At 34.2% G+C, this 60,948-nt stretch overlaps 2 protein-coding genes across 2 annotated transcripts; one reads left to right on the top strand and one right to left on the bottom strand.

Moving 5' to 3' along the window:
* The first annotated feature begins 2,986 nt into the window (after positions 1-2,986).
* On the top strand, positions 2,987-4,136 carry Spt3 (Transcription initiation protein Spt3). The gene has a single exon (XM_089639936.1). The coding sequence runs from the start codon at positions 3,105-3,107 to the stop codon at positions 4,041-4,043; it is 939 nt and encodes a 312-aa protein (XP_089496062.1). The 5' UTR covers positions 2,987-3,104; the 3' UTR covers positions 4,044-4,136.
* Positions 4,137-5,225: 1,089 nt separating this feature from the next.
* On the bottom strand, positions 5,226-13,881 carry LOC149417185 (uncharacterized). Its single transcript, XM_089639935.1, has 3 exons — positions 13,779-13,881; positions 13,474-13,604; positions 5,226-6,969 (listed from the first exon to the last, which is right to left on the bottom strand). Exons 2-3 carry the CDS (start codon positions 13,599-13,601, stop codon positions 5,937-5,939), a joined length of 1,161 nt encoding a protein of 386 aa, XP_089496061.1. The 5' UTR covers positions 13,602-13,604; positions 13,779-13,881; the 3' UTR covers positions 5,226-5,936.
* Between the last annotated feature and the right edge of the window lie 47,067 nt (positions 13,882-60,948).

Here is a 60,948-nt window from a genome sequence, read left to right as displayed (position 1 = left end):
GTTATCAGGACCATTTGCAGACCTAACGCTTATGTTATCAATATGGTTTGAGATTTCAACTTCTGTAATTTCCATGAATTCAGATAGTTCAGAGGTAGAATTTTTAGTCTCTAAATAGTCTGAGAATACATTCTGAGAGTGTAAGCTAAGAGAAGGGTTATTTTCTATTAGGGTAGATGCAATGTTTGTGAAAAAGTGATTGAAATTGTTTGCAATATCTTCAGCATTCTCTAAGATTATATTATGTTCGGTTACAATTTTTTGGGGAATTTTGTGATCCTTTTGTTTCCTGTTTGAGATCTCATTTATGATGTTCCATGTTTTTCGTGAGTCGTTTTGTGCTTTTTGGAGTTGTTCAGAATAGTACTGTTGTTTGCATTTTTTTATAAGAGTATTAAGGTAATTTCTATATATAATATAATGGTTCCTTTTGCTGTAATTTTGTGTTTCATTGTTGGTTATGCAATGGTTTTCGTAAGTTTTGTAAGATTTGAATAGTTTATTTCTATGATGTATTGATATTATTAGACCACGTGTGATCCATGGTTTTATGTGTCTATGTTTACTTTTAGGTGGTTTTCTTTGTTCATAACATTTTTCAATGTGGTTTTGAATAATTTCATAAAAGTTATTTAGAGACATATTAGGGTCGTTATTAGAAAGCACCGAATCCCATGTTTCGGTTGTTAGTGATATGTCTAGTGAAAGGTAATTAATTTTTGTTTTTATTTCCTGCTGGTTATTGGGATCGATGTTTCTGGGAGAATTTATAACGCAATGACCGTAGAAGGTGGGATAGTGGTCTGTAATGTCAATTTTTAAGGTAGCAGATCTATTTGGGTATTTTTTTTTTGCTTTCAGAAATATGTGATCAAGACATGAATCATTAGGATGATTGGGCCTAGTAGTACTGTTCAGGTAAGATAGGTAACCTTTGGTGTACAGTAAGTTTAAGTATTCGTTTGCAGATGGATTTAGTATTGCGTTTTGTATATTTATATTAATGTCTCCCATTAAAAATGAAAAATCAAATTGATTTGAGCTATGTTCGTCAATAAAAGTTTTAATTTCGTGTATGAACAAATTTGTGGATAATGAGGGAGAGCGGTAAGCTGACAAAATAGAATACTTTTTTCCTTGAGAGGTAAAGGTTGCGTGGACAGCATTTGAATATTTGAAATTTGGGCTGACAATGTTAATATTAGATATAGAATGTACATTATAAAATATGGTAATGCCATCATGAGAGGTGTGTCTAGCTGGAATTGAAAAAGAAATATAGTTTGGTAGGCTGAAAGGGATACATTCGCGCATTTGCGTTTCGGTAAGAGATATAAAATCAATTTGGAAAGATAACGAGTTTAAAAGGATACAGAACTCATCAAAATGTTTCCTAATACTTCTGATGTTCATATTTAGTACATTGAAAGATGTGTCTTCGAAGATTGAGTTTAGGTCTTGATAATTTTCGCATTCATGGTTTTCCGGGATGCTATATACTTCTAAGGAGGCCATTTTTATTGAGTCCGGGAGGTATCCAAAGAAGTTGTAGAAGTGAGGCACGGTTACTGGAGTGGAATGTCGCTCGCATCTTTGACATATATTATTGGTGAATCCTTATTTTTACGGAGAAGGACGTTCCCGTTTTTCGTCCACGCATATTGGTATGCCATTGATTTTGTTGCTCTCGCTAGCCAGAGTAATTGCTTGTTTTGTGGCGTCAGCTTTTCATTTATGTAGATAGGGTTTATCGAGGTGGAGTGATTTATATCTTTGGCGGAGAAATATCCCGCTTTCTTTTTTTGGGAAAGGATCCTGTCTTTCAATTCTTTTGTAGCCATCTTTATTGTTATACATTTCTTTAGTGAGTTGGTGTAAATGTTTATTATGGAATTATTATTTAGTAAATCTTCACACCCTATTTTTTTAAAGATGGATTCTATAGGTATTTTAGGATTTTCTTCTTTTTTAGTTTCGATTCCGTTGATTTCGAGCGATGTTTCAAGGCGATTTTGTAGAGATTGATTTACAACAGATTTTAAATTTTTGTTTTCTTTTTCCACTTCCTTGATTTTTTTGTGGAGTTTATTTCTCTCTACTTCATAGTCATCAATTTTTAGTGAAAGAAAGTCAATGGTCTTGGTGAGTTCGCACAGCTGGTTCTTGAGGTTTTTTACATCTTTTAATTCAGCAGAGAATTTTTTTTCTATAATTTCCGACATATCTTTTTTTAAGCTATCGATGTTTTTTTGGTTTTCAGTGTTTTGATATGCTATTTGAGACATTATGTCTTTTTTCATTACGTCCATTTTTTTTCTAGGAACTGTATAATTTTATCTTCGCTATCCAGAATGGTTGTCTTGCCTCTGGTGGTGCTCATTGTGGATTTTAAAAAATAAGTTTATTGTTTAATTAGATGCTCTATTTTTTTTATAGGGTTTCAAAAATATTACACGTTACAATACAGATTAAAATTAAATTTAAAAGAACAAAAAAAAATACGGTTGAAAAAAAAAAAGCAGCAAAGTTTTTTTTTTTTTTTTTGGAAACTGTGGGGTTTGAACTGACTTCCCGTATTCCACGGAGAGTATTGGCGAAACGTTTATACCACCAGGCTACTGACCGCCTGTGACGTATCGATAAATAATTATAATATTAATTGTGAGGGCACAGGTCCGTTTGTATTTGTTGTAATAAAAGGTTTTGATTGAGTTTGCAAGCCGGTCACTGTCACTTCAAATTGTCACTTTAATCACTTAAAATTGTAATGACTAGGCCGTTTAGACTAAACTAAATTGGATGAATCACTTCACTGGTTTTACAGGTAAACACCAACCGTCGGTTGTTTGATTTTGGTGAGATTTTAACTATGAATTTGAGCGATTTTTGTGGAGCGATTATTTGACGTGCGCACTGTTTTAAATGTTGTTGATTCGATTATGACCAACACTAATATGAATTTAATATTGTCTTTGGTTAACGAAACGTCACTGTCAAAATTTTGTTTAAAAAACATTTGCTGAGGTTATATTTACGTTTTCAAGGCATATTCCATCTAGAGGCAAAAACTCGCTAACCGAGTGGTCATTTTATTTTCGAAGAACATGGATATTCTCTTTCCAAATGAACAAAGTTCACCAGAAAGTGGGACGTATCTGAAAGAGATATCTCACATGATGCACGGCTTCGGCGATAGTCCAACACCCGCCTCCCAGACGGTCTCGCTCGTGGAGTCGATAGTTTTACAACAAATGCGAGGTATTTTACACGAAGCCCTCAAGAATGCTGAACGCAGAGGCCATAAGTGCGTTTTCCCTGAAGACATCATATTTCTCATGAGAAACAACAAGATCAAACTCCAACGCATGCTTCAGTTCATGAAATCAAGATACCTGGTCAAAAATAAAAGCAAACTATGGGGAGAAGGTTACACGAACATTCTCCTCGAAGAAGACAACGAAGCTAACCTCAAGAAGAAAAAGAAAACTTTCTGTGAAATTGTAGAATTCTTAGACGACACGGGCGAGTTATCAAAATGTCTCAATTACGATATTGTTAAACACCAACGCAACGTAAGAGCTAACAAATTATCACAAGGACTCAGTGTGGAGAAGTATGAAGCATATCATAAAGCAAGATGTACATCTTTTGGCTTTTCACAATGTAAACTAGCCCACACAAAGTTAAAGCAATGGCTGTGTCCCTTGAATGATATGAACATAGCATTTCAGTCCTTCGATCTATTATCATACTTGGCATATGAGACTGTAGCTCAAATAGTGGATTTAGCTTTCATTGTGCGCCAAGATGGAAAGAGTGTGATGAATGATCCCTTTGCACGGCTTGAAGGAGGGAACTTCTGCAATCCCGCGAGCCTAACCAATTCTTTATTTGTCAAGTCGGGGCAGGAAGGAGTCTCCCCTATTACCGTTGCAGAAGTGAGGGAAGCCATGAGAAGATTTTCCACTCCAAGAATTGGAAGTGTTGGCTTGTTTTATAGGAATATAAAGAATGAAATTCCTATGAAGTTCCTAGCCATGTAAGATTGTTAATACTTTCATCTCATTGTTTCTAGCTATGGAAGATTGAATATGCTTTCATCTCATTGTTTCTAGCTATGGAAGGTTGAATATGCTTTCATCTCATTGTTTCTAGCTAATGAAGAATGAATATGCTTTCATCTCATTGTTTCTAGCTATGTAAGATTGTTTATGCTTTCATCTCATTGTTTCTAGCTATGTAAGATTGTTTATGCTTTCATCTCATTGTTTCTAGCTATGTAAGATTGTTTATGCTTTCATCTCATTGTTTCTAGCCATGGAAGATTGAATATGCTTTCATCTCATTGTTTCTAGCTATGAAAGATTGAATATGCTTTCATCTCATTGTTTCTAGCTATGAAAGATTGAATATGCTTTCATCTCATTGTTTCTAGCTATGGAAGATTGAATATGCTTTCATCTCATTGTTTCTAGCTATGGAATATTGAATATGCTTTCATCTCATTGTTTCTAGCTATGGAAGATTGAATATGCTTTCATCTCATTGTTTCTAGCTATGGAAGATTGAATATGCTTTCATCTCATTGTTTCTAGCTATGGAAGATTGAATATGCTTTCATCTCATTGTTTCTAGCTATGGAAGATTGAATATGCTTTCATCTCATTGTTTCTAGCTATGGAAGATTGAATATGCTTTCATCTCATTGTTTCTAGCTATGGAAGATTGAATATGCTTTCATCTCATTGTTTCTAGCTATGGAAGATTGAATATGCTTTCATCTCATTGTTTCTAGCTATGGAAGATTGAATATGCTTTCATCTCATTGTTTCTAGCTATGGAAGATTGAATATGCTTTCATCTCATTGTTTCTAGCTATGGAAGATTGAATATGCTTTCATCTCATTGTTTCTAGCTATGGAAGATTGAATATGCTTTCATCTCATTGTTTCTAGCTATGGAAGATTGAATATGCTTTCATCTCATTGTTTCTAGCTATGGAAGATTGAATATGCTTTCATCTCATTGTTTTGAGCTGCTAAATGAGATACTGATCTGAGTGACAAGTGATTTTTAAATAAGTTGGGCAATGAGCGCATGTCTCTATGTTGTGTTAACAATAATTTCGCTTCTAGCTAATTTTGTGTAATTTTAGTAGAAAAATGAAAGGGTGAATATATGAAAGCATTAATTTTTTATTTTAAAAGTCTTGTATAAATTTATTTAAAGTGGAGAATGAGGTAATTTGTAACACAACTGGATTTATATAAAACACATGTGAAGATCCGTGAGACTACTTTTGTTCTATAAATTGACCATAGAGACTCAACATAGATCAGGTGAGAATTCGCCATATAATAAAATGCTTTCATCTCATGCATACCAACAAAAAGGATTGATTTAGGATAAATTAAGATAATACAAAAGCATTTGTAACATTTATAAAATATTATTTATTTCCATAAATACTGTTAAAAAATCATTTACTTGTTTTATTATAAATTAGCATATCCGTAACAGCACAATTATAAAATTGTTCTTAATAAAGACAGTAGAATTTCGTTAGGTTCTGATACCTTTACTACAGTTCAAGAATTTAATGATTGCAATACCTAAACAATTTACAGATTAGTTGTATTACTTCTTAGAACCATTGTTGAGATTGGTCTCTCAATACAGGAATGTGTACAAGTAATAGTCCTGTAGCGTGTATATTTTAATTATAATAAAATCGTATATTATGATACTTGAGGAGTATATTATGATACTTGATAGGAGTTGTGATTTATGTAAGATATAAATAAATATCACAATCATTACAGAAAGACAAGATACAGGTACCTTATAAAACATGAAATCAATTTATTAAGAGATACTATCAAGTAACAACTGTCCACGAGAGTTCGACAATGTAATTTTTAAAATTCAGTGCTAACTTATTCTTCCGCTTCTACAAGTCTCACTTTATCATTTTCTACTTTTAAGTTCGGTATTTTGTACAGAGTCTTTGTAAACTTTTTCGATATTCTCTCGGGTATTTCTGAGACCCCGTGAACAACACAATACTCGGTCAGGACTTTTTTCTGTAGTTTCTTTAATGCCATATCTTTTCCTTTGGATCCCAACACCTCCAGAATGGCATCTGCTATATTAAACGCTTCAGAGCCTTCCTTGGTTTTCTTTTTCTTGGGTTCTCCATTGAGGGCAATCTCTTCAACAGCGACTTCCATGGCAACAACTGGGTCTTCAGTTTGATTGAACTTGCGTTTCTTTCCCTTTCTCTGGACTTCAACATCGCCATTTTGAATACCAGCACTGTTTACAGCTGCCGCCTTCAGTTCTGCTTCGTACTTTTCTTTCTTCTTCTTTTCTTTTCTTTCTTTCTTACTCAAGATTATTTCTTCTGGTTTATTTTCCTCCAAGTCCTTAGTTTCTTCATCGGCTTTGACTCCGTTAGATGGCTCCTCAGTAACAACTTCATTCTCTTTATTCTTTTTACTTTTCTTTGCTTTCTTAGAGGTGCCATTCGAAACAGCATCAACTTCCATGGCTTCAGTTTCAGGCTTTGCTTCGGGTGTTTCTTCTTTAACAATATCTTCACTATTAACAGCAACAGTTGGATTTGGCTTCCTGGGCTCTGGAACTGTTTTCAGCAAGTCTAGTTTAGCTGAGAGTAAGTCCCAGGCACTTTCCACGTCTTTTTGTCCGATTCTGTGATCCATACTTCTAATAAAGTTGATGAATTTGGGTTTCTTTCGGGGTGTGTTGGGTTGTTGCGCTACTTTTTCAAGAAGTTGTCTCAGGGTTCCGGAGAGCCTTGTATTTTCATCCAGGACTGATTGAACTATTTCTATCCAGGCGTTCTGCTTCCTTTCACCCTTATTCTGCCCGGGCTTGGCGATGAATCCCTTGCCGCCATATCTTTCTGCCTCAGATACGCACTTTGTGTGAACTTTATATTCATCACCACTGAAACAGAAAATAAAAAGTTTTAGTATTCAAAACATTACAAAAGAATGTATGGTTCACTAGCAAAGTTGGGAAGTAAATAAATACTGGTTTTACCAGGGGTTTGGTTCACGAGAGAAAAAGATTCTGCACAGTTTTATTGATTAGTAATTGGCAATTCGAACCAATCACACCGGGACTTTGAATTTTTTACAACAAATATGCTGCGTTTTCTATATTTTAGATTTTTTTTTTATTATTTTAATATAGATCATAGTTACATTAATACATACATTTTTTTGCAAAATATAATATTTAGGTACATAATTGGTCATGTATACCTTATCAGAAAAGAGGAGCTCTTGTGCCTGATAAGGGAGCCACGATTCTTACTTCAGTGATTCAATGTTATGTGTAAAATATAAATATAATATATCCATATATTTTTTTAATATAAGTTTTTTTTGAAAAAAAGTTTGATTTTATTGATTTGTTCTTGTTGGTTCGTAATACAGCGCAATTCGGAAGGGAGATTATTGTAGTTTTTTATGGCTTGGTAAATATAATGGTTTTGCATTTGAGTTGTTTTAAAGATTGACGTAATAAATTGATTTCCATTTCTCATCAGTTTGTAAAATTCTTGATATTCTGTGTTATTTTTTTTCTTTACACATTTTTATAATTGAAGTTTGCTTAAATATATCATCAATATTTGGTACTGGAAACATTTTAAAAAGCAATTTTGTTGGGAAAGTAGAGTTTTTTTTAAGTATTACCTTTATAATAATTTTTTGCGAGACTTTTACTGAGTTTAGGTTGTTTTTATAAGATCCTCCCCAACCTATGATTCCGTAAATAAGCATAATATTTACCCTTGTGACCACTAACTTTGCCTGTCTTGGTTTAATTAAGTTTTCAGTATTTGTTTATATATTGAGCCTGCAGAACTGCATTGCTCCACTACGAGTTATTTAAAAAACAATGCACATACACACAATTTAGGAACGCTTAATATGCACATAAAATAATACTTTGTAGTTAGATAATAATGATAAATAAGTATTTCAGTTTTAGAAATTAAAATCGTTGTTCAATCGTTTTTGTTGGCGGCCATTGTTATTGAGGTGAAAGTTATAAGGTCAGTTTTTTCTTCTCTCATTTAACCCAAAATAGGAAACTATGTTCGTGAAATAGGTCCTTAGTTTGGGTGTAAATAAAATTATTTTAATGTCAAAACATGGCATGAAGAAAAGAAGTCAAACTATCCGCTTTTTTAATGAAATAAATACTAAATGGCATTATTTTCTATTTTCAGAAACTGAAATAATTCCTTTTTATTATTATCTAACTCATATGTGTCCCTATTTTCTGTATATTTACCAAAAAAACATTAAAAATCATAAAGGTCACGACGGTGCATATTCTTCCTGTATTTTTGAATGTATGAAAAGTTGACATGCTTACTAACAAATTTCATAAACATTTCCTTCCAAAGGTAAATAATTTTTAAATATCAATACTAGAACCAGTGGCGGTTCTAGTATTGATATGATTGGTGTTTGAACGCCCAACATTATATGACAACAATAATAATCAATTATGTGCATCAAAACAACTGGTATTATTCTTAATTTATTTAAAATGTAATGCGAACAGCGGCGGCGGCGAGTGACTAGCAGTGACATCTGTTGTCTCTAATAGAAGCTTTCATTCACAAGTCCACACGATTCGCTGGGTCAATTTAAGGCGGTGTCTAGTAATTTATCAATTCGAAATAATGAAAATATTATTACGCAATACGGTAAATATGATGTTCTTAGCCGGAAAAAAAAATATTATTTATTTTTATTATTAATACAGACTTAGCATTTATCAAAATTAAATCAGAAATATGACCTTTTTATGGCCGTCCTTTCGTATTGTTCAAAAAATATTTTAAATTTTGAATATCCTCAAAAAATACCTTGAAGGTTTTTCTTCAAGACTTCGTTCAGAAATAAAAAAAAAATAAAAAAAATAAGGTTGTGGTATAATTATTTCCTAGGCACTATCTTTAATGTTTTTGTAAATGCGGTTTACTAAACTTTGGTTAAATTTATTCTAAAAAAAGGAACGAGGAATAGTTTCTATTATTTTTGTCCACTTTTTAAAATTATTTTCACATTTTTAAATTACCATTTGTTTAAGAGTTTCGAGTTTATTAAAATAATAAATTATTTTGCCGTAAAGTGGTGACATTAATTCAGCTACCACGGCAGAAATTAGAACTGAAGGCTTATTTTTAAATATGTCAACAGATGGCGTTAATCACGGAACGACCCTTGGAATTTTCAACAAAATCTTGCGTGTCATCAGTCAGCGAAGATAATACCTACTTGTATATACGAAGAAGTTTGCCAGTATTTTTTTTATAAATTGACGAACGGTCTTGCTGTGCACGTGTTTATACATGTGTTAGTTTTCGACGTGTACATGCGCACACACACTTGTGTATATTATGTAAATATGTTTTGTCATTGATTTTGAGGACAGGCATCAGAGATGTTCATCGAGTTAGGTTGATACGATTCGTCTTCACATTTTTTTATTGTATAAGTAAAATAATATTACATTTATTGTGAGGTGTGCTTAGCTGATTCTTATTTGGTACATGCTATATACGTTCATAATTTTTATTTCAAATTTAATGTACTTTACATACGATTTTTACATATTGAAGTGAAACTTCTTTACGCGCGTTATTCATTTTCGAGGACCGGAGTAAAACCGACTCATGACCGTCAAGTGACTCAAGGCCGATAACGCGACTAATTACCCTTGCAGACGTGCGTGACAAGTTTTTTTAGTAAAAAACACAGCCGTAAGTGAGTTTTTCAAAGTTTAAAATTGCGCGGGACAAGTCAATTGAGGAGTACACGTCGTATACGCGGTTCTCGTCGCGCAAGATACCTCTCTTCGCGGTCTAGAGGCAGAGAGTTCGACACTCGTTATGCAGGACCCGGGTTCGAATCCCATATTTTTATAATTTTTAATTTTTTTTATCACATGCTACTTATAAATATGTGAATTTATAAGTAGCAATTTAGTAGTAATTTATTTTTACTTGTGTCATGAAATTGTTTTTAATAAAGCATTACATATTATTTACTTAGGCACCGTTGTTTTCTTCTATGATCCTTATTAAAAAGCTAACAAAAAGCATTTTTTTTGTTATCCTTCAAAACATGCATTTTTTACTCTTGAATAGTCTTCAAGCACGTTTTTTTTATTACGGTCAGAGCCCATTGATGTACCTACCTATTGTATTTTTTGTGTCAGCGCGGAGCCTTCTGCAGTGGGAAAGTGTTTTAAAAAATCAAATAACAACATACAATATAAGTCACTTATAATTAGTGACATCTTACGAATTTCAACAGAACTTTTTTAGTACAGAACTGTCTTTAAATGGCTAGTGAAACCGAGTTCCTCCGCTGGGGGGCATTGTTGTAGTTTCGTTCTGAACAGGGTACCTATTATACTTGGCCTTAAAGAATGTCCACTTTGTCATCTTCTGTCCCTATGCGCGCCATAGAATAAACGAGATGGCACTATATTTTTCGTCGAACTAAAAAATAGGTACCGAAGAAAGCTTAGGGACGCTTAGGTCATGACCGTGAGGGAGACAACACGATGAATATTATATGTTTTACAGAGATGGCGACATAAACAAATGTCGGTTTTTCATTTTACACGCTTGTAGTGTGTGGAACAATGGTGGGTTTTCAATTGGATAGTTCGGGAAAGGTTTGGAATAATTATTTATGTTGTTATCGATTTAGAATGAAGCTAAAAAATGAAACAAAACAAAAAACGTAAAAGATCATTGTCAAATAGAATCAAACTCTTATTTTTATTTACTTTAACCTTTCCCTTACTGTGCTAAAAAAATACACGCGTTACGGTGCTGTGTAGTCAATACACATCTCAAAATAAGCGAATATTGGAAAAATATGAATATTCATAGCTAATCGATTATGTTTATTATATTTTATATCAAAAGTGATAATAATTGTAATTTAATTGCTGAAAACATGAAAAAACCATCGGCAGATGCTAAAGAAACGTGCGAGGGGTCCACATCTAACGACGGTTCGCGGCCAACTAGCTAGCGGCGCGACTGGCGGCTGGCACAAACACAGCTGTGCGGTCGTAGGTATCGATGGTCAAAATCAAAAACTCTAACTGCAGAAGTGTGGATGTCTCATGTTCCCGCATAGCGGGACATCAATAGCGTGTCATTTCCTCGCACACTCTCCGCGTATTTATTATCAGACGGTTGATTGTATTGGTGTATTTGTTCCCGATTTTTAACAAAAAACTCTGATTTTTAATTAAATTTGAAAACTATGTAATATATTATTTTTTAATTCAGTGCATAAATGTATAGCGGAGGAATACCTAAAATCTGAACCCAGAATTTATTATATTTATAGAGTTATTAAAGTTATTAGAAGCAATGTGTAGTAAATACACACCACATATGAGGAAAGGTTAATGTTGTGCACAACTACATTAAAACTTAATGTCTTCAAAATAATTTGCTGTAAGTACATGGATTGTGTATTTATTTCCAATTTACTATATTAACATAATATGTATTTAGAGTTGCGGACTCTAAATAGGTACTATAACAAATTGATACAGATAATAATATATGAGCATTTTCACAATGTCAAATAAAGACTAGACATAAATATTTTTTAAATGACGTTGGTCGGGTGGTTATAGCGCAATACATTGGTCCTAGGGCCTGGACCGACATAGCTTCTCCCACCCTCGCTTCTCATACCTCCACGCGGTGACCAACGGGCAACGGACTGGAGGGTGAAGTTGATGGTAACCAATCCGTCGGGGGACCCCAAAAGTACGGCTAAAGTGAGAAGCAGTGAGCGTCTGGTCCGCATGTTAGTGGCGGCTCACAAATGGTGGTGTGGCAACTCGACATATTCGGGTACTAGTCGCATACACCATATCTAATGGGTATCCAGGCTCATTAGTTTAATCCGATAATTGACCATAAACGGGCAATGATAGCGGATCCAGCCCTAGTTAGTTGGGTCACTCTGGTTCCACGTCTGACGACCATCGGTGGATAAAAACTATAGTCAATCAACCAAAGCTTCATGGAAAAATATACGCAAAGATGCACTACCCTGTCTGGCAGCGAGGGGGAATCTCTCCTCGGTGATCCAGAGACTGACATTATGTGAGGGTCAGCTTGCAGGACTCCAGGGGCAAGCAAAATGAAGCGGAGGAAAGCCAGTCGTTCTGGGTTTGAAACGACACGAAAATGCCAATAAAACTTAAAGGAAAGACATACCAGACTATTGTTAGACCCGCGATAATGTATGGCTCCGAATGCTGGACTATGTACAACTCCTACTCTAGGCAACTCGAATCAGCAGAAATGCGAATGCTTAGATGGACGGCAGGAGTATCATTAAAAGATAAAATTAAAAGCTCACGCATTCGTGGTAGCCTGGGTGTCACTGACATAAACAGTAAGCTAGAGGAACGACAGTTAAGATGGTATGGGCACATAAGACGGAGACCACCAGACCACACTGTGAAGCAGGCAATGTCTATAGAGCTTCAAAGACAGTCATCCAGAGGTAGACCAAAGAACTCCTGGATGACCCAATGCTCCAAAATCCTACAAAGAAACGGCCTAGATGAAAGCGACACTCAGAACCGAAGAAGCTATAACCTGAGAACGAGAAGAGCCGACCCCAACAGCCTACCTAGGCAATGAGTTGGGATAGTGCTAGGAAGAAGAAGAAGAAGAAGAAAGATAAATATTTTTTAAATGACCTACCACGACTAGATCCCTAGAGCCGCCTCTGACTAGAACCAATGACGTTACAATACATCTAAACTTGCTAGTGTGTCACAAACTCAAGATAAAATGTGGCAAGTAAGAAACACTCCAGTAAATTCTTAATTCAAATGTTTTTCATGTATGACAAAGATAGAGATTAATAGAATATGTGGGTATGAATGAAATAAACAATAGCGGGCAGCGTTTTCGTATTTGTGTCAAATACTACATTTCACATCACGGGTGTGACTCAGATAACAAGAAATGCCTGCTCTCTTTACATCACAATTGGAGCAGTCCAAGTCTTGCCAAGCAGCCAATGTGCTGATAATAGCCTAACACAGAGCTCTTGTGGTTTTACTAGCGCCAGACGCCGATTGGCTCAGGGCCGGCCTTGCTCGCTTACACTATAAAACGAACATGGAAGACTTGCTTTTGGCTTGACTAGAACAAATATAAAGTAACGGTTGTCAGCTTTTGCCTGTAGTTTAGATATTGTGGTCACCTTTGACAAGATTGTTAAAATGACATAATTATGTGAGAAGCCTCGATAACTTACATTAATAAAAAAAAGAGGTTAAGTATCTCCCAGAGTTCAAAAATAGATTCCAAGTAATGATAAAATGCACCGGCACTATAAATACAGATAATGGCGTGTAAGTACTCACCGGAAATCTTTCAAACAGTCCATGCAGCACAGGTCCGGGTTGCGGTTTCGACATTTTGTTTCGTAGTGTTTCTCTACCTTCGGCTTCTGGAGAGATTCTCCACAATGAGCGCATGTAAACACGACCATTATCTAGAAATAACACACGGATTTAAATGGAATGAAGGCAGTCAAATTCGTAAAAAATAAAGCATGTAGAATTTAGAGGTTAAAACCAACACTACCGATTAGGGACATTTATTTTAATTTTGGTCAAGCATGATGTAAATGGTTTTAAAATAAATTAATAGTAAAAATGCAACTTACGGTTATTATAACTTTTCAAGTAAACGCTTATTTGATTAATCAAAATACTCGATGAACACACGTCAAAGTCAAATACACATGGAAAATAGCCATAGATATTTACTAGTCTTGGTAGTTGTACAACATAACCAACTATACAACGGTTATTTGAAAATAACCGCAACTACGCTGTCGAGAGCTCGGTTATTTGGTTATTCGGTTGTGGATGTTGTTGGGTGGTTATGGTTAACTCGCAACTCACAACCATTTCGCAACTCGCAACCATCTCGCAACTCAAATCACCAATCACCACATCACATGGGCCATGGGCCGTTCAAAACTATTCTGACCATGACGAAAAGAGACGGCGCTATATGGGCTGCATGTTTATCTTTTTTTTTCTTTAGTGAGGCGAAACGAGATAGGCGTATATAGTTTGTAAGACGCTTGGACCTTTTTAGTACTTATTTAATTATCGTGGTGTATTGCGTTGCTTAGAACAATATTGTTAGATATTAAGTTAAATATGTAAGTGAAGTTTAAATAGTTATATATTTGTGAAAGTTTTGTTTTAAAATTGTGAATTTGTAAATATGGCAGGCAATATTTGAACCTATTTTGAAAAACATAATAATGCTGATAAAAAAGCACTGTGTAGATTGTGTAAACTTGTTCTAAGTTACAAAAGTTCTACGGGTAATTTAACTACCTATCTGAAAGTATAACATATTTCTGCATTTGCTGAATTTAAAAATGCAGGCCGTGTTGCGTTCTCACCACCTGAAGATCAAAGTGCAATTCGCGATGTATGTACTCGCGCTGCATATATAGAGATAGCGCTATTCCTTTTAGTGGGTCACAAACTAACCCGATACTTAATACCCACGGTCAAAACCATAACCTTAAATAATTCCACAACCATGATAACTACTAACTACTGAACTGACAACTGACAACTTAAAACTAGACAACCAGACAACCAGCCAACTAGCCAGCAGCCAGTGGCAACTGGTGGCAACTGTAGCCGACAGTCATGTTGCCAGTTGCCGGCCCGCATTAACTATTATATACCTATACAACGAAATAACCAAATAACCATACAACCGTTTAACAACCAGTTATTTAGAGGGTAATAACCAGTTGGTTGTGTTATTGAAATTCTAGCCAGTTGCCCAAGACTAATATTTACGGTTTTTAAAAGTTGTGTTCATAAATATACCACTCTCTGGTTGTGTTGTTTTGGGAGTCGCTATATGCACAGCGACTAGTCGACAGGGGGCGTGGCCAACATATCCGAGCATACCCGAGGTGTTAAACGAAACGTCAGAAATGGCGTTGTAATAATATAATGTAAACAAACCTTTTTAGAACTACGCTAGGTTTGTGTAACATGGTTTGTGATTCAAAAGAAAGTGTCCCCTTAATACCGCCTGCTCGCGTCAAGGAAAGAAAAACATCCCAGTTTTCAATTAGTTTAGCGGCTACGCTAGGTTTGTGTAACATGGTTTGTGATTCAAAAGAAAGTGTCCCTTTTATACCTATACTTCACTTCGGGTATGCTCGGATATGTTGGCCACGCCTCCTGTCGATTAGTCGCTGTGCATATAGCGACTCCCTGTTGTTTTCCGATATTTCCATAGAGATGAGCATTGATGAGCATACTCGAATAAATAAAACATATTTAAAATCGCTCCCGAAATAATTGAAATGTAAAATATTTTTGTAGAATGATAAACGTAATGTTAGTACAAAATATTTTTGTGATTCTATTTGAGATTTTATGATTTGATCATCAAAAACATTGTATTATTTTACTGCTGACATTTTAAAACCCCCAAAGCAATATTAATAATAAAACCAGACAATCAATTTCATTTTGTAACGAAGGAAAAAAGTTTTTTTTGTCAAGGAATTTGATTGAATTTTTTCTGATTTTATCTCGTTAGTTTAATTGTTCTCGTTCTTACATAAAAAATCTACATTCGTCGAGGTTTAAAAAAATAAAAACGGTTTCATTTTCAATTAAAATTTTTAATTTATTGAAATGTACAAAAAATGGCTTGGAACAATATTAATATGCAAAAATACAGTCTTTTCATGTAATTTCTAATCTACGTAATAATCTGTTCATAAATAATAGAGTTTGGCAATAAAATGTACAAATTTATTCTTAAACATTACATTATGGCAACACCAAGCTACTCAGATTGTCAATGAAATTAAATTTTCTTACATTCAAATTTCTTCACATGGCTAAAACACTCCTTTGGGACGAAAATCCATTTAAAAAAGAATTTAACAGTTCGTTTTAAATAAACAAAAAAATAACACAACAACTACATTTTTAATTTTATAATTTTGATCTATGAATAAGATTTAGTTTTATTTTGATTGATATAGATAATAATTATTTTGACAAGTACATTTCAGAAGTATAGAAAAATTGCCTTTTCATTTAATTATCTAGGTACATAGAGATAAATAATATTTAAAGTTAGTATATAAAATTGTCTTAGAATAGTACGGTGTATAATAGTTTCCTTTGGGAAAGCACCATCAATTTCTAAACACCGTTTGGTTAGAGTAAAAAATATGCACTTGAACCATCGGGTTTTTTTTAACATTTCCCTAAGGGCATCTATGGGCCAATTTGGTGTTGCCATTTAAAATCTTTTATACTATCGCAGTGCCATCAGTATCTGCAGACTGTAAATTTCCCTTTTAACTCTTTGGGTAATGTCGTACCGTGACTTCCGCATTTTTTTAGAGCAAATATATTGGTATAGATATTATTTTAACATACTCGTACATTCAAATTTAAATATATCTCTATATCAATATAATATACACTTTTAACCTTTTTAATTACGTAAATAACAAAATATTGAGCAATGTTTCATAAAAAATCAATATAAGTAGAGATAACTACGTAACATTTTCTTGTTTTAGCTGTTATCAACAGTTACTAATATTAATGATAAATATTACCTAATCCTTAGTTTAGTTTTACAAAAGTAAACACTATTTACAAATTGTTTGAGAAGGTACAAATATAATTTCAGTCTGCAAATTGCTCGTAAAGTTTTTGATTGAACTCCCTCTTGTATTCTTGAATGTTTTTCCTTGAATCCTGAAACAAACAAAGCAAACTGTGTTTAAAATGAATAGATTATTGATGAGGTCAAAAGTATTGAAGTGTTTTGTTTTTGGGGTATTATGTCGTGTTGCGCTACCTCCTGCTTTAGCCAACGTTTCGGACAGCATTGCAGTGTCAATCATCAGGGCACTGATGTGTAATCATGCTTACACATTAAACATCTGCCCTGATGATGGACACTGCAATGCTGTCCGAAACTTTGGCTAGAGAAGGAGGTAGCGCAACACGGCATAATACCCCAAAAACAAATCACTATAAGATTATTGATGGTATCTTAATATCAGTAACGTCCTGATGAAATATGTACCTACAAAAATTGCACTCGTGTCAAGCTATTTATTTATTTATTTGCTAGCGTAAATACCGCACAAGAGTCCCAACTGCCCCCAACCATGGGAGGCAGTGGGGAGGGAAATGAGATGTGGAAGAGGAAGGTGGGAGAAGTACATGACTATTCAGATCTGGTCACCCCCAACTGCTCCCAACCGTCTGGAGTCAGACGGTTGAAACTATGGCATCCCCCTGGCAAATAAAATGACAGTCGTCACTTTTTACTAGAAATCTTAAAAGACACCCGAAAGCAGAGGGATGATGTATCACCTTCGAAGCCTCCCGCATCTCCAAGTTGTACAGCCTCCGCAGACCCTTGAGGTTCCGGTCCAGGATCCTCAGGAACTCTGCTCTCGATATCCTAGGAGGCCCCTCGGTCGTGGTCGTTGAGTTGTCGGTTATGGGCGCTTTCGTTGTAGATGGCTGCAAACATTTATAATAATGATTACTACCTTATATTTATTAAAAGAGCCACTATCATGACGATTCCATGACGAAACATAACATTGAAGAGTAGGAAGAAAGTGAAGAAGTAAAAAAAACACAACTTAACAACAAGTACTATGTTTCGTATAGTCACTATTCTGTTTCATCCGGTTACCTTTCATGGTGGTGATTTCTAAGCATTCGATATTTTAAAAAACGTTTTAATCGAACTTTAAAACCACAACACTTCCTTAACTGGCATTGTAAAAATTGAAACTTTTTTACAAATTTATCAGATAAGTTATATTTGTTGACGTTTGAATAGCCAAATGTATATTTTTAGGCGCGGTCAGAAAAGGTAAGATATGTTTAACCAGGATTATAGTTATAGGTTTAGTAAATAATTTAGTAATAAAGATAATTTAACATTTTTGTTAAAACATCATGTGCAAGCTAGAATCTTAAAGGCTTATTCTTTAAGATTGTCATCATGGCTCCCATAGGCATTTGGGCTTTGGCCTATTCTGCTACCTACAAGAGTGTGCTTCTTCTCCATAAGATGGACTTAGATATAAAGTTTAAAGTTCACCAGGGCTGTCATCGGGAACTTGGCGATGTCTTCTGGACCAGTAATGTGATGAGGCATCTCTACCTCACTTTATATTTTTCCTGTAAACATATAACACTAAACAGAAGGTATCAAGTTAAGGAGCATTGCAGTTATCATCGACTTCTGTCATTTCACGATGTCATAAAACATGATAGATCGTTGTATTATTGTTTGTTTGTTTTTCGTTTGTATGTTTGTTTGTTATTTCGTTTGTATGTTTGTTTGTTTTTAATTTTAAATTTTATGTTGTGTTGTCTTTTTCATGATAGAATGGTTTCGTTATTATACTCGCCTGAGGACCGTCAGAAAATTGCCCACTGAAAAGCGTGTTCAACTGCGTGTAGGCACTTTTGGTGTCGTTTGCTTGCTGAAAAAGAAATTAAGTTACACATTTTAAGCAAGTTTTTGTAGAAAATCAAAATTTAAAACACAACAATTGATAAATACTGTATCTAATAATAGCTAAAATTTTAAAGTTGTTCCTAGAAATAACCTTTGGAGACATACAAGCAAATTATGTCTCACGGACAAGGTGTAACCGCTAGGCAACTATTTGAAGAGCCGTCAATAACAAGATATCATTTATATTTTTGATGCTGAAATTCGTGGTGGAATTCCTTTATAATGATACATTAAAACAATTAAACTTTTCAGCTGTGAAACTTGACAAAGCAACGAAGATAGGAAAATCCATATAATTGTAATAAAATCATTGTATACCATCCCTGTTAACCCTCTCCCCCAAATGTTTTGTACATAAAGCATAGTGTATATATATAGTAATTGCACTAGTCTGAAAATGACTATAATTAACTGAAACCGGTAACGCTCAAAAAATAATATAAGTGGGAAAAAGTTTGAAATTGTTTCAATATATCATTATTAACAAGATATCAAGTTGAAATGGCTCCGTTTGGTAGTTTTTTTGTATAAAAGTCTGCGTACATTTATCATACATATTAACAGTAAAAGTTAATATAAGTGGTAAGTTTTAAATAAAAATAGTAAATTATGATTTAAGATATTTTTTTTTCATGTCTCTTGAAACATTAAGATTTATGTTGAAGATATCAAGATACAACTGTATATTTTAAGTAATAAAGATAATTTAATATATTATATATTTTTATATTTATTTTTATCACATATTTTTGCTAAACTTAGCTGCACCATACCCCAAGTCATGCCGTGCAGAAAAAATACGTCTGTTCTGCTATGTGATGTGCATAGCAGATCATGGTACCGCCCCTTTCAGTAGTTGTTTGGTACAAAATAACTTATAGCATTCTAGGAGGTATACATTACAGTTGTAATTTAACGCAATCTCCACTGCTGCAAATCTTCAAGAGCAATTTTAAATCGTTGGCAAAAAGCATGCAAGTGGCTTGTTAAATACATTCTTGTAGGTCGTCGATTAATATCAAGAACGGGAGAGGCCCTAGATTTGAGCTCTGTGGTACTCCAGAGAACCTTCACACATAGCTACGCTAACCCCAACGTAACTTTTTGTGGTAAGCCTGCAGAACCAAGGAGTGATGGAGACAAAAACATAACGTTGAATATAAGAAATTGAATAGTGATAGCAGGACACCGTCAAGATTGGGGGATTTTTAGAGGCGGTCAGGAATCTCCAAGATTACATCGCTGATGATGGTGCTAAGAAGAAATTTTGTTTTGTTCCTAAAGGAGGGGAAATGAATGTCAAAGAAACAGGTTCGTAATTCAATAATACTGACTTCAAATATCAATTGTTTGATGGTTCCGAGGGCCCCGAAGAACCCAACTGGTTTGGATATAATTTTGGACACACTGGACTGCCTTGTCTTTCGGTCGCTTTCTATGACATCATCGGCTAGTTGCAACTGAAACAATATAATAACAAATCTTTAACATTGTTTTACAAACAATCCTGAATATTATTCCTGAATTCTTCATCGGTTTACAAATAATGCCCAATAACTACAAATAATTACATAAATGATACATTTCGTTATAGTATTACAAGAATACTATACCGATAAATACGAACAAATAATTATATCTACGATCAACCGGGTGTTGTGATGTAAAAGGGGAATTATTATGGTGTATATTTTGGATAGAAGGCAAGTATTAAATCATTACCTACCTGCAGAACCTCGCATAGTATGTTTATGGAAAGAAAAAATTAAGAAACTACCAAATATACTTTAGATTCTAAATGTAAAATAAACACTTTGTTACTCGGTCACTCCACCTTATGATATTTTTAGATATTCTTGAAAATTCAGAAAATTTCTAGTTGGGCTATTTAATTATTCAAAGAATCTTGTATTTTGAGAAAACTGTAAATTAAAAGATGGCACCTTAGATGAAGAATCAACTGCCCTTTTCCGGGAAGTTTGTGCAGAAACCAATACAGAAAACACCACCAGCAGAAGGCACCATCGGATTCCAGCAGACATGATCTGGAAAAAAAGCAAAAAAATATTATCAACCTAATTAAGACAAGTTACTTCTAATTTGAAAATCTAGAATAATCTGTACGTGTATCGTTCACGGAAAAAAATTAACAATCACTAAAAATATATCTGAATTGAAATCAGATTCTGTCGCTTGAAAAAAACATTAATACATTACAATAAACATTGGCATCATTGGAAAAATACACACACTTTAGTTGCAAAAGAAAATGTCCAAGATACATTATACAAATACATAAAAAAATTACAGACCAATTAGTATACTATCACGTATTGCTAGGTTTTTGAATCCTTGATATATAAAAATATATTTATTTACACTTTGAAAATCTTCTCTGCGCTAGGCAACATGGGTTTGTTCCTCACATATCTATCATTTCATTTTGGAATTTTGTAATTACGTGTGTAATTATTTTTATGAAAGATTACAAGTAGATGCAATTTCCAAAAAGTTTTTTTTTTAATAAAGTTAACCACTCCATCTCCCCAAAAAAGCTTGATACAAATGGGAATACATGGAGACCTATTTCGCTGGGTGAAATCATATTTATTTAACAGAATACAAATAGTGCTTATCAATGGATACAAATTATCTCACATATTTGTACCTTCTGGTGTACCACAGGGGTCAAATCTTGGCCCCCTGCTTTTTCTAATACATATTCATAAATGACCATGATGACCAAATAAAATACCCAACCTTATTTTCTATACATGGTTCACATTAACATAAATATGTATACGAACTGTTTCTCTTATTTTTTATTGGGACAACATATAAGCTACACCTTGTGTACTTCAAATTTTAATTATAAAATAATTATTTTATAACACTGGTGTTTAGATTTCCATCAAGCGTTAAAAGGTTTTTTTATTTTATTTTTTTTTATTTATTATAAATTTTTAAAGATACAAGTTTTATGCAGTCCCACAAAGCTGTCACACATGACGGCTTGTCTGTAGGTTCTACAAATAATATATATAAACATTTTTAATTTTTAATACATGTATGACACAAAATTATACAATAAACAATATCACAAAATAATATATCTTAAAGTACCTACCTATATACAAATTATTTAGGCAGGTACGTTGAGATGTTCAGGAATACATCAATAATAAAGTTCAGCGATACATTGATTCGTCGCTTATTAGCCAACGCTTAGTGTTTTTGGGGCAGGGTCTCTCATTATTCTGAGGTTTAAAAGAATTATTAAATTTATTTAAAATCTCTGGTATTAAATATTTAAGCGTTCGGCTTCCATACTTATTTGTTACTCTTGGAATAATGAGGCCCTTATTTTCAGTGAATCTTGTTGTGTGATTATGCACCGGTTGCTTTTTATATTTGCTATCTCCCTCATTATCCATTATAATAATGTACCAAAGAAGACCCTTTATTGGAAGTAGGCCCTCAGAACCATACAGTAGTTTTAGATTACTTCTTTGTCTGTAAATATTCGGTGGTACAATTTTTTTTATTATAGCAATTTGTAAGTTTTGTATATATTTAATATAAATATTGCTTGAGTGCCCCCAAGTTCGTATGCCATATCTGAGTATGGATTCGACCATAGAAAAATAAATTATTTTAAGAGTACAATGAGGCAAAACAAATTTCAGTTTATAAAAATTACTTGCAAAAGATCGGAGCTGGTTACAGATTTTAGCCACTTGTTTATCCCATTTAAATTTATTGTCTACTATTAGTCCCAGATAAGTATATTCGTTAGTAAAGTCAATTGTTTCACAGTGGCAAATATTTTCAATTTTTCTATGAATACATTCAGAATTATGAGCAATTATTTTGGGTATATTCCATATTCCCAGGCTTGGTGATTTTACATACATACATTTTGTTTTTTTAACATTAATAATTAAACCAACATCATGAGCCCATTTAAGTAGCTCGTTAAGGTCACTTTGCAATTGTTGAATAGCTATGATAGGATTTTCATTGGATACTACAAGTGCAGTATCAGTATATAGTTAAATAGTCGTTATTTTTTATCCACCCAGTACACCCTACTTCACAAGCAAAGTTATCTTTAATATGATTTACCTGTAAGGTGGTTTTCGTTGGGAATATCTTTACTTCTTAGTATTTCGTTATCTTTAATATCCATTGTGCTGTCGCCACACATGTCACCTGCCTACGTAATATGCATATGTAATATTTCATAACCCAATCTACATTGACATTGCAAAAAATTAAATACGTAACATAGTGACGGCTTGCCATTCTCGCTCAAACGAAACGTTACTTTCTTTTACCTTAATTACCAAGCAGGTAGGAATAAAAGGAGTACCTACCAAATATGACAATGCATATTACTATTTGTAATTGCAGTGTCTAGCCAGGAACAAGCGAAATGGCTAATTCAAATACTAACCGGTCAATTCTTTAAAAAAATATAGACAGTGGTTCAAACAAAGTTACATTGTTTCATTTCTTAAAATATAAATAACTGTCTGTCAAAGTTAAAACAGAATTAAGCAAGTACTAAACAAAGGTAGGTTATGTCGAAATCGAAGGTGTAGGTATTGCTGCGGATGTTGTGTGGTCACAGCCTTGGGTTATAGCCCCGATAAAGAATGAAGCGATTAACGACACGTTGGAACGTTGCATCACGTATTACTTCGGTCGGAATACCAAATACCGCAACAACGGTAAGCGGCAAGCGTTCCAAGTATCACGTCCCGCTGCGGCGCAGACGAAAGTAAGAGTATTGATAACGTAAAACGTAATTGAACTACATATTTGAGAGGGGTGCGTTGTACGGGATGTTGTAAAGAAACAAGTGCACGCATTAATCCCAATACAAACTAGTCAGGGTAAATTAATTCGACAAAAAAAAAACATTTCTGCAATACCGCATGCTGCTTTTCAGAGGCTTTCTTAATTCATCAATTTAAATGACATTTCATGTAGTGTTGTTCTTTGGTGTAGCTTGAATACCGCCAACCAGATGTCGGCAGAGTGTGTAGATCTAAGTTATTGCTATCCATTTAATGTAGTTTTAAGGGTTTTCCCTAAACGGCGGTACTTGCACCATCTGACAGAGATAGCTTGTCGGCTGTACCCGAATGGTTATTAGTACAGCCGATGCTATCCGACTCCTAGGTAGGGAGTTCACTTCCAGTAGTATCCCACAGAGATATACACCCTGCTAGAGATTCATTGTAATTATCTTACGATAGTAAAGTACTCGTCATCTTTGACGAATCAAAGCATTTATTAAATACTCCCGAACTCTAGTGTATTTCGTATCGAGAAGATAATTGGACAGTACATCAGTACAATACATTTCACTAGAAAGCTATAAAAACGAGTGCAAATTTCGCTTCCGTCATGTGTCATATTTTGGTAAACAAAATGATAGGTCAAAAATAAATTCAAAATTTTCCTGGTTTTTTCGTAGTTTTGTTTATTTTTAAAGTGAGCAGCAAGCAGTCCTTGCAGCCGTATATGCTGTTTTTTTCTAATGATTACTTAAGAGGTATAGTTTTGAAAGCTAATAATAATAATATTTGACTATTTTGAATATTTGTGCAAAATCACCTCAAGGGTAAATCAAAGATCTCTGGGATTTGATTTTCTTTGAAAAACTTCAGATAATCTTGAGTTGCTAATTGTCCCGATTTACAAGGAATTGCGAGATATAATTCTGCATTTTCCTTGAATAAATTATGCTCACAAGATCAGGGCACGGCTTTAACACAAGCTTCACGGAGAAAAAATGAGTATTTCTAATTTATTAAAAATATCTTTAAATTTTCTGATTTCCCGATAAACTTTTAGTAAAATACGAATCAATTATCGCGATGTCGGAACACATGTACAGAAAAATCAAGCAGATGCATGAATACATGTTCCAATGTGTTAAGAATTTACTAAAACTTTTCAGGAGACAGTCTGCAAACCCGTTTTTAACCGGATAGCAATACTCATTTTCCTTTTTGTTCTGGCAGAGTTCCACAGAGGGATTCCAAGAAGTGTTGATGATTCACGAAATCTCTCACAGGAATTGTTGAAATCTCGGAGTTGCCCCGACAGAGAGGTAAAACCGGACACATTGAAGGCTACTATGTATTATGCACTTGACTGACTGTCTCAGCAACTTCACAATCATTTGAGTTTCGTAATATGATTTTTTTAAATGACAATGAGAAGTATTGAAGAAGCTTACATTTATAATTTATTACATAATATCTTTGATTATATAAATGTCTAGATTGAGCGTTCGAGCGACGAAACGCCAAAAAAAATATCAGCCAACTGTTGGCTGATAAGCTCGTTCAGTCCGCTCAGTTGCGAAACTATCGCTGTGCGGTAAACACGTGTTGTGTGACATTTGAAAATGACGATTTGCGCTATAACAGTGTGCAGAAATTACAAAGGACGATTGAAAATAACTAAAAATGTTACCTATCATAGGTAAGTTACCTTTTCAAAGCCATATAATAACCATTTAGTTAAAGAAACAATTCAGTTTTAATAGTGTAATTTAGTCTTATCATCGTCTTGACAACGCCATATTTTGACGCATTGTTTACAGGGTTGCCTGTTCTTCAAATTAAAATACCCACATAAGGTAAAAATTGCAAGGCGCAAATGACGCCGTTCTATTTATAAAGAACATTAACTTTAAATTCAGTAAATTTAAATGATTCATCTCTTTAAGAAATATAAGAATCTAGTAAATAAAAAAAATTCCCATGAGTGCGTTGTTAATTTTAAAATAGGTTTTAATAATTACCCAAAGTACACTTTATATAATAATATTATAAATGTGAAAGTTTGTCTTTGTGTTTAAGTGTTTGTAAATTCTTCGCGTTGACACTATACAGGGTGTATCGGCACTAACCCGACAAACTTTAACCAGCTATTCCTTAGCACATTTGGAGTAAAAAATGTTATGGGCACTTTGCTGTCCGGTAGCATTTTTTTTTCAATAAAAAATAAAAAAAATAAAATTTCCACACTACATCACTGTCATTGGCATTGCGTTTCGTGTTAAACAGCTGTTATAAGCAAGTATGTCAAAAAGCGTCTTCGCTCTTTCGCACACACTAAATAATAATAGTTAAAAATGAGACGAATGGTGCCGTGCTATTTCGTTGTGACTGAAAACGTGCGCCAATATAGGTACACATGTGCATTATTCAACGGAATTCGAATAAAATATTTGCCAGATGGGTTTTCAAACTCTGTCAAAGGATAAAACAGTGGCGACATGTGGTGAAAATATGAATAATATTTTTTTTATTAAAAAAAAACGTTACCGGACAGCAAAGTGCACATAAGATTTTTTACTCCAAATATGCTAAGGAATAGCTGGTTAAAGTTTGTCGGGTACGTGCCGATACACCCTGTATTTAAAAAAGTTATGAATTCGAAATTTGTTTATCTATTAAAATTACAAAAAAATGTGACAGGTTTGTTTGGTGAAGTATCAAGTAAATTTTTAATTTTATTCATGCATATTTTACAGAATACCTAATGATCCTATATTAAGAGAAGTAAGTGGATAGAAATAATAAGAAAAAGCCGCGGAGAGGATGTCTGGCAACCAGCTAAAACATCTGTTATTTGCTCTGATCATTTCCTTGCCAAAGACCTGTATTTTGTCAACAATAAAAAGCGTCGAAGGTTGAAAAAGGAAGCGATCCCGTGTCTTTCTTATTTTCCGTATTTCTTGTTTATTTGTTAAAAATAATCAAATAAAAATAAATCTCTTTTAACAATGATTTTCTTTTCATTTATATCATTATATTTTTGTAGAAAACTATCTTACTTAAATTAATTCAAAATTAAACGAATTATAGGTCCCGCAAAATCGAAACATATTTTTTCCCAACTTTTTTGGGAAATACTAGGGAGCTGGTATCACTCAATACGCCTACAGTGACGTTAAGCGCTTACGTCAACGATATAAGTTGCGTATACTTGTGTGCGTGACACGCACACAAGTATTTCAAATCTGGCCTGTTCTTTCTGTCGGAATAACAGTGCGACACTCTATCTAGACATTTATATAATCAAAGCATAATATCTATTTTTAAAAGTTCATTGGAACCTCCCGGAGTAGTCTTGAAGATTTAGAAATGTGATGATTTAAACAGGTTAACTCTAAGGACGGGTTGTTTCGGAGAATCTGAACAATTCATCAAATTTCAACGTTCATTTTCAAGTTCTGTGAAAGACTTATTCAAGTTCTGTTTTTATATCATTGTAGGCTAGTTGCTTGACAAAACTGAAATAAAAACAGAACTTGAATAAGTCTTTCACAGAACTTGAAAATGAACGTTGAAATTTGATGAATTGTTCAGATTCTCCGAAACAACCCGTCCTAAGGGTAGCTTTAATCGTAATGTCTGATGCCTAAAAAAATATATCTCATACTATTGTTTTATTATACTTTGATCGTTTATTGAACATCGACTTGTGGTTAGGATATTTAAGGGATTAATTATCCTAATCAATTTTTTGGAGGGGCGCAAAATCGATCAGTTGGTAGAGCGGTTCAAAGCGTCGGGTTCTCACCCAGATGTCGCGGGTTTAATTCTTTGTCTAGCTAAGTTCTCCTCCATTGCACAAACAATAATTTACGCTTATTATGAGGGTAGTAAGCGAAATTATAACATCGTTAGGTTATTCGTCTTGGCTTGGCTTGACAAAGATCTGCAAATGCTCACAAATTAGAATACATCTCAAGAGGGTACAATAACGAATCGAAGAAATGACTGGTTCTCATGAAGCCAATATCAATTGTGAACGGATCACAGACTATCAATGCTGCTAGTTCCTTAAAGTAGGCTCGATTAAAATACGCATAGAACAGACTCAGCATGTCCACATTGCGTATATATGCTTTAGATATGGTAATCGGTCTGTTAACAACCGATAGTCTTTGAATGTGAAATGCCTTTATAATAATTATCGCTTGACGTTCTCCGCTGTCGAAGGGCATGGCTCTCGATTAGACAGCCGTAGGTCGTGGGTTCAAAACCCGGCGTGCGCAAGTAAATTTAATTGATTAATTTGTCTTATTTCACAATTTATTTATATAAAATAATATAAGGTATATTTGCGGCACGTTTCAGAGTGGAAGATACTATTAGTATCGCCCTGGTGTAAGACCACCGTTAAGAATTGAAATGTTGCTAAAAATGGCTTTGGCTGTGTTTGGTTACCAGATCTGAATAGCCAGGTACTTCCACACCTTCCTCTTTCCCGTATCCTTCCCCTCCTCACGACCTTCAGCTTCACAAAATACCCCATTAGGGGATGTCATAGTCTCACCGGCTCCAAATGGTTAGGAGCAGTTGGTACTCTTGTGCGGTTTCACATAATTTAGACTATAAACTTTCATTTAATTAGATAACGTTTACCGTTCATCTATTGAGAGAGATTTAACCTCTAAACTTATTTCAGGTTAATCTATTCACGTAGAAATCATCTAAATTCCACAAATAATTTGATTTCATATTCAAATGTTACGATCTTTATCGTTATTACCACGTTTGCTGCCAGTAATTTTATTTGATTTTCTCGAATCTACGGAAACAAATTATTTCAAAAATTTTCTAAAAAATAATGAGATGCTTATGAATAACGTTTATTATCGCAACCTTTGCGTTATGAAAATTTCTTCTTATGAATAGTTATTAATCTGTGGGTTTAATGAACGAGAAATGTGGCTTGATACTTGTCGCAGTGGCGACTCGACCACTTCTTCGACGGTAGGGACCAAAGATATTAGAAGAACGAGATGTGCTATGAGCAGTTCATACTGTGTGGAATTGTTTTGCCCAGTGTTGCCGGTTTTGTTCACCAATACTACTGCACACCTTCGCTTACGCTAAGGTATCCGCACTAATACAGAGAACAGATTTCTGTGCGTACACGTCCCGATACCGTTCAAAGTACCCTAATTAGGTAGTACTCCGCCTACGGTCCGGCGGCCAACATAGCATATCTCGTTCTTCTAATATCTTTGGTAGGGACCGATTTTTTTATATTTACTGAAATCTCACTACCCGAAGAATATATAAAATTTCTCTAGCAAAAATGCTCACGGACAAGTCATGCGCCTAATCAACTATCTAAACACAAACTCATACACAAGACGTACTCCATTTGATAATACAGAATAATAAAAGTAACGTCATATTTTAATTTCATCGTGCACGATTCCCGTACGAAACTACAAAAGGTCCAACACTTGCAAGGGGGTTTTAAAGCCCGTCCCCAAACTCTATCCGTCTTGCTCTATAATAGATAATACGGAGGGATAAGAAAAGGTTAGTAGAAAACGTTACACATAATCGCGCGCATGCGTACTGCGTATACCGGCAGTAATACCGCAGTATTAGTGGCTGACAGATTTTTAAACCACCCGACCCGTCAGATTGCGGACTTTGTTAAAAATATGTTTGATTTGACAAATGCCGATTTGTGCTCTGGGGCCATTTATTTATTACGTAAGACGATTTAGGGGGGGGGGGGGGTCGATCATGTCTTATTTTTTCTTACAAGGGGGTGGGAGGGAGTCTCGTTAGTTCTTACGTAAGATCATAAAAATGCGCAAAGTTAAAATTATACTTCGAAAAAGCGCGGGCCACTTTCCGAGATCTACTTTCCGAGTGGGTTTTGAGCCCCTGGACTGAAAATCTTAGTAGGTAAAGATGAATTATTAAAACCCCAAAGTTTATTACTACCAAAAAATTAAAATTATTAGTACCTTTGTAAGTACAAATAAACCTTTCTAAAAATTGTTACTTTGAAAAATAAACACTAAAACAAACCAAACGTGTATTCTTGTTATTTGTTTTTGAGGTGTTATGTCGTGTTGCGCTAACTCCTTCTTTAGCCAACGTTTCGGACAAAGTTACAGTATTCATCATCAGAGCAGACGTGTATTCATTTTTTCCTTTAGATTCTTACGTAATGAATATTAAACAGGGGGAGGAAGGGGTCAGCCTATTTTTATTTTTTCTTATAATAGGGGGGGAGGGGGTCGAAAACTAGCAAAATTCGTCTTACGTAGGTAATAAATGAATGGCCCTTCTGTGGCGGCACTATCATTAACCAAAGCAAATACGGAACGCATAGTCAAATTGACCAAATTTCGAAGTAATTCAAAGCTGACCGGCACAATGACATCGCAAATGTCATCTGAAGAAACGTGAAGTTAGCAACTAAAAGCTAAATGCAAAAATTACCGTATTTATGAGGATTGGAACACAGTGGTGCCAGTCTAAAAAAATCTTGCATGAATATTTCATGAGTAAATATTTTAACCTGAGCTGTATACGGCCATTCTCACCGTATAGCTATACCAGGGCTGCAGTAGTGTATTAGGGAATATTTATAAGTAAGACTGATGAGATTCACATGCAAGTGCGCATGCCCAGTAGAGCGGAATTCGTAAGGAACAAATTTAAATGCACTAAATACGAATTTCAAGCAAAAAAGCACGGTGACGTCCCCTTACTGCCCTGTGTGCACTGCGCATGGCAAATGCTCAGCTAAGCTCAAGTAGTGTGTTGTGTATATTATGTTATTGTGAATGTATGCATGATATAATAAACTACAGGGAAGGTTGCGAAGCGGACGTCAGTTCGTCCGCAGAAACTATTTTAATTTCAAGCTTGAAAAATACGAAATAATTTTGTATTATATTTTTGCAAATGTTAATGGTATTAATGTTTAAAGAATGAATTCATTATGATGAAGACAAAGTTTTTAAATATTTTTCTCTTTAAGGAGGTTTCGGGAATATCTGATGGGGATATACACAATTCTCCCCCTTTGAAGAACTGCCACTGCTTGGTCGCAAGCTTGTTCTGACTTATGACTGGTCTGACTTCAGGTTCTTTGTTACGTGGGTCTGTGGTGAAGTGATGGTGAAACTATGTTGTAATACTACTCAGCGATGTCCGGTTATCTTTGACGCTAACAAGAGCCTCAATTTCAAAATAACTCAATGCAAGATTCTTAACTCATAACCGACATGCAAGGTTTGTACCAGTATTTAATTGTAAAAATATTCATTAAATATAACTTTCGATTTTTCATTGAACTGAGTTAATAAAAGAATGTAAAATATGTAATATTGGGCTTGTGTCTTATATTACACAAGCGCAAGCCCTTTAAAAATCACGGGATATCATAATTGTAGGTTTTGCGAAGCTGAAAGTATTTTTGTTTTAAATATTTGCTTCGCGTTTGCTGCCTTTCTTTAGAAGAAATTTAACTTAATTCAACATGAAAAATTACGACATCTGTCAAAAATTTTAACGAAAGAAATACATTTCAATTGAACAGTTGTTAATTAATAAAATCATGATCATTTATGATTTATACTTTCAATTTCAATTTTAAAAGTTAAAAAATAATTGAATATGAATAATTTAACGCATATTATCGCATATAACGCAATTGCAAAAATGCAATTACTTCACACATTCACCCATGCACCGACAACCGAATTTAGTATGTTAAATTGTAAATTGTGTACTAAATAATCAGTCTGTTTGTTGAAGTGTGATTTTATTCGTAACCCAAACAAGTAAACTGTTAATTACAGAGTAGGTGACGGCATAGTCCAGTGGTAACGCATTGGACTGCCATTCCGAAGGTCGCGGGTTCGAACCCGGCGTGCGTAAATAAATTTTATTTGATTAATTTGTGTTATTTCACAATTAATTAATTAAAATAATATATAGTATATTTGCGGCACGTTCCAGAGTGGAAGATACTACCAGTATCGCCCTGGTGTAAGACCACCATTCAGAATTGAAACGTTGCTCCAAATGGCTTTAGCCGTGTTTAGTGACTAGATCTGAATAGCCAGGTACTTCCCCACCTTCCTCTTTCCCTTCCCCACTTACCTTCAGCCTCACAACATCTCCCAATTGGGGATGCCATAGTCTCACTGGCTCCAGACGGGAGCAGTTGGGACTCTTGTGAGGTATTCACTATAAAAAAAAGGTGAAAAAGTATGTTGATAGAGTGATTTAAATGGCAGGAGAAGTTGGGGATACCTGAGGAAGACTTAACGCATTATCTATGTACTGAAATGAGACACGGAGTCGAATGAAAGTAGAAATAATGTAATTTTTCAATCAGGAAGATATGGCATCATAAAATGAATCAAATACTTATGTGTGGAAAAATGAGGCGTACGTGATGATCTAAAAAAGGATTATGAGGAGAATTTCAAGAGATTTCCAGTGCACTAGAAATCAAAACTTTAAAACATTACTCCAACTCATTCATAACACCGAGTAACAGCTCGTAAGTAATACAAAATAATTGTCTGCTAAAAGCCATTAAAACTATTGCAACAAAGATGATAATTAACAGACAATAACTTTTCGAAACACTCAATATTTGTCATGAGTGTGTCAAATTCTTCTGAAATTACATATAACATAATATTTTTAATAATGCCATGACATTTCTTGATATACTCGCTTACAGCATCGATTGTGAATTAATAATATTTTCATATTTCAGGTGGTTTAGTTCTGTTGTCTTATGAATATGACCAACGAAGCGCGGCGCGTTACATAAGCAATGACACAATAGAAGTTCGTTTAGCAATACTGTGATGCCATTTGGAACGCGGTATTTAATGAATTTTCTGCAATCCAGTCCAGTCTGAATGCTTGTTATTTTAAGTTGATTATTTTACAGGTGAATGGACGATTGAAAGGAACATTCAAGGTGCGTTAATAGATTCTATGGAAAAAAATGGTGTATGGTGGATAGCGTCTTGTATAGGGATAGCAAGTACTTCAATAGTGACTAGCAGTTAACCCTATACAAATCTAAAGCACATCCAAGCTTTGAATTTGGGAGCCACCTCTGGGCTGGAGCTCCACAATACTTGATAAACCTACTTGATTCTGTTCAAGAAGGGCAGTCCGCCTGATTGAAGATCCCTTGTAAACAGACCGATTTCCATCTCTAATGTACGAACGCAATGTGGGCATGCTGAGTCGGTTCTACGGGTATTTTAATGTAATCTGCTCTGAGGAGCTAGCAGCATTTATCCCCGGTGCACCGGTGCGTGAGACTCCACGTATTCGAGCGGAACGAACCGCTTCTTCGATTCGTTTTTGTGTAAGACGTTATGGAACGAGCTATCGGCATATGTGTTTCCTCCTTCATACAATCCGGGCCTCTTCAAGATCCGCAATAATAAATCCATTATAGCCCCTACCTTAACCCGTCCCATAACTCTGCCCAACCGCGTGGCGACATAGATCCCGTGCCTTTACCCTGTACAGACAGGGGCGCTCTTGAGATGTGTCAAATAAAAAAGGTACGAAGTGCAAATACGAGGTATACCAATTATTGAAGAGTAGTCAATATAGCATTATTTTCGATTCAAAATTTTAATTTTCTTTCGCACATCAAGAAAAAAAGGATTAAAACTACTTAGCTTTGTCCCCTCATTTTAAAATTCTCTCCAATTCCATTGAATAAATTCAACATACATTTCTAAGATTACGTACTATAAACTCGATCTATTTTACAAAGACAAATTGCAACCACTTTATAGAAAAACTCTCAGATAGAAGACTTCTTTCTGACTTTCTTTTATTTTAAAAATTGTTAATGGTATTCTAGACAGCCCCGATTTACTTAGCCTAATTACGGACAACTAGAACTACTCAATCCAAAATTATTATTATTTGAACAACATTTTTTTTTTAAATTTGTCGTTTTTTCTGTGCATCGTTTATTACTCATTGAAAAATTTTCTACCACCATGCTAGGCACATGCCCGCGTTACGGTGGACGAATTATTAGGAGTCACTTAGTTATTCGCTTGTATCTAGATTGCATGTAGTTAGCAACACTTTTGCAGAAATAGTAGATGTGTTCAACTTCACGGAATATAGTTACAAGAGGGCAATAATAACACATCTGAGCAATAGTTACAATTAAGGTTAACATAATACTACGATAACACACATCTTAAATAATAAACACTGTTCTTCTGCTGGGGTTCCACTAAATTATTATGTAGATCACATGTTTGTTCCGTTGGCTAGAATCTTAGTAAATATATAATGTAGTCCACCACCAGAGATGCTTAAAAAAGTCTTCAGGATGCAATAGTGTTGATAGGTCTAAACTTAGATGAAAGAATGGTTTGGAGGCTTGTATCATTTCCTTGGTAATTAGAAAGAAATAAATAAAGACAGCCAGTGGCAAGAATCGAGGTCTTTCCTGAAGTTGTAAGAATTCAAAAAAGTTTTAAAACAGATAAGTTGTTGCATTGCAACAGCTTGGACGTACACTGAGAATGATACAGGTGGCATTCTTTTAGAGAGAGAAACCCGTTAAACAATCTCGAAGAAGTCCATCCAACTACATAGAAAATGGAAAATAATCAATTAAAGGTTATGTTTCTTTCCAAGGCAACTGAGCGAACACGTTCATACGAACGCATCCGTTTTGAACTTATCACTTCTTCTAGAGACAAGAAACTCACCATTCTTCCACGGAGGTCATCGACCATACGATAATATAAGAAATGAATAGGCATTTGAAATCGATTTCACGTATAGATTATTTTATTTTATTTTTTTTATTTTTGTTTATTGCAGAAACAAACAGTACATAATTATATGGATGACAATAGTTACAAAGTTATAAAAGTTAGTATAATAATTGGTACCAATGACATGTCGCTGACATATATACATAGGAGGTATATTATACATTTACGGTTAAGTTACATTTTTAAGTTAAGTTAATTAGTGTGCTGGGGAAGGAGAGAGGTGTGTGTGAGTGTTTGTGTGTGTGTACGTGTGCGTGTGTGTCTGTGTGTGGTTGTATGTGTTATGTTGGCGAATTTAGTGTGCTAAAAAAGTTTTTCTTAAATAGAGGGAGAGAATCAAAAAATATATCGGTACTTGTGCTTGTTTGAATTGAGTTGAATGTTTGAAGGATGCGAGAAATAGGGGAATTGGCTGCAGCGTTTGTATTATTACTAGTTGTGTAAAAAAGGTTGGTGTGTCGAGTTCTTTTAGATGGGGTGTTAAAATTTATTTGGGATAGAAGTTCTGAGCAGTCTATTTCGTTGTGTATTATTTTATGGAGAAATGTCATGTCAGCTACCGTTCGCCTGGATTTCAGGGATTGGAGAGTGCAGATATAATTATTGTTGTATTTATAACCTAGGTACTTAATAAATTTATTTTGTATGCGCTCTATATTATTGACATAGTAAGTGTATTTGGGATTCCAGACAGGCGATGCATATTCCAGTGTACTTCTGACTAGTGAGGAATAAAGCATTACTAGCGTACGTGGATTTTTAAATAATTTACTCAGACGCAGTATGAAACCTAACATTTTGTAAGATCTAGCAGTGATTGAAGAAATGTGCGTATTAAATATAAGTTTACTATCTACGTAGACTCCAAGGTCCTTACATTCGGTTTTTGAGATCACGGGTTCATCGCGGAGTGAATAGGGAAAGTTAATTATATGCTTGTTTCTGGTGAAGGACATAGTGTGGCATTTTGAAACATTGAGGTCCAAATAATTAGCTGTGCAGTAGTTGCAGAGCCTATCTAAGTCACTTTGTAGCTCTCTACAGTCCGATAGAGAGATGACCGTTTTATAAATTTTCATGTCATCTGCAAACATTAAAAATTTTGAGTGTTAGAAACATGAGCCTATGTCGTTTAAGTATATATTAAAGAAAAGCGGACCAAGATGGGAACCCTGAGGAACGCCCGAGGTTGCGTTTATTATTTTGGATAAGACACCATTTATTGAGATAACTTGACTACGATTACTAATGTATGACTTAATCCATCTAAATAAATCACCGTGTATTCCAAGACGAGTAAGTTTATTTAAAAGAATTGAGTGAATAACGCGGTCGAAGGCCTTTGAAAAATCGGTGTACATAGCATCGACCTGTACCCTTTCGTCCATATTGCTGTGCAAATAATTGACAAATAGGACCAGGTTAGATGTAGTAGACCGGTTTTTCATGAATCCGTGTTGGTTGTGTGTAATTGCTGTAGCGATAGTCGGGTAGAGTTGGTCGTAAACGATTTTTTCAAGAATTTTACTTAAGATAGGAAGTTGAGAGATAGGTCTATAATTTGTAACGTCATGTTTATCGCCTTTTTTATAAATGGGAGTTATTACGGCAGATTTCCACTTATGAGGAAACGTTCCTTCACTTATTGATTTTTTGAAAATTGCGCTGACCGGAATAGTGATATATTTACTACAGTTACGTATGAAGATACCAGGCAAACTATCTAAACCAGGTCCTTTGTTAATGTCAATGGATGAAAGATATTTGTAGGTGATGTCTTCATTGATTTTAATTGAGTTTATGGCTATATTATTTAGCGGATCAGGTTTGTTAACATCAGGTGCTAAATTTGGGGTATGATCAGTGAAGACGGTAGAGAAATAGTCAGCAAACAGGTCAGTGATCTCTTTACTGTTGTGTGCAATTTTAGAGCCGTATGTTAGGTGTTCCGGCATGTAGGGAGATTTTCTTTGCGTTTTGACAAAGCTCCATATTTTTTTTGTATTATTTTGTATGGCGTGTTCTAAGTGTGAAATATAATTGTGGTATGTGAGAGTTGCGATTTTCTTTTGTCTTTTTCGGAGCAGTGAAAAGGTTTGGTAATCTAGTGGGTTCTTGTGGCGTTTCCAGGCTCGAAAGAACTTCAGCTTTTCTTTTGTAATGTTAATAAGAGCCGATGAGTACCACGCTGGGAAATTGGTTGGTTTCAGAACTTTCTTTGGAACAAAGTCATCTATCAAGGCGTCGATGATTAGGTAAAAGCTGTTAACTGCCGTGTTAACGTCCTGTGCGTTTAAAACAGAAGACCAGTCAGTTTTTGACAGAGCGTCATTGACTAGGTCATAGTTGACTTTATTGAATAACTTGATCGTCTGGGGTGAGGAAGTGGTTGTGGGGGCGTAAATATTGAGTTCAATTATTAAGGATGTGTGATGTGCATCTTCCGGAACCAGAGGAGAGTCAGCAGGAGAGACGCAGACTGTGGTATTACAGAGCACTAGGTCAAGTGTTCTACCGTACCTGTTTGGAATGTGGTTGTATTGTTTTAAATCCGAATAAGATAGACAGTTAAGGAGGGTGGTGGAGCAGATGTCAGTACCACGGGGATGATATGCGGTGTTCCAGCTGATGTTAGGCATGTTGTAGTCGCCAATTAATAGAAAGATATCGTTTGGATAGTTTGTGGTTAAGTCGGAAATTCTGGACGTATGACTGTTGAGAAAGGATAAACGCTGAGTATTTGATAGCTTTGGACCGACTCCGGGTAAGTACGAACAACAGATGTGAATATTGGATTTACGGCGTTTTGGGTCTTTTAATGCTAGTGAAATCCAAATGTCTTCAGCTTCCGAGCTCCACGACTCGCGTGAGTGAACAGTAAATTCTTTTTTTATAGCAATTGCGACACCACCTCCTTTGATTTTACCCGTTAGGGGCGTGTCTCTATCTTTTCTGTAAATATTATACCTGGGGTCGAAGAGCTCGTTGTCAGATATGCTGTCTACTAACCATGTTTCAGTAATTAAAATTATATCGAATTCATTTGACAAAACATTATGATAAAACTCTTTCGTTTTACTGCAAAGGCCACGCGCGTTTTGATAAAAAATTATTAATTTTTCGGACATAAGAGGGCGAAGTAAATTACCGATTTATTGTTGTCTGCCACAAGTCCACTGGGATATGCATTAGGCGAGTGTAACGCTTGATAATATATTGAATGTGCAAGTGTGTAGGTATGATTGTTAAACATTTTAGCGGCTGTTATGGATAGAATGAGTGTGTTTTTGTGATGTGTTGTGAGCGTGGGAGTAAAGGATGGATAATTATGATTTAATGAGTTATAAAAGAAGTAAGTAGAGAAGGTAGAGGGTTTTGTAGTTATAACAAGTTTGATAATTGAGCCAGGCCAGATATTAGGATTGCGGGAGAGGTATCGTTCTTCCTTATGTATATTTTGGAGTTTCGCACCCATAAAAAATTGAAATTGTTAGCGTTTTTAAACTCTTTCGCGGAACGTAATAGATATTTATTTTTTCTTGTAAGTTGGTCGTTAATAAATATTTTCCCTCCGGCTAAACCTATGCTACTGCAATCGAGTCCTTTCTTCTTCTTGATGGCGGCAATCAGTTCGTCCTTCAGTTTCTTGCTAACAAGTTTGGCCACAATGTTTCTGGGGCGGGTATCGCGAGGAGTAGCAAGTCCGGAACCATCGGGTAGAGGATGTAGGCGTATTTTTACCCTGCTGGCGTAAACAATGTCTTCTCTGTTTATCTTTTGTCCCACTTTGGTTGCAATTTTAATAATCGTGTCGGCAATGTCTTCGTTGGTATTTTCAGAGATGCCGAAGATTTCGATGTTGTTTTCGAGCAGCTGTTGGTCGTGGTTATTATTCCTTTTGTCTAGGTGGTTAACTATTTTCGTAAGCTCCGCAATCTCGCCTTCGAGCCTAACTGATTTTGTTTTTTCTTCTTTAAGGTCCAGGTCCATTGTTTTTAGTTTTCCTTCATAATCATCGATTTTTTTTGACATGTAGTCTATTGTTTTTATGAGGTCCCTTATTTCGGATTTAAAAGACATTTGAAAACTATCAAATTTTAAGTCGATGTGCTTCAGTATATCGGAGTCCTCGGATTGCAGCTTCTTAGGAGGCATTGCAAGTTATTTAAATCTTTTGGAATTTGTTTACCTCAGTCACGGCCAATAGGAGTGAGCAGCAACAGCAGTAAGCCAATAACGAGGCAGCAGAAGAAATGGCGGCGATTACACCCAATCACAGCTGTCAAAACAAGAGTGACAGTTAGTTTTACACGGATCACTGATATTAGGTTATAAATGCTGAGTTTAGATTTGAATTAAAAGCAATTTTTTCTGCACAGAGTCCGTGGATAACAGTCACACTTATGGATTGCACTTAGCACTATTCGTTTTACTGGAACTAGATTCCGATGGTGTAGAAATGAACAATATTAACGGTTAATACAACAGGTGTAACTTGAGCCGGTAAATGTATCTATGGTTTTTGTTCTAATGTGCTTTACTTGACCATGGGTCGACCTCAGTATGTGATTTCGTACGGATGTTAAAAGGTTGAAAAGATGTTCTCGAAGTCGCGATTTGGAAACAACGAGAAAATATCCGACGACATGCGAGAAAAATATTTCTCAATTTTCAAGGAAAGGCGATCACAGTTTGGCATTACGCTATGAACGTGCAAGGATAACATGAATCATAATTTTCTCGTGCTTTTCCAAAAAACTACTTCAGAACTGTATATATATGTAAATACCCAACCAAAAAATTAAATCATGATATTATTTTTTTATGTTAGGTTATTCATTTCTTTAAAAAAAGTTAAGGCGAAGCACTACGCGAAAATGCAAAATTCACGTGTTTTTATTTAGAAATATTTTAGATCTTTAATTAAATATTGCGAGTAGAATATATCTTGGCTTTTGAAATTTTAGAGATTTATTTATAAGCCCAGAAAATAAAATAAACAATCAGGCATATAAAAACTGCTTTTTAGTTCAAAATCTCTTACTTACGAATCTATTTTCGCTTGTTATTTTATTGTATAATGTGGCAAATTGAGTTCTATAGAAAATAATTAATAAAAATTATTTAAAACATTTCATTTTTTGTGCCTGAACTTTGAAAAATAAAATAAAACTCAATTTTTGGCGATGTTTTTTTTATTGCGTAAATCAAAACAGGCAGCTGGTATTAAGTGGGAACTTGAACCTCATCACCAACTACATAAGGAGTGTTATTGTTATCGGCCAGATTCCAAATGTGCATCGCCATAAGTGACTTGACTTAAAGCTAATAACAAGTCCCGTCTGTCCAGCGGGACTATGGAATCCCCAATTGGGGTATTTTGAGAGGCTGATGGGAATGGGGAAGGGAAGGAAATGGGGAGGAGGAAGGATGGTCTTTGTCTGACACTGACAGGATGAAATAGATTCAAAGTTTTTTGTTTGTTTGTGATACCTCACAAGAGCGCCCTTATATGTACGGTGTAAAGGCAGGGGAGCTACGTCGCCACCCGGTTTGGCAGCGTTATGAGGCGATTATTATATTAATACGGGTCTAGACAATGTCCGGATTAGATGAAGGAGGAAAAACAGATACCGGTAGCTCGTTCCACGTACGAGCCGTCTTACACAAAACTAGTCGAAAAGCGGCCCATTCTCAAGAAGCCAACATCATCAGTGAAAAAGTGTTCCGCATATGTACGTCGAGTTTCACGCACGTGCACCAGTGCACTGGGGATAAATTCTGCTAACTCCTTAGAGCAGGCTCCATTAAAATACTCATAGAACAGACTCAGCATGTCATGTTTTGTGGGGCTACAGCCCAGAGGTGGCTCCTAAATTCAATTGCTGGGCGTACTTGAGATTTGTATAGGGTTAGCAGCTAGTTACCACTGAAGAATCTGCCAGCCCTGTACAATTGCCAGATTTTCTCGGGAATCTATAGAGGTAGTGTTGTATATCCTTTATCGAGCAAGGTATACAACTAAACTTTTATTTGATTTCATCAAATCAGTGTCAGTTTTATATTATTATATCTGTATTGGGTAAGGCATACTGTAGGAATAATGTTAAGAACATGACCACTAATACTAAATTACCGTTCTTAAGTTTGTTATAGTAAAGCGCACTGGAAGTGAAATGACACTTAACTGCGCTATATAAATGTTATGTTATTATAATTACTATTATTCAGGCATAACATAATATCCTTATATGCGTGGCTTGGCTGGTTATGCAAAGTTTGATAGCTTTGCAGGATCAAGACACGTCATTAGAAAATGTTTATTTGTCATCGACTTTCAAGCCTGATTAAGAGTCACGACGTGAATACTAATGACTTTATCTTCATCGTATCTGTAATTTAATTCGGATACGTACTTAGGTAGGTACCTGAATATTAATTAATTGAATAAAAAGTAGAAATCACTTGCATTTTTTGCAGAAAATTATAGGTTAGCTTAAACACATTCTCCCACTAGAAGACTTACAATATCATTTCTTATTAAATATTCTAAAAATACACACTTGAAGATAGGCGTAAAAAAAACAACTTAACTTTTTTATTCAAGATTCTAAACTCTAAATTCGACTGTTGCAAACTTCTGCAACTCATAAACTTACGAATACCTACAATAACAACACGACAAAATATACTATTCCACCCCAACACACATAAGCGCAATTACATTGCGAACTCCCCAATACAACGGTTTCACACTATGGGAAACCAATACTTAGGTGATGTCGATATATTTAATATTAACTTTGCGAATTTTGTGGATTATGTAAAAGACTTATTTCAACACTATTCTTAAGTTATATTTTTGTATACCAGTCAAATCGTTGTATTTTTTAATTTATGTTCTTGTTATTTTTAATCTTGTTTCTTGCATATATTATTTTTTAATGTAATTTTATTTTTACTATTTCTTTCTCATGTTTCAAAACTGTCTGTCATCAAAATTGTACCAGCGACATGTAAAAGCCCTCGGAGCGTTAAATAAATAAATAAGTATACGGTTGATAATCAATATAAAACATTTAACTGCATAAGATTTACTTAATTAAAATTTTAATGTTTGAACTACTTTGAACGATCCGCTTTTCCCAAATCCCAAGAATTGCCTACGGCAATAAAATACCGATTGATTACATGATTTTGAAAGAAAAAATATTATAATTACGGAACTGAATATTATTTAATTATTGGTCAGACAATTCCGTCATCATTGTAATCGTAATCAAGTAATTAGGGTAACCACCTTACAATCTTTTTTATACCTTCGGTGACTTAGCAGGGGTGCCTTCTTGACATAGATTCCTACTTCCGTCACTCCTGGACACACAGACCCTCAAATTCCTACCCACCCATCACACCTCTTTCCTTCCAAGAATTATATTTTATCTCTTCCTAAAAAGACCCTCCACGCAGCAACCTCAAAGATAATATACGCTCTAAGGGAAATTTTCTATTGCTCTAAGGAGCTTCCGTTGGAGAAAACGTACAAAAAGTGGTGAAGGTATCCAGAAGGATTACGTAATCATTTCATAGCTTATTTCAGTAAGAAACGTAAGAAATTTTTTCCGAAATCAAAATACACATTTGCCTCAGGACATAGTTAAACACTTGAGTCGGGCCATGTTAAGAGTCAGAACAACGAAAGTGTATGAGAGACGATGTATGAATATGTATGAAGCAAGTTGTACCATAAAAGTGGTTTAAGGCGAAATAGGTAGACTTGACCTGAAATTTGGCATTTTTGAGGCCACTTTTAGACGTATGGACACTTTTCTAGAAAAAAAAACAAATTGATTTCGAAAGATCGTTATTTTATCTTGTAAAGTAAGATGTTAATTTTTTAAAAATAATATTATTTTCATATCATAATAAAGTGTTACCGTTGGACGATGCGCAGATTTGTTGCATTTTCAAAGATGAAGTTGTATTATACAACAAATATTTCAAATCATTGAATAATAATGTATAAACAATCAATAAATTATCTATCATAAGTATGTATAAGAATTTTGTTTTTATTTAAAATAAAATTACTAATAAATAAATCCGAGCACGCGTTTTGTGACGAAAATCCCTCAATTGGACTATTTATTTATGGTCTTACAAATTGGTATGGTTCAGATTTTTTTAGAAAAATAATTTACCAAGACATAATTGAAACATTAGAAATAATTTATTACCAAAAAATATATTCTTAAAGTATATAATAGTAATTAATTTCGATTCACGTTTGTTGTTTGTGATTACCCCGGCGCAAGCCGAAATTTTATCATTCCCCGCTGCGACAGGGCGGCGAGCGGACGTCTATTCCACGCCAGTCTACTTGATAACATTTTAAAGAAATTCCTCGCTTAAAAATGAGGAGGAAAATACCCTCGAAAAAAAGTTTTATTAGATAGCACAAATTACGACATCAAAAACGTACGTGGGAGATATATTTTCAGAAAAAACAAAGGTTAGTGATATTTAATTATCCGTGTACATTGTTCGTACTTATATGCTACAGGGTCGTTCGAAAGAATCAGTCAGAATAAGCACATATTTTTTATAACATTTGGCGATAATTTTGTGTTGTTTAATTTCCAGGGAAAAGAATCAACTATGGACAGGAGTTTATGTCTGTTATCGTTTTTTCATGTATAAATGTTAAAACTTATGCCAAAGTACGTGAAACTGTTTGTGATTGGTAGTCAAAAAGCGACACGAACCAAATGAATTTCGATTCGTGATGTGCGATTCAAATCATTTTTTTGTTCATAATTTCTATTTTATTGTCCAATTCACTATTACATTGGTATAATTCAACATATTTAATGTTTTTTGTGTTACTTTTTGTCAGTTTCATAATGTCATATTGTGAATTGAGCTTCTTGTTTTAGGAAAAAAAAACAAGGTTATTTTTGACATACAAACCTATGATTTTTACTCGTGAATTTAATAACATTTCGAAAATTAGACGAGTCAGGTCGCTCCGTTAATCATGAAAACAAATACATGAAAGCGATACAATATTATGCAATCGCATAACTACATATGTAGGTAGGTACCGTAGAAAATAGTTGGAAATAAAACCTAGTTTTAATATATAAACTACTTTAGTTGGAAGGAATAAACCCTCTTTTCAATGTCATACATATCAAATCAAGTAATACTTTGAAGATAAGTATTAGAAATAAAACTTACCGGTAATACCTTTCGGACAAACGAATAAATAAGTAAAACAAAAGATTTTTACTCACCTTTGGAAAACTCGTGTAAAATATTTAAAAAAAACAAATTAAACAAATATTTGAAATTTTTTTTTAAATGTATATTTATATACCTACATTAGGGTGTCCCAGGACATAAGGAAGAATTTTTTTTTCATGAATTTAAATATGCATACCCTCTTATTTTATTTCATTTGATCCCAATAACTCATATAATAAATATTATTTTGATTAAACACCGGCAACTCGTGCCGACTTGATGCCAAACATATGGTACAGAGTTAATATGGAAGGATTTTCAACTTTCATTTTTGTCGGATAAATAAAATTTAAAAATGCACAAATGTTCAATTATGTAGTATTTTATATTTAAAAATGGTTTATTGATTAAATTTTGTCTTCATAGTTTGTTTTTTACAGTCAGGATAAATCTTCCGGTGTTCCTGAACGCATCGTAACAAAAAAAAAATTTGTTCCTATTCGACCGTGAGATTAATCCATGAAAATCTTGCATTAACTTAACAGTTCTTTCAGCTGTATCATTCACTACCCTCAGCGGCAAAACCTTCTTTCTGACTTCTTGATACAAAGCATTATTTGACCACATCGTACAGATTTCGTTAAGAAAACTGGCTTCTGTTTTCAGACGATCAAACAAATACTTGTTCTTGACTGAAATGAAATCATAAATATTTTTTCTCTGAAAAAAAAGTCACTAAATTATGATATGAACAAAAATCTCAATACAAAACATAATTTAAACTACTTATTAAACTTACCATACAATTTAATCAAGATCTTCATTCGATGGGATGTAACGTTTGTCATGGGTTGATAATTTTTTTTTTTTGATATTTCGAGCATTTTTATTTTAGTTGTTTGATCCACAGCGTCGTCAAACAGCGATAAAATAGATTCTTCATCGGTCAAATACCATAACTGCTTACTGAACAGAAATAAAGCTGCCATTGAGATGTTTTCATCAATTTTTTCTTAAGCCTTCATCGATTTCAAAAAACAAAAGTCCTGGTAAAGTGCTTTAACTGCTATAATACATTGTAACCATGGCTTGACATATGATGTTACTATGAACAGGCAAACGTCTAAAAGTGCCGCCTTATCCTTACCGGTAATTTTAAATTGCGCACAAATTAATGATATTTTCAAGGAATAAAGCGCATTTGCCACCCATCGAGCACCTGGAGGCTGAATCTTAAATTTTCTAGCTGTATCTCCTCCTAAAACTATCAGACAGAGCTCTAAAATCTCTCAATAGTCATCTCCAAGTATTTTTGTTGTCAGTGCAGTATGGTAAAAGTCAAGCAAATCATCGGTTTCGGAAGCGGTTAGGTGCAATGTGAGATTTTCTCTGTAGCACTGAATTTTATCGGGATCAACATTTTTACAGTTATCACGAAATTTTTTGAAGAGTGGTATATCAGGACTTGACTGATTTTTACTTCAATCACAGCTTTTAATACCAACTATGGCTATATTTGGTATATATTGACAGTTAAATTCACTTTCCGGATATTGTAGAACAAAACTTCAAGAACTTGTCCATTAGATGGCAGTTTAGAACCCGATATTTGGTGTTTTACGACTCCTATCAAAAATATACTCTTTTTAGAAGTGCGTAAATCTAACAACATCTTGCCTGAACGAGTGATTTTCGTTTACTTAGTTTAATAGCAAGTTACTACAAGCTCATCAACACGTTTGCTCGCTGGCGTCTTAATATACAAGTACTGACATCTTTCGATGCAAGTCGGCACGGGTTGCAGTTGTCCAAAGTAAACGAAAAAAAAGTGGGTGTGTCAAGCCTACGCAAGACAGAAGTGAAACTTCTAGTATTCCTCTCTCTCTATTTTCATTTCATCATCTCTATTTTCTCTCTTAGGTTAGTTTGAAAATTAGAGGTTAAATAATTCAACGACGAAGCATGGATTTGCTTTTTCTAATATTTTCTTATAGATGAATGACGTTCGATTAATGTATAGTTCCAAAAATTTTCAATTTATTCACAAGTATACAATATTACATAAATAACAATATTACAATTAAAAATTACAAAGAAATTACAATGACAATTTACCAATCATGTGCCATTTTCATTGTCAATTTCATGAATATCATTTCCTAATGTCGTGATAATTGGGTTATGGTAACTAAAGTGCGAGATATATACATGAGCACTTAAATCCTTAATGAATCGTGCAAAAACTGCATCGATTGTTGTCCCGTGTCGGGAGAGAACGTTCGTGAGCGGCTCCCCCACCTCAACAAGCGCATATGGTGAGAGAGGGACAGTGAACGGTGAGCGGTGGTGGGGGTACCCGCATTTTCGTGTCGATCCTGACTCGGTTTTACTCCGTCCCCGAATTACGCGCCTAAAGAAGTTTCACTTCAAAAAAATTATAAGTGTTTTGTCAATATTAAAACAAAATTAGAGGGTATGCGTTCAAAAATAACAACTTTAATTTTTTGGGACACCCTAACCTACATATTTTATATCTACCATGTCAACAAACTGCATTTGTATTTATTTATGTTTACGCACTCCGACGTATAATTTACAAATATGTATGTAACTACTTATAAGGAAGAAAGCTGCAACCAAGAATTTAACAACAATAATTGTTATTTCATCGGAACCATGCTGTAGTTTTCACTGCCGCGCGAGTGTACGGCTCGCAGTGGAATGAATTCGGTATTTCTGTCTCGGTCTAAAAAACGTCCGATCGCGAGATCGTCTTTTAACGAAATTTGAATTCTCGTCCGCTGGTTAAATCGCCTTAAACAAAATAATTTAATTTAAATGAAACCGCTAAGTGAATTTATAGTATTAGAAGATTTCAATATTTACTCGTTAGGAGTCACAACTCATTTAATTATACCACGTAATAAAAACACATAATTATACGTTTAACATAAAAGTGTTTTGTTTCACGAGAACAGTCATAAAGTTCTGTAGTATTTAGCACAAAACACAGTTCGTTAAACTTTTGTTTTCTATGATTAATGTGTCATAAATGCTTAGCAACGAATTTGTGCACTCGACGAAACATTTTTGTGTAAAAACCGCACTCAACTTGTGTTAGTAATTATTTGTACACGATTTGTATTCAGTATTCATTATTCAAGTAGATGCAGTAGATACTATAGTACAGTATATAATAGGTATGTTGGTGTATAAATTATCTGTTCAAATAGAAGGATGTAAGATTAAGAAAGGGATGCTTAAATGGTTTGGACATGTAGAGAGAATATATGACGCAAATGTGAATGGTAGCAGAAGTCGGGGACGCCCGAGGAAGACATGGCACGATCAATTGAATCAGATACTTGAGTCGGGCCAAGTCAAAAGTCACAATAAGAGAAGGGTATGTAAGAGACGATGTATGAATGTAAATGAGGCAAGGAGTGTGTACCGAGTTGTTTGGCGGTCCATCATCTCTGCCTACTCCTACGGATAAAAGGCGTGATGGTTAGTTAAATGAAGGGAATTATTTTCAAGACGAATACATTTATCACAATGAAGCAGAAAGTTTAAAAACCCTGCTTGAAACTACTTGAAATTTGCACGGCCTATGAAACATTTAAATATTTTTTAATTTTTCTGTGCTATCCATTTTTTGACAAGTTAGTAAAAGGGTTTTAAAAAAATATATTTATGAAATAAACAATCGTATAAACTACGTTTACAATTAAAGTATAAACAAGAAATATTCGTACGTTCTAGATTGATAATGTTCCACAAATTTAAATATAATTTTAGTATTTTTACAAAAAGAATATATGTTACAAATGACAAAAAAAATTATAAACAAATACATAATATTATAAACAAGTAAAGATATACAGTTTTTGTATGATTGTACAATTCAAAACAGTAAAATATCTACGGATAATGATAGTATATTTTTCACAAAATATAAGTATTTTCAGTTATGAATTTAATTAGCTGCATTTAATATGATTTCAAGTTTAAGTTGACTGGTTATATTTCAAGTTACAGTTTAGTTAATTAGTAAGGGTTGTTAACACATACATAATAGTTATGTACTTATTTATAGTAGGTACTCGTAATCTCCTAACCATAAATAAACCACTCACTAGATCGATATCTTCGGGCTTTTTGTATGAAACAAATTGGCCTTAATAATCCATAGATATACCAGTTTATAGACAGTACGATTTTCATTCGGTGCCTACTTATTTTACTATACAACCAATGAAAAACTCTTAAAGTCTATGGAATAGAATAATATTTCGGTTCCAATTTTCGATTGGAGTTATACCCCCCTGCTCCTAGTATATTTATTTTAAATGGTTTTGTTTTTATTTAAGTACCCAAATACTTATAACGATTAACCTTTTAATTTTTTAAAACGATTAATTTCTTTTCTTAAGAGCCAAATCCACACCCGAATAACTTCATTCTATTTTGAAATCAAAACAAATTTATTAGATTCCTTCACATGTTAACAAATAATTTCCACAGTCCAGTCACCTTGACCTCGTTTGATAATTCTCGTTGTTGGTAAATAAATACTGTAGAAGTTCTTCACACAACTTCGTGAATCAAATGTTTACATAACCCACTTACATTCCGAATATTTTCAACGTATCTGACGTAATAAGCTCGCCTTAATTAAATTGAGATTATAAAATATTTTTTCAAGTAAGTTAATGTTTTCAATTTACTTTTGATTTTGTTACATAATTTTATGTGTTCATATCTTATAATTAACTAACCATCTGGTCGTCTCCACGCTTGGGTAGGCAGAGAGGACGGACCGCTAAACAACTCGGTCTTTGCAGACACTCCTTGCCTCACAATTCACATTTATACATACTCTTCTATTATTCTGACTCTAGTATCTAGTTCACTTTATCGTGCCATGTATTCTTCGGGCGTCCCTGACTTCTTTTGCCTTTCACTTTCACCTAATATTACAGTCCTTACAATCCTTTATTCGTTCATGAGCTCTACGTGCCCAAACCATCTAAGCGTCTCTTTCTTAATCTGACTCATTAGGCTTACAGCAGCTTTGCATTCTTTACACATATCGTATATTCCGCATACATGGTTTTACTCACATACGCCTCAGAGATCTCATTTCTATAACATTCAGTCTATTTTCGTCTTATATCATCTTGCTATTGAGGCTTCTAAAATATTTTCGTTTACAAAAATACATATAAAATGTTTTCAAACATTTGTGCTAATTCACCATTATTATTTAAAATAAAATTAGTTTCTGTATTATTGTATTATTGGTTTATGTATATAAGTCACAACTGTTACACTTTACGGATGCATTTGCCAATATCTCTTTGCAATAGGTACTTTGAAAATTCCTCTGTACTTGATTTAAAAATGAATAAATTCCCCGTTAACCTACTTTCAAACGACCGAATATGTTTTGTGTTTCATTGGTTAAGTTTTATCAAGGTTATGCAATGTACTGCATATACGCATATTTCGATCTTGTGGTCAAACATCAAGTAATAATGGCAAACTTATGATTAGACGCCATGGATTTAACGAACCTTATAACTTTGCGTGTACCCACCCGTAAGACAAGACAGACTGTTCTCTATAATGGTCCAAAGTCTGCTAATAATTATTTAGAAAATTTGCCTATTCGGAGGCTACACAGACTAGGTAATAATTATAGTTCAATTTTCTGTTGTTCAAAATTTTTTTTTTTCAGAATATCATTTTTATTTTATTAACTGTTTATCCACACGAGCGATGGAGATTTCCGGGTGTTCGGTATTCGATTCAGCTATTTAATTTGATTAATATTATACCTCCAAATATTAATACAGAAACAAATTGCTTTGTTTTTATAAAAAAAAGCAATTTGTTTATTTAATTAAGTTTTTATAAAAAAAACTTAATTTCATAATTCATGAAAGGCACCAACTATGTTTGGGTAGCTGTCTCTATAAATGATCATAATATATTTTTTTCAATCAGTTTTACCTTTATTTTCATTTCTAATATGGTTTCTATAAAAATATACATTTTAAAACTTTTTTTACCATAGCAATTTCCTTTTCCGTTATGTTTTTTTATTATTATTCTTACATAAATCATGTAAGACTACCATAATATGGCATAATATAGTAGTTGAGAAAATCACCAAAATTGTGATTTTTCAAAATTTTTAGAATATTTTTTTTCTTAAATAAATTTATTCTTACAGATTATAAAAATGACATTATTATCAGGTAAAAAAAATCATTCCAGATTCCAGTTTTAGCCTTTGCTAAAAATCTTTATTTTGTTGCGATTATCAACTACTTGACTCATAAATTACTTTGCTACATGAGCAAAATATGACATCACAAGTATACCACTTGCATAACATCAATTTAACATTGATGTATTTCCGTATGAAATAATCCACTGACAATGAAGCATTATAGATTTTTATCGATACACTAGTTCCAGAGTGCAACACGTCCGAATTGAATTATACATATATGAGAAGTAGTTCGGAATAAATACATTCGTCAGTTCCACAGAGCACTAAGACTTAAATGTGCGACATTAGCTGTAGGTTCCATATAATATCTTTTAAGAATAAAATATGCTTTTATACTTGTAATTTTTCCACATAGCAACAAATCGAGATGATGCTCTTTGTAATGTGCAAATTCTAAAATTTCAAGTCAACTCACTTAAAAATACAAGTAAGGAGAATTTAGTCTCACCAAAATCTTAATTGATAATTATTTCGATACAGTGATTTCGGAGTTATAACACTCTAGAACTGGCGCATCGAATATGTTGTTTCTCATTTGGTTTATTAAAATATACGATCGCAAATAGTTGATAGGTAACCAGGTAATCGAAAGTGAATACATTTATTCACAGAAAACAAAATATCGCACAATCTTCATTATGCACGGAGAAAAATTATTATTGCTAATTTATTAAGAATCTCTTCAAATTATTGGTAATCCGGTTAAAAACGGAAACGCAGGCCGTTTCTTGATAAAATTTTAGTAATTTCCTAATATATCGGAACACGTGTTCAAGCACCTACATTTGCCTTGATAATATATAATGACGAACTGCGAAAATATAAGGATTTGAAATACATTTGAACACGTGTTCTGAAAACTTGATAATACATTCGTATTTTGCTTTCATTCGTTAAGGGGTATTACGAATAATTTGAAGAGATTCTTAATTAATTAGCGATACTCATTTTTGTCCGTGTGTAGGCATCGTATAAAGTTTATTTACCAGCGCATTCCCATTCGTTGATAAATCAGTCAATTTTATATACAGTGGAATGGTTTTGATTTTAGATTTTTTTTAATTAACAAAAAAAACCTGCCGTTTTTCCTACAGGAATACATGTTTTTGCAATCAAGTAATTTCTTCTTTCAAGAGTAATTTTGTTCTTGTCGGCGGTTTCACGTTTTGAACTTATTGTTGTGATATTAACACATTTATTTATAACACATTTGATAAATAATAAATAAACCCTTTGACATTTATGTTCTTCTCGTATTTTGTTCCTGTCGACAGGTTCACGCATAAATAAACTGGTTCACGTTTTGACGTTTATCATTTATCTACCGCAGACGTAAAAATCACGGACAGTCAATCTCGACAAATCAATTTCAATTTTGATAATGGCAATTGAAATAATATTTTATTTAAAACATCAAATTGTAGGTAGGTACTGATCGCTTGTCTGAATTTTAAATTAATTAATTTATTTTATTTATTTATTGCATCTCACTATACATAAATCACCGTTTTTCTCATAAAAATCAACTTCACTGGGACAAAGCCTGTATCGAGGTTAAAAATTGAGACTGGAGTGAAGCAAACATAGAGTCATCACAAACATAAAGTAATACAACATACAAACACAAAATATGTATTTGATGAGTTACCAGATGGGTAATTTGACAGTATATTTTAATATTTGAACCATAACTTTTTATCAATCATTATTCCCAAGAAAAAATAAGTAAATAATAAAGACAGCTAGGGTGACATTCAGTTTTTATCAAATGGGACTTAAATAAAATCTTATTAGTTAAGAAAGGACAAGGATGAAAAAATATTAAGACAATTGTTTGTCAATACAAACATCTTGATTAACTGTTATTATACCTGTTTCGACTACCAAATACAATGTCAAGCTGTTTTTCAGGTCGCTTGGTCGTATTTATTTGAAAAAAATTGTTTATAGAAATATTAAATTGAGTACAGAAAATTCGTTGGTAAAAAATCAATGGCATAATATTTAGAAAATAGGGATACGGTTAATACGCACTTTTAATAGAAAAATCACTTAGTATAAGTTAGATAACAATGAGAAGTAACTATTTCAGTTTTTTATGCAAAATTTTCATTTTTTTAATTTGTCTTCTTCTCTTCTCGCCATGTTTCTACACAATTATTTATAATCGTTCTTTTAGGCTAGTATTTTTTATTTATGTTTTAATTATACCCAAATTGACAACATGAGTATCTATTTTAGGGTTATAGTTTCTCATTTTATATAAATAAGTGAAAAATAACTGTCGTTTAAACTTTGACGTCCAAAAACAATGGCCACCAAGTAACAATCAGCTTTAATTTTAACGAAATAACCATTAAAATGCATTATTTTCCGTTTCCGGAAACTGAAATAATTACTTCTCATTATTATCTAACTATTACAAAGTATTTCAAAAGAAAAATGTTCGTATTAAGCGTATCCATATGTTCTGTTTATTTACCAAAAAGTTGTATATTTTAAGAGGAATCTACCAGCCAAAAATGTTTATATTCTTGGTATACCTTATATCGTAGGTAATAGGCATTAAAATCGCTTGACAAACGGAGTCTAGAAACGTTCGATTTCAAGCAAAAAACTGGTTTTTATTTATTTTGTAAATAATTTTATAAGAAAGCAAAAAAGGTAATCAAGTAAAACTCTCACAAATAATCTTGGCTATAATACGGTATTTTTTAAAGTTGTTTCCTTTATGCGTTCATACATTTCTATTGAAAAACTATTTTTTTATTAGTTTTCATTTATATTTTTTACCGAGTATTTTTTTATTTTATTTGTATTCTACCCAAGCGATGCGATAGGAAAACCTTCAATTTATCTATACATATTTTTTGGTATTCATAATGTACACCAATTCGTTATAAAGATTAATCAAAATAGTGATTTGGTATTAAGCTTCGCCTTAAACAACTTAATTTAAACATGCAGGGAAAGGTATCTTGTAAATACACATTTCGCAATAAGTCACAACACATAACAACTATTTTCTTACTTAAAATCTTCAAAGCAATCTGCACATCGTGATTAACTAATCGTTTTTCCGAGTCAGTTGGCAATGAACAAAACAAGTTTTCAATGCTGACATTGCGTGAACTGAAACTCACAGTATTTTCATTTTCACTTAATTACTATCACTAATGTTCGAGAATAAACTTCAGAATTCTAGTCTGTCTCCAACAAGTAACCCGGTAACCCGACGGACAAGAACTGAAACTCGAAACACCATTACGTTGCATTGCACGCTTTGACTGTACCGAACAATTTGATGGCGTAAACTAGAGTTAATGAGTAGAAAGTATTGCTTCATTAATAACCATCAACGTGTATTTGATCGAAAGTAGTTGGTGCATTTTTATAAGGTGGTTTTTCACTTTCTTTTAGACATTAAAGGTACGCACTTTAAGACTCCCGCCATAAATGAGTACCTTTATTATAATGCACGTAGAAAAATGACTATTGCTAATTTATTAAGAATCTCTTCTACTTATTATTGAACATGCCTTACAAATGAATTTAACAGGTTTCCTGATAAACTTTTAGTAAATTATGAATATATTATCATGATTTGGGAACATGTGTTCATTAAAATCTAAATATTTTTTGCATTACAAGGTAAATCGATAAAACATTCTTAATAAACATCGTTATGGCAAAAATCGATTTCGCTCCGTTTGTAACTTTTTTTATGTGAATAACGCACAAGAGTGTAGCCAGTGAGACTATAGGGCTTCTAATTGTGGTATATTGTAAGACTGAAGGTAGTGGGGAAGGGTAGGAGATGGAAAAGAGGAAGATAAAGGTGGTAAAATACCTGGCTGTTCAGATCTCGACATCAAACAAGGCTAATGCCATTTCAAGCAATTCTGAATTTTGGTCCTACTGAGATTATCTTCTACTACTTTTGTACTTTTACTTAGTTGTAGTATTATTAAACGGCATTTAACTTTAAATATATTTATATGTATATAATATCAATTCAATGGTGAAAAATATATAATTTTAACGTAATTTTTTTTTGTTTTTTGATAATTCGGTTTTGTGGCAAAACTAACCATATGGTACAAAAGGTTCCATGATAACTCAACATAGTGACAATTCAACACACTTTTAAAAAGTGATATAAAGTCATTAGAAGCGATGAATTTTTTTTTAACCTAACCTAACCTAACGTAACCTAACCTAACCTAACGTACTTAACCCAGTTAATAAAGTTTTTGTTTCATCACTTTCCATGACTTTATATAACTTTTTAAAGATGTGATGATTTATCCGGTCACCGGTACAAAAATGAGTAACTGATTTAATTTACCTATAACCAATTTATTTATTATCACAATGACTTCTAATGAATGACTTACTCTTTTCAATTTGGTGTATTTTACGTAATAGTTATTAGCAAGTCACTTAAAAAATCATGGGTATTACGATGACTAGATGAAGACTGAAAATGTTAAACAAGTCATCGTAATGTAAAATTTTAAATATAAGTGTTTATTATCAGGTAACGCTTAGTATACTTGTGCATATTGCTTAAGCAGCTCTCGTATGAATAACTAACATTGGAAAAAAAAAACGAAAAGTTAAGATTCATCGAAGGTAAACGTGTGAAAAGTGAACATAACGAGAAACTTACGAATTAATAATTCAATGGCCTGAACAAAGTCTGCAACAATTTGGTAAGGGGTAGATAATTGGCATTCGCTCAGTATCTACCTAGTTTTTTTTACTATTTAAGTTTAATCAAATTAAATAATGACCGGTGAAAAATCACAAATGTAGGATTTAAGCCTAAAGTATTTGCTTCAAGATCAATATTGTAAATTTTCTACATATAATTTTGTTGATAAATCAGGGAGAGCAACGAATGAACACCGCTAGTAAACTAGACAAATCTGTTGTTAGTTATTAAATAACGCTTTCTTTAAAATGGAAAAAGCACAAACCCTTGAAAAATCATGAAATCCGACTTTACTTGTCAGTAGTATCTACCTACCTAAAAAAAATTGACAAATTTTAATTCTGGTTAAAAAATATTATATTATCAAGTGGGTACTTTAAGTACCTATTAATAATGGACTATATATATATATATATATATATATATTATATATATATAATACAAAAGAAATCTAGTAAAAAACTTTAAAGTATGTACAGTTTTTAAACGTCTACCCTAACTTCTTAACGAATTAATATTTTGTTACGTTTGATCTGCAACTTCTCGCGGTTTATCAACCCTTCAATCTTAACGAATTAATGTGTCACGTTGTGTAATTTTTTGTTTCGACAGTGATTAATTCATTGAAGGATCCTTTTAATTGGTTGTGGTAACTTTGGTTCTTTTTAGATGAGGCGTGTTACATTCTGTATGGTTTGAAAATAAGACAATGACCGACTACCCTGATTTTAACTACCTTTTCCTACCTTGTTTGCTCGCCCAAACGTTTCCGGTTGCTGCAGTCGATAATGTGCTAATATAATGAGACAATTAATTACAAGTACATGAAATTCGCTATAGACAATTCAATTCAAGATGCACAAGATTCTAGGTTAGTGATTTGACTATGGATTGTTAGTTTTGTGAGTTATTTCTATGAGTAGGTATTTTCGGGAATAGCTAGAGACAAAACATGTGTTGCTTTCGATTGGTCTCCGTCCAAATCCCATCCATCAACGTGACCAGCTCGAGAGCAGCCAAGTTGATGGTCCAATCCCAACACCTCCAGAAATTAATTGAATATCGCTCAGCGACAGATGAAATAATGACATGTTTTGCCTCCTGCCGGAGGGTGATGAAGGTGGGATGTGGGTCCTTGTTGGTAAATGATGATGTTGATGATGATGATGATTGAAGAAGATTCATCTTATACCGTTAGGTATAAGGAGCTGCTCCGGTCCGGTGGCATGATAGCCTGGTGTCAGGAACCATTTGGGTCACGTGGGTAGCGCGAGGTTTAGGTCGCGTCAACCTCCCCCAAATCGATGATGAGTTAAGCTTCGCCAGTATGCCGAAAGTTAGGAGTCCACTCTACTAACCTCAAACATAAACATATACTGAAGTGGTTTGCATCAGCAACGTCAGGAGTTCGGGAGTCCCGTGAACACCCCTCTGGTTTACGCTCGTAAGAATAATGATGAATTCAGCTTCAGTTTGTTCGACTTCGCCTCTGCAGTCACGCTACTCCAAATAGCTCCTGGCTCCAGTCTATACAGCTTCTCGTTCCAGTAGAGGTAATGACATATATTTATCATATGTACAATACAGAACATACTTCAAGTCTTTCGTCCACACTCAAAATAGTCATGTCAATATTTAATTTGAATGGGGCGTCCATCCGACATAACGAGTGTTTCCGAGACGGGAGATTTTACCCCATTTCAAAGTCATGGTCACTCGCTCTATCGTTTGTCACCCTCCGCTCGCTTCAAATATCAAAGAATGGTAAAAAATGATATCCTCGACTTCCGGCGCTAAGGATCAGGGATACTGGAATCATCAGGTCGTGAATCTGAAATCATCCGATCTCCGTCAGCTCAAACGGTTTTAGTCAGAGTCAATTTCCAACCTAATTCTGGATGACTTCTCCTCCTATAGTGGGGTAAGTACTTATTGAATTTGGCAGGAAAGACGTCAGAAATCGCCGAAACAATTTCATATTCGTCACGATCCCTTCGTTTTGTCAGCGAGAAAATCCTCCCCATACGCCAGACAAGAATAGCATAGCCCTTATCCGCTTCGTTCCTTCGTTTACCAAGCCAACTCAAGTAGGAAAGCCCATTAGCAATCTTCGTTCCCTTCGATTGGAACTCCGTGAAAGCATCCTCTCACCAGCTGAAAATACTCGAAACAGGGGTCTATTCAGGGTAACTATCTCAGGTTGGTCCTCCAACACCTTCGACAGAAACCGGTGCCTTTACGGGAATAACTCAACCACACCAATAGCAGGGGAAAAGCCGGCGCTGCTATACTAAAATAGACGTTATCTCGGTACCCAGGGTTATCGACTTTGCTAACACAAAAGTCCCTATTAGGCAAGCCAATCACAAATTTCGTTCCCTTCGCTTTTGTCGCTTTGGTAAGATAGGACAGCCTACGGAAAATTCGTACACTTCGCCCCCGCCAAACTTATGAAAAATGAAAATCTCACTTGATAGAATAGGAATGCCAGACAGATGCATTCTCTCGGCGGCTAGCTTCAATCCGCTGCGTTATCCCGATTCAAAATTGAATTAAAATTATATGCTAACAGAGAAACCCCTGTAATAACTACAATAGACCGTAGCCTTCACAAAGTTCGTAAAACGGACTTGGAAGTAGGTATTAGTGGTACGTAGGTATACGCACGTGGCTCTAATAGTTGGAATAATGGTGCACTCACTGTACATGGCTAAGTGAGAGTGATCGTCGAATAAGTTATATTTAATTAAATATATTTTATGAATTCCGTATAACCTAATCGTTAAATATTATTACTGGAGAATTATTAAATCATTTTAAATTGCATAAAATAGTCTAACTCATGACCCAAAATAATGCGCATTGTTCGATAATCTACAGTTACAACTAACCCAGTCCCAGGCGGCCCCAACACAATAGGTGATTTATGGCCTCTCTTGCTAAAAAGGTCCAAACTCTATTCTTCTGTTGAAGATTTAACATAATTAGACCTATAGTACTCAAGTTGAATACCCTTACTTCAAAATACAATTGAATTATTTGGTTTACATTAGGGAAATAAGTGTTAATAATTAGATTATAATAGACTTACCGATACATCTTAGTGTCAACAATCCAAATAATTATAAAAAACAACCACACACACACATGCAGTAAAATACTCATGCTGTTAGAAAACCACACCTTCTACACTAAATGACTTTAGCCGTGTTCGCGTCCCGACGATTAATTCTTGTTGACGCGCTTCCTAGTTTTTACTGACTCGACTATCTTAAAACGCTGACCGATCCTGATTATTCCTGACCGTCTCCCAGACCTTGAAACTCTGGCCCCCTTAACTCTATTTGGTCGTCTCCCAACGTTTTCAAAACCTGACTATCTTGAACCGCTCTTTCTTACCACGACTATCGACTTTCTTCTCCCGTTCTTCAACGCTAACTGTCCCTGATTATTCCTGACCGTCTCCCACCTCCAAGCCAACTCCCTTTTCCCCATGTGGCGACGCCTAATTTATGTTCTTTTGAATTCTGAATGCTTTTTGTATTCAAAAGACAGAAATGCACTAAAGGAACACATCAATTATGAGCTCTAGGACCCGTCACATTAATTTAAATCGTTTCAAAACCAATAAATTGTTACTTCTCAAGTAAAATGTCCAATTCTTTGTTCAACAGAATGTAACAAGACTCTTCCAGTCCAGTGGCGTGTCTGCCTACCAGTTTGTTCGGCTCCCAAATTATCAACACGGTCTAGGATGAATTAAATAATTATGATGTAATAGTTTTATTTTTAAATCTTCTTGCGAGATTTTAATTTACTTAGGCAAATTCCAAACTCGTCCTGTTAAAATGTTATTTACCTCGCTATTCATAATTATAATTCGTCTAAATCCTTAGAAAATTACGTAACTATATTTAACGGCGTACTTCCTACTTAGAAAGTCACTTAGTAGTATTTCTTAACCTAGTTGGATTGTTTCTTACTGATCTTGTTAGGGTTTTTTTTCTATCCGCCCCCTACACTGGCAAATTCGCTACTCCACTGAATAAAATCTAAGAATTCAGACCACCCCGGAGGTCTCTGACGATACAGTGCATGTTCCTATTTTTTTCTCTAGTACCATAATAAATCTAAACACTTGTTTTTAGAATAACTTTAAGGCCAACATCTGGAAGTCTCTATTTCGTGAGATCGACTGAAAATTTCTTTCTCACCATGATAAATCAACAATAAAAAAATTTATCCCAGGGCGAGTCCATCACAAGTATAGCTTTATTAATATCTGATCCAATTTTGAAAAAGAAATTGGAGTACACTGAAAAGTGTTACAGATCAACATAAAAACGAACTTAATATAAAAAAAAATAGTTGTCTTTATATTTATAGTCAGAATAGAAGGTGAGGTTTGTAGAAGAGTGAAGGATGAGCAATATAGCGATAAATGGTACCTATCTACTAATTTTCAAACAGGTCTTACTAATAGTAAAATAGTGACATCATTAGACGGCGGTACCAGCTTAAAAACGTTGGTCGAAGGTCAAGTTTTGATCAATGAGTATGTAAAGACTAATACCAATAATTTTGTAATTATGCCAAGGTGTTTTTTCAACAAAATTTGTGAACTAGGCCTTTTAATTAGAACATATTTAAATCATGAAATCAAATTTTAAGACGTTAAGTAAAAAAAATATATCTTTAGTTGAAAGGTTTCTCACAAACAATTTTGAATGCGTTTTGTTCAAGAGTGGAAAACACCATCTGTTGCATCTGAATCTGTTTCCGAATTACAGCTTCAGATTAACATGAATTATGGACTGCAAATGAATTACAAAGATTCTAAACGAAATGGGTGTTTGCTGGAATTGGGTGATAATACGGTAGGAATGAAACAAGATATGGAAAGAGGAAAAAAAGTCCACTAACTGCATCTCTGCGAACACAATCACAATAAAGTGAGTTTAAGCACAACAAAAATATAATATAATGAGTTCCACCACGACACCTCGAGGTAATTATCGGATAACGATATAAACGATATTAAGGACTTCCAATATTGTCAACTTACTTCCCATAAAAGATTATGTACATGAAAAAAAAACAACAACTTGCTTCCAGTAGTTCAATCCTTTTTCTGTTTTTTTCAAAACAAATGTATGCAAATTTAGACTGTGTTCTTGCCATTGTTCCAAATTTCAAACACTTTTTCTCCAAGATGATGGTTAGGGATAGGTAAGAACTGGATAAATTACATTCCGGTAGGAACTATGCATATTCTAATTTCAAAACCAAACACCGTCAGTTTCACATAAATTTAATAAACAGGTAACCGGTTACTTTAAGTCATTAATGAGTAGTAAGTATCTCTCTTTTAAATACATATATCTCACAATATACCTACTCTTAACGCTATATGTCCCCACAAGATAAAAAATATATTTGGTGCAAGAATGTGGGCAGGTAATTTTTTCAATGCAAATCTAAATAGAAAACCCGATGATCGATGACCACTGTGGCCCTGTTTCCATTGTTACCAATTTCCTACATTAACGTTACATTAACGTTCGTGTTTATGAAGAAACGGAAGCGTTTACCTATATTGTAAGGAAAACACGACACGAATCTAGAACAACAAAAAAAAGTACCGTGTTTGCGATATATATCTTTGCCATATCCTTGAAAACTAAAATACCGCCCTTCTTAATATAATTTTTGAATCGAAAGAAAACAGTTTCCGTGAGAGTGAGATTGGTTACGTAAATCATTACATATCATAAAAAATATTATCTAAGAATTAAACAGACGTTTTTAAAGGTGAATGACAAATGGCTGATTCCTGAATAAAATTATTGTCTGACTGAAGAAAGATACACTTAAACCAATAACTATGGAAATCGGGAAAAAGGAAATGACCCTTCAGACCGTTTTCATCCTTGATATCAATCAACCCTGACTTTGAGATAATCTTAACAGTTGAGAACGTAAAGGATATAAATACATATACGAAGAGGTCTGTACTTCAAGAAGCAGATTTCTTGGAGTCTGCTGTTATCCAACATGACGTCTCCGGATTTACCTACCAACAACAAGGCTGTCAAATCCTTCAGTCACCAATAAATGGACAGCTTCTCAAATAATGGAACGTGGATATTATTTTATTTTCAAATGAGAATACTTCACAAGAGTCCTAACCATCTGGAACCATGTTGGGTTATGTTGTAAGGCTGAAGGAACTGGGAAGTGGAAAAATGGAGTAGAGGAAGGTAGAGAGGTACCTGACTATTCAGATCTGGTCACAAAATACGACAAAAGCCATTTAAAGCAACGTTTCAATTCTGAATGGTGATATTACACCA

Source organism: Hesperophylax consimilis, chromosome 15, assembly GCF_061612785.1.
Source record: "Hesperophylax consimilis isolate HC1 chromosome 15, BYU_Hcon_1.0, whole genome shotgun sequence".
Classification (NCBI taxonomy): Eukaryota; Metazoa; Arthropoda; class Insecta; order Trichoptera; family Limnephilidae; genus Hesperophylax; species Hesperophylax consimilis.
The sequence above is the reverse complement of the archived record's forward strand: the minus strand, read 5'-3'. Positions and strand labels throughout refer to the sequence as shown.

Bases quoted from the DNA above. Each gene is read 5' to 3' on its own strand.
- LOC149417185 (XM_089639935.1), bottom strand. From the start codon at position 13,601: ATGGTCGTGTTTACATGCGCTCATTGTGGAGAATCTCTCCAGAAGCCG. The intron at 6,970-13,473 runs GTGAGTACTTAC...TTTCTGTTTCAG, and splicing joins GACTGTTTGAAAGATTTCCG to TGGTGATGAATATAAAGTTC.
- Spt3 (XM_089639936.1), top strand. From the start codon at position 3,105: ATGGATATTCTCTTTCCAAATGAACAAAGTTCACCAGAAAGTGGGACG.